We start from the raw sequence: 72,089 nt of genomic DNA on the forward strand, positions 1-72,089 counted from the left end.
ATGTGGAATGGTTAGACACTATTTTTTATTATGTTCAAGAGTCTTGTTCATTAAGTTTGACAACAACAAAGCTGAGTAAGAAAAAAAATCTTCAAATAAAAATATAAAAACATGGTTGGTTGACTGGGTGGCTCAGTCAGTTAAGTGTCTGACTCTTGACTTTGGCTCAGGTCATGGTCTCACAGTTTGTAGGTTCAAGCCCCATGTCGGGCTCCATGCTGGCAGCATGGAGTCCTCTTGGGATTCTCTCTCTCCCTCTCTCTCTGCCCCTCCCCTGTTCTGTCTCTCTCTCAAAATAAACTTTAAAAAAAATATATAAATATAATTTTTAAACATTTATTTATTTAGAGAGAGTGGGGGAGAGAGGCAGAGGGAGAGAGAGAGAGAGAGAATCTCAAGCAGGTTCTGTGTTGAGCCCAATGTGGGGCTTGATGTCGGGTTCAATCTCACAATCCTGAGATCATGACCTGAGCTGGAGTCAAAAGTCTGACACTTAACCATCTGAGCCACCCAGGCGCTCCTAAAAACACAATTTTTAGGGGTGCCTGGGTGGCTCAGTTGGTTAAGCATCTGACTTTGGCTCAGGTCATGATCTCACAGTCTGTGGGTTCAAGCCCCACATCAGGCTCTGTGCTGACAGCTCAGATCCTGGAGCCTGCTTCAGATTCTGTGCCTCCCTCTCTCTGCCCCTCCCCTGCTCATACTCTGTCTCTCTCTGTCTTAAAAATAAATAAATAATAAAAAACATTTAAAAAACACACACAATTTTTAATCCCAATTCCGGTCAAAGTACAGAACAATATTTTTAGAATAAATTTCTCCCACTCTATTTTTGAAATCCTGGTGCTATACAAAAGACTTGGAAACAAGACTTTGGATATACATAAAAGAAGGTGAACATGTATACATGTAAATCACTAACAAAAGTAAGGAAACGCCCTAGAAAAGAACAGTGACTGACGATTGCCATGTCACTTTTTCCAAGGAGTCATATTAGAATGCAAAAGCAAAGAACGATTTCTATGATTTTTTTTTTTTTAATGCTGGTAACAATCACCTGGAAAGAACTTTAAGGTTGTAAAGTCTTATATGTGTAGTACTTTTTTAAATGCACCTTTGAAAAATATTGATATCACAGAACCACCTATTTTAAGTGGCCACAAATTCCATTTTGGTGGAACGTGTAGATGATGACCAGGTTGCTTTTCTATAGCTCTAATTATGTGAAATATTTTTAGTTACGAATACGCTGGGGTTATGATGACACCACCACCCAAAAAATGTGATGAAATATTTATGAAAATGGAATCTGATAATTCACTATCGTTTGAATGCCCAATCTGGAGCTACTGCAGACATTTGTACTTCCTGGAACTGGGATGGAGACAGCTTTGACTTTCAAGTGGAATGGATTTGTATGGCACAAGAAACGTACGTATTTTCTACAGAATCCAGGGGAGGGGCGCCTGGTGGCGCAGTTGGTTAAGCGTCCGACTTCAGCCAGGTCACGATCTCTCAGTCCGTGAGTTCGAGCCCCACGTCAGGCTCTGGGCTGATGGCTCAGAGCCTGGAGCTTGTTTCCGATTCTGTGTCTCCCTCTCTCTGCCCCTCCCCGTTCATGCTCTGTCTCTCTCTCTGTCCCAAAAATAAATAAATGTTAAAAAAAAAAAAAAAAAAAAGAATCCAGGGGAAAAAAAATGCATCCCCATGCCCTGATGGGTTCCACCATGAAAAACTAATGCCCCTCCTGGGAACCCAGCTCCTCGTCTCTGAAACGAGCATCCGAGGTTTTCTCAGCTATGCATATTCCGAGCAGCTCTGCCACTGCCAAGGTGCAAGAGAGGACAGTCCTTCTGATCCTTCTGTGCCTGGCAAACCTCTTCATGCACTTAGTGTCTGCACATCTTCAAATAAAGACCGTCTGTCGCCATTGCGACCAGAAGGCACTTGCTTGACTCTCTACTACATCCTGGGAATTTTTTTTTTTTCTAGATCATCTATTTTAACCCATGATGTTTCTCATTCTTTCACTTTTAGCTTCTCTTCCAGTTTCTCTGCTTTGAATTATTGAGTGTCGTCATCAAATAGTTTTTGGTTCATCTTCAGGAAGAATGCTATCACACTTTATATCTAACAATATGTTTTCTTGTTCCAGTGTACCGTTAAATTGCAGTACAGGGGGAGAAACACGAGGGGAAGAATTTTTGCTGCATCGTCACTGATTAAACTCAGATTCTGGATTTACAGTTACTTTCTTTCAGCACTTGAGAAACGTTGTTTCACCTACTTCTGGCCTCCATGTTTCCTGATAAGAAGTCCACTATCATTTGAATTATTTTTCTGTTGCTGATATGGTATCCCTTTTCTCTTGCCGCTCCCAGGATTTTTCTTCATCTTTTTTAGTTCTCAGAAGTTTGATCATTAGCTGTCTTATTAGACTGCATATCTTTGTGTTTATCCTGCTGGCATTTTCTTAGATTCTTGAATCTGAAGACGTATGTCTTTAGTCAAATTTGGAGACACTTTTGAGTACTATGATACTCTGGATTGTTATGTGAATCTTGTGATTTAGCAGGCTTCTCCTGACATCACTCTGGTGGGAGAAGGAAGTTCACCACTGAGCTGTTAGCATTAGGTGGGAATGGAAGTCCAAGATACTCAGCTTCTTTTGACAGCTCTGGGGAGGGGGATTTGTTACTGCTGGGCAGAGGTCGAATTTCAGGCTCCCTATTAGACCACCACCATTAACAACACCTCATTGAGGATGGAAGAGGCATTCTCTCACCTACCACATAGCTGTCACTGACACTGTGTGGGGGGAGGCTCAATACTACCAGCCGGGTGCAAATGAAAGTCCCAGCTCCCCATACTGTCTTCTCTGACATTATCCTTGCAGGGACAGAAGAGTCCCTCATTGCAATCTTTGCTGTTGGGGATGAGATGGGTCCACAGTTTTTTTCTGTGGTGTTTGGCTGGAGTAGAGGTTATTTTCTTAAAGGTTTTCTGTCATTCTAGACTATCCTTTTCTTGGTCCTTTGGCTGGAGAGAGACAGGCTCTTCTTGGAGCCTTTTTTTAATCTGCACCCATTGGCATATTGTGTTGCCAGCTTCTCCAAGCACCCAGGCCAGAGTATATGAGGCAAAACAAAAATGTAGAAAAGTTATCACTGTGTCTTTCTTCACGTTGCACGATTCCTAGCTGGCCTGCCTTTGGTCCAAATTTCAGAGTCTTCTTATATTTGTTTTATCTATACAATATCAAGGGTTTTTAGCTATAATTAATGGGGGATACAGGGAGAAGCATGCCTATTCCATCTCAGCCCATTATCTGTTCACCTTCATATATGACACTATTTTAATGGGTATAAATTTCTGGGCTGACAGGGTTTTTTTTTTTTTCTTTTTCCTTTTTTTTTTTTAATGTTTTTATTTATTTTTGAGAGAGAGAGAGAGAGAACGAGTTGGGGAGAGGCAGAGAGAGGGAGACACACAGAATCTGAAGCAGGCTCCAGGCTCTAGGCTATCAGCACCAAGACTGACCCAGGGCTCAAACTCATGAACCACAAAGTCAGAAGCTTAACGGACTGAGCCACCCAGGTACCCCTCTTCTTTCTTTCAGTACTTTAAAAGTGCTCCACTGTCCTCTGGCTTGCTTGCTTTTTTTCTTTCTTCCTTTTCTTTTCTTTTCTTTTTTTTTCCTTGTGAAAAGTAATTATTTTAGAACCCAGTAAATACAGACATTTTCTCCTCTGTTTTTAAGATTTTCCTTCATTAGTGGTTTGTAACAATTTGATTATGATGTGCCTTGGTGTGATTTTTTCACATCTTTGAATTTCACTGAGCTTCTTGGATGTGTGGGGTTATAATTTTCATCAAACTTTGAAAGTATCTAGTCATTATTCTAACTAAAATTTAAATTAAAAAAAGGGGGGAAACAAACATATTCAGTCATCCCTCACTCTCTCCTTCTAGGATTCTTTTTTTTTTTTTTTAACGTTTATTTATTTTTGAGACAGAGAGAGAGCATAAACAGGGGAGGGTCAGAGAAAGAGGGAGACACAGAATCCGAAACAGGCTCCAGGCTCTGAGCTGTCAGCACAGAGCCCGATGCGGGGCTCGAACCCACAGACCGGGAGATCATGACCTGAGCCGAAGTCGGAGGCTCAACCGACTGAGCCACCCAGGCGCCCCTCCTTCTAGGATTCTAATTGCACTATAACTCTCCGGTGCTCCATTCATTCTCTATTTTCTCTCTGTGTTTCATTCTGGGCAGTTTCTATTTTTATGCCTTTGAATGAGTGATTCTTCTCTTTTGCAGTGTCGAATCTGCTCTTCGTCCAATTTTTTTTTTCATTTCAGCTATCATATTTAGTATCTCTAGTAGTTTGATCTCCCGCTTATATTTTTTTCCTTTCACAGTTCAAGAGTCCCTGCGTTATGTCATATTTCCTCCAAAGGTATCCATTGGCTCTTTGCGATCCCAAGAGCCCCCCTTTACAGGGTTGCTTCACGGAGATTTATATTTCCCTGCAGATCCCCATAGGTAGGGGCTCACCCTGGTGGGCCTCACACACAAACAAAGCAGCAGAGAATCCAAGTCACAGAGCGTAGGGGCAGGTTAGGAAGGAAACGGTGTCATTGAGGGAAACTGCTCTACAGCCCCAATGGAGTCTGTTTCACTATAGAAAATATGGCCTCCGAGTATTAACACCACGGAATTGAGGCAAAGGAAAACACGCCTTATAATATATATATTATAATCTAAGATATAATAGCCTTAATATAAAAACTTAGAAAAATAAATGTCTATTTAGATTAATATCAATCTCAATATTAGTTAAACGTTTGTTTTTATTATTTTACTATTACGATTTGGATGCGCTGAGGAAGGAAGCTCTAGTTCAAAGAGCCAGAGATTATAAGGAAGGCATCATCGCTTCTTCAGTCAAGAACTTGAAAGAAGCACAAGGGTGCACACGCGCTCACCAACTCCACCGGCATCCGAGGTTTTCGCTAATTTTCAAAAGGCCCGTATCTTCTATCAATGACTGGTCCTTCAGCCACACTGAAATGGTCAGTGGCAAGAGCTGGCGTCATTCTTTTTTGCGTCGCTCGTACCTGATGGTAGCGCTTGACAGGTAGTCGCGGCCTCTCAATACAAGTTTGTTCGATTTGATTGGATTTTTTTTTTTTAGGTCACCCAAATTGTCGACAAACACAGCCCATTCCCGCTTAAACGCAGACAAGAGGGAAAAGGGGGAGGGGGAAAAAGGGAAAAAAAAAAAAAAAAAGCTCTGGCGCTGAGGATTCTGGGCGCTGGAGTTCTGGCGCCCCGGCCGCGCAGGCGCATTGTCTTGCCTGGCGGCCGGCCCCGCCAAGCCGGCGCCATTGCTGGAAGCGTTCCCGCCCTGCTCTGCGAGTGCCCTCAGTTGTCCTCAGTTCGGCAGCCAGGTACTCGTTGCCCCGGGCGCCGGGCCCCGGTTCCCCGCCGCCCCTCCCTCGGCGCTGGGCTCCAGGCGGCGTCCGGGGCGGGGCCGTTCCCTCCAGAGCCCCTGTCCCTGAGCCGACACGCCCACCCGAGAGGCGACTGGGGCTGGGCCTCCTGCCTGGCTGTCGGCGCGGTCTCCCCCAGGCTTGGCTCCGGGGCTGGCGGTGCCCTCGGCGGCGGGCGCGGCGCTGGGGTTGGGGAGCACGGGGCGCGGCCGTAGGCTCAGTGGGGTTCGACTAGGGCCTGCTGGCCTCTGACCTGACTTTCCGCCTCTTCCCAGTCCCGCGCCTTTGATGGAGGAAGCGGGGGGACCCCGGATGGGCACTTAGGGAAAAAGGGCGAGGCTGGAGGAAGGACAGTCTCCATCCTGGCTTCTGAACCCGCAGGGATGGAACGATTTCACACCTGATGGCCTGACAGGTGGATGAACTCCTCTCCTTTCGGTAACCGAGGCAGCTTCCCCCCCTCCCCCCGCCCCGTCTCATTTTATGGCATTTCACGGAATCACTTTCAAATCACCTGTCTCTCCCAGACCTGACAATGGCATTATTGCTTTGGCTGGGAAGTGCTGGATTGGTCCGAGGCGCTGAAGTTCTCAACAAGAACATGGACCCCTTCGTTATTTTAAAATAACAAAGCTAGCTGAGGACCCACAGCAAGTGACGTTTTTCAAGTCTTTGATACTTCCGCAGTGCTTGGGAAGACAGACAGGGACACTATCCAGAAAAAAATATCTAGGCGATTACGACTATGGAGAAATGTCGGCCTGGATTAGATATCTTCTGCATAATGGCAGAGGTGAAAGGAGAAACAGTGCGGTAAGCCTCATTCGCTAATAACGTGTGCTCAAATGATTTTGCCAATGGACACATTTCTACAGTAGCTAAACCAAGGTTAGAACCGGGGGGAGGTGGACAGCCACTCTGGAACTTTATTACTACACCAGACTCCTATGTATATGTAAATACTTCTTATTGTCTACTTGGAAAGTGTAGAAAAGTAGGAATGTAAACATCACAGGCCCAGGTCTCCGAGGTCACAGTGGACTTCCGTTTGTTGACTTGCTGTCTTTTTCTCTATGCGTTCTTTTTTACACAATAGAGATCAAGCTGATCTCGATTAAATAGCGTTGGCTATTCTGATTATAAAATTTAAACAGATGCTTATTGCCCAGTTTGGTATTAAACGTATTTGACTAGCATTATCTATATGGCATATTGCCAAGGAGGAGTTCTTTAATCTTTAAAAATTTATGGGATGCCTGGGTGGCTCAGTCGGTTTTGCATCCTACTTCAGGCTCGGGTCATGAGCTCACTATTCGTGAATTTGAGCCCCGCAGAGGCCTGCATCGGGCTCTGTGCTGACAACTCAAAGCCTGGAGCCTGCTTGGAATTCTGTGTCTCCCTCTCTCTCGCTCTGCCCCTCCCCACTCATGCTCTGTCTCTCTAAATAAATAAACAAACGTTGAAAAAAATTTTTAAAAAGAAGAGTATTTAATTTGGGGTTGAGGAATTAGTTTGCTTTAGAACAATATTTATCAAGGTAAATGTTTGAGGTGCTTGTTGACAATGTAGATTTCTGTGTCTCATACCTAGAGATGGTGATCAGATCTTGGATGGAGCTGAGGAATTTCCTTTTTTTTTTTTTTTTTAAGATTTTTTTTCAGTGATCTCTACACCCAAGGTGGGGCTTGAACTCTCGACCCTGTGATCAAGAGTCACACACTCTACCGACTGAACCAGCCAGGCGTCCCAGAATTTCCTTGTTTTTCTTTTCTTACTTTGAGAGAGAGCATGAGCAGGGGAGGGGCAGAGAGGGAGAGCAGGAATCCCAGGCACTGGGAGCACAGAGCCTTATTCGGGGCTCAGTCCTGCGAATCTTGAGATCATGACCTGAACTGAAATCAAGAGTCAGATGCTCAACCAACTGAGCCACCCAGGTGCCCCCAGAATTTCCTTTTTAATGAGCTTTTTGCATCCTCAGATTTAAGATGTGGGAGTTTTCTAACTATATGTAGGAGTTTTCTGGGGAAAAAATCATTTTCATTAGATTTGCAAAGGAACCCATGACCTAAAATAAGGTAGAGAAACACTGAAGTATGGGAAAAGCACTTTTATTAACTCTGAGACTTAACTATAAAAATCAAGAGTCAGGGGCGCCTGGGTGGCTCAGTTGGTCAGGTGATCGACGTCGGCTCAGGTCATGATCTCACAGTTTGTGAGTTTCAACCCCACGTCGGGCTCTGTGCTGACAGCTCATAGCCTGGAGCCTGCTTCGGATTCTATGTCTCCTCCTCTCTCTACCCCTCCCCTGCTCACGCTCTGTGTCTCTCTGTCTCTTAATAATAAATGTTAAAACAGATTTTTTTTTGTTACATCAGGAGTAAGATGTTCAACTGACTGAGCCACCCAGGCACCCCAAGAAAGACTATTTCTTTCTCATAAAAGTCTGAGTTTTCAGGTGACTGGCAGTGATAAGGGTGGGTAGGGGTAGGCAGCTCTATGGCATTAGGTCATCTAGAAACCCAGGTTCCATTCCTCTTTTTGCTTCAGCACCTCCTAGGGGCTGTTGTCTTTCCTATGGTAGAAGCTGGCTCACTTTCATACTGTTGCATTGCAAGCCTTTTGCAGGGGGTGGAGGGGTAGGGAACAAAGAACTGGAGGACAGACAGCTCCCTGGTAAAGATGTGATGTCACCTGGGGGCACTTGGGTGGCTCATTTCGTTAAGCGTCAGACTCTTGATTTCGGCTCAAGTCATGATCTCACAGTTCGGGTGTTCAAGCCCTTCATTGTGTTCCGCGTTGGGGTCCATGTTGGGCTCCTTGCTGGGGCTCCATGCTGGTAGTGCAGAGCCTGCTTGGGATTCTCGCTCTCCTTCTCCCTCTGCCCCTCTGCTGCTGACACAGGTATGCTCTCTCTCTCTCAAGATAAATAAGTAAACTTTAAAAAGATAAACTAAAACTCCTTTAAAAAAAAAAAAAAAGATGTGATATCAACCCTTTTATTCACATCCCGTTTGTTATAATTTACTGACCTGGGCACATCTGCCTGCAAGGTGGCTGGGAAATGTCTGTAGTTGGGTGGCCTTGTGGCCAGCTGAGATTTCAAACCTTTGTCAAGGAGAAGGGGAGACTGGATGTTGAAAGGCAATTAGCAGTCGCTACTGCATTGGCCTGCCTAAGTTTTCTGCTGCTTGAGTCAGTCTTAGAATATTTTTTAACAAAACTTGTTCTTTGGAAAATTTTATTTTTATTGACCTACAATTTTAAGATGATTTATATGTTATAGCCCCTTTGTTGTTTCTATTTTTGGTTTATTGGTATTTTTTCTTCTTTAGCCAGTGGCTTATATGTTCATTAGAGAATCACCTCCTTCCGTTCTCAGCTGTTTTGTTTTCTAATTTATTAGTTTCCTTATTATTTCTTCCTTATGGTTTGCTTGTAAATTATTTTTCTTATTTAGTTGGATGTTTAATATTTTTATTCTTTAAAAACATGTTAGTTGTGGGGCACCTGGGTCACTCAGTCAGTTAAGCATCCAACTTCAGCTCAGGTCATGATCTCAAGGTTCTTGAGTTCGAGCCCCACGTTGGGCTCTGTGCTGACAGTGTGGAGCCTGGAGCCTCCTTCAGATTCTGTCTCCATCTCTCTGCCCCTCCCCTGCTCGTGCTGTCTCTGTCTCTGTCTCTCTCTCCCTGTCAAAATATAAATAAACATTAAAAACATTTTTTAATGTTAGTTGAATGTCTTTAGGGATATAAATTTTATCTTTTTAAAGTTTTGGCAGGAATCAATGAGTTTTTAATCTATTATTCTCTCACTTTCTAATTCACTGGCAATTAAAGTTCTGTCTTAGACTTAATAGGTATTCAGGAGGGTTTATTTTATTTTCATTCCCTGGTGATTGAGTTTTTCCCTTCCTCCCTTCAGACTTATGTTTGTAATTCTACCACATCATGGTTAGAGAATGTCATGTATTCAGTTTCTTGTTTTTGATTGAGATTTTCTTTATTGTCAGTAGTCTGTGCAGTATATGATTAATATTAGCAAATGCTCCTTGAATACTTGAAAATAACTTTTGAATATGTTCCAGTATACTCCATATTTATTTTAATTTCATCTCTAGAATTTATAACAGCCATGCTTTATACAGTTCTTGTTTTTCAGAAGATACTGGTTAATTATTGCAAGTATCATTTCGGATGAGCTGATTGGCACAAACTTTAAGATTAGGTTAATAACGTTCTGCTGTTTATTAAGCCAAAGCTCCTCAATCTTATGTGCAGTAAGGTGTTCATTCAGGACAGGAGGACACTGAGCATGCTTATTAATCATAACAGAGTCCCTAACTGAGGGTCCATGCAACTGCTGGTAACACATTTTGCACAAAGTAGGGTTTCAGAACTTGGTATGTCACTGGCCTTTTTTATACATGAAACTGCTATTACCATGTTGGATGAATTTATATTAACAATCTGTACCATTGGGTGTAAGGAAATCTCATTTATCAGGCACACCTGGTTCTTGAACCAGACTCAGCATTAGCAAGGTCACATCCTCATTTAAGAAGGGGGCTGGGAAGGGAAACGGTACCTAGGTGTCTCTACTGGCTTAGTGGATGGTCATATATCTAGCCATCAGGTTGCATATGTTTGTTTTTTTGATTCGCTACCGGTCAGCTAAGTCATATTTGTAGATAAGTATTCTCTTACTTTTTATTATTTGTACCTTTCTGTCTCATCATAAACCTGTGGCCTTTCTCTGTTAACCATATTCATTGTTTCTTTTTCTTTTTATTATATTCTGTATGTGTGCTATTCTTCTTCTTTCCACCAACTTTGATGAATGCTATTATATGTTGTCATACCAGTGTGTTTAAATTGCACTGCCAGTCCCAAATTTAGGTGTCTTCATTTTCTTTTTGTTGTTGTTGTGAATTGTGGCTTGAATATTTTGGAATGTATCCTGACATAATGATCTGTTTTAGTGTGTGTGTGTATTTGTAGTGAGAGCTTTCTTTTGTTCTTTTTTTAATCCACAAATATACTTATTACTTCATTTTTTAATTGAGATATAATTGACATATTATATTAGTTTCAGGCATACAACATGCCATACAGCGTGGTTCAATATGTGTATATATTGCAAAGTGATCACCATAAATCTAGTTAACGTCCATCACCACACCTAGTTACAAATTCTTTTCTTGTGATGAGAACTTTTAAGATTTACTCTCTTATCAACTTAAGATATACAATACAGTATTATTATGAACTTTAGTCACCATTATATATATTACATCTCCAGGACTTACTTATTTTATAAGTGGAAGTTTATAGCTTTTGACCACCTTCTTGCCACTGTTGATCCCTGCCTCTGGCAACCACCAATCTGTTTTCTGAACCTATGAGTTCAAGTTTAGGTTTGGTTTGGTTTTGTTTTGTTATATTCCACATAAGAGTGAGGTCATACTTGTTTACATCTGTCTGACTTGTTTCACCTAGCATAATGCTCTCTTGGTGCATCCATGTTTTCACAAATGGCAAGATTTCCTTCTTTTTTTATGGATGAATAATAGTCCTGTGTCTGTGTCTCACATTATCCATTCATCTGTCAACAAACACTTCCATTCCTTGGCTTTTGTAATTAATGCTACAGTGAACCCATGGGTGTGGATATCTTTTTGAATTAGTGTTTTTGTTTCCTGTATGTAAGTGCCCAGAAGTGAAATTGCTGGGAAATGTAGTACTATTGTGAGTGAGTGAGTGAGTGTGTGTGTGTGTGTGTGTGTGTGTGTGTGTGTTGGGAAAATGCAGTACTATTTTTGAGAAACATTTAAGGAAATTTTAGGTATTATTTCTAGTTTTGTGAAAAATGTTGGTATTTTTATAGGGATTGCATTAAATCTGTAAATTGCTTTGGGTAGTATGAACATTTTAACAATATTGGTTCTTCCAATGCACGAGCACAGAGTATTTTTCCATTTAGTGTCTTATGGTTAAATCTTATGTATAGATCTTTCACCTCCTTGGTTAAATTTATTCCTAGGTATTTTATTCTTTTTTGATAAAATTATAAATGGGATTATTAATTTCTCTTTCTTACAGTTCATTGTTAGTGTGTAGAAACACAGCTGATTTTTATAAGTTGATTTTGTGTCCTGAAAATTTACTGGATTTGTTTATTCAACAGTTTTTTGGGAGAGTCTTTAGGACTTTCTATATATAATATTATGCCATCTGCAAATAGTGACAGTTCTTTTCCAATTTGGATACTTTTTATATCTTTTTCTTGCCTAATTTTCTAGCCAAGACTTCCAATGTCATGCTGAGTATAAATGATGACAATGGACATCCTTGTCTTACTCTGTTCCTGATCTTAGAAAAAGTTTTATCATTTCACCATTAAGTGTGTTAGCTGTGGGCTTGTCATATATTGCCTTTATTATGTTGCATTATGTCCTCTCTATACCCCCTTTGTTTACAGTTTTTATCATAACAGATGTTGAATTTTGCCAAATGCTTTTTCTGCGTCTGTTGAGATGATCATACGATTTTTATTCTTCATTTTGTTAATGTGGTGTATCACATTGATTGCCTTGCAGATATTGAACCATCCTTGCATCACTGGAATAAATCCCAGTTGGTCATTGTGTATGATCCTTTTGCTATATTGTTGAATTGAGTTTGCTACTATTTTGTTGAGGAATTTTGCATCTGTGTTCAACAGGGTTATTGACCTCTAATTTTCTTTTCTTGTGTCCTTGCCTGGATTTGGAATCCAGGTAATGCTAGCCTTGTAAAATCAGTTTGGAAGTATTCTTTCCTCTGTTTTTTCAAAGAGTTTGAGAACAGTTGGTATTAATTCTTCTTAAATGTTTGATAGAATTCAGCAGTGAACCTACCTAGTCCTGGACTTTGTTTTTTGGGGGGAGATTTTTTATTATTGATTCCATCTCCTTACTAGTAATCGGCCGTCAGATTTTCTCAGTCTTCACGATTCTGTCTTAGTAGATCACATGTTTTAGGAAATTACTTGTTTCTTCTAGCTTGTCTAATTTGTTGGCATGATCTTTTTTAGATCCATATTGCCTTCAGCTTTCATGTGTGCATATGAATCAACTAGGGATCTTATGAAAAAGCTCATTCTGATTCAGTAGGTTCTGTAGTTGAACCTCAGATTTTGTATCTTTCACAACCTCCCCAGTAATGTTCATGCTGCTGTTCTTCAGACTACGCTTGTGAATACAAACCTCTTGGATGCATATTCTTTTTAAAAAAAATTTTAAGTGTTATCTATTCATTTCAGGAGAGACAAAGAGAGCAAACGGCTGAGGGGCAGAGAGAGAGGAAGAAAGAGAGTCCCAAGCAGGCTCTGTGCCATCAGTGCAGAGCTTGATACAGGGCTCAAACTCATGAGCCACAAGATTATGACCTGAGCTGAAATCAAGTGTTGGACACTTAGGCTGATTGATCCAGCCAGGTGCCCCAAAGTGGTTCATTTTTAGATGAGTCGATGATTGTGGCAAAGGAAGATTGAATTATTTTTTTTTCACATCACACAGCAAATTGATTTAGTGGAAAAGGTGTGAGCATTGGAATTAGACTGATTTGAGGTCATATATGGCCTCAGGTAAATAGTGTAGTTTTTCTAAGCCTCATTTTCTTCACAGTGGAATGGGAATATAATTACCATTGGGTTGATGTGAAGTTCGAATAAAAAGGTATTTTTAGGGGAACCTGGCTGGCTCAGTACAGCATGCAACTCTTGATCTCGGGGTCATGAGTTCAAGCCCAATCTTGGGGGTAGAGTTTACTCAATAAAAAGTAAATAAATATTTTTTTTAAAAGAAAAGATATTTTATTATTATTATTTTTTTTATTGTCAAGTTAGCTAACATACAGTGTATACAGCATGCTCTTGGCTTTGGGAGTAGATTTCCATGATTCATCATTTACCTACAATACCCAGTGCTCATCCCAAAAAATGCCCTCCTCAATCACCCATTTTCCCCACCCCCTGGGTCCCCAACCCCCATCAACCCTCAGGTTGTCCTCTGTATTTAAGAGTCTCTTATGGTTTACGTCCCTCTCTGTTTGTAGCTATTTTTTTCTTCCCTTCTCCCATGATCTTCTGTTAAGTTTCTCAACCTCCTCCTATGAGTGAAAACATATGATATCTGTCTTTCTCTGACTTACTTCATTTAGCATAATACCCTCCAGTTTCACACATTGTTTCAAATGGCAAGATTTCATTTTTTGTTGCCAAGTAGTATTCTATTGTATGTATGTGTGTATATATATATATACACCACATCTTCATCCATTCATCAGTTGATGGACATGTGGTCTCTTTCCATAATTTGGTTATTGTTGATAGTGCTGCTATAAACACTGAGATGCATGTGGCCCTATGAATCATCACTGCTGTATCCTTTAGATAAATTCCTAGTAGTGCATTGCTGGGTTGTAGGGTAATTCTATTTTTAATTTTTTGAGGAACCTGCATGCTGTTTCCCAGAATGGCTGCACAAGTTTGCATTCCCACCAATAATGCAAGAGGGTTCCCCTATCTCCACATGCTCATCAATGTCTGTTGTTTCCTAAGGTTTTAATTTTAGCCACTCTCATTAGTGTGAGGTGGTATCTCAATGTGATTTTGATTTGCATTTCCCTGATGACAAGTGATGTTGAGCATTTTTTCACGTGTCAGTTGGCCATTTGGATGTCTTCTTTTTTAGAAGTGTCTGTTCATGTCTTTTGCCCATTTCTTCACTGGATTATTTGTTTTTCGGGTGTTGAGTTTGGTAAGTCTTCATAGATTTTGGATACTAACCCTTTATCTGATATGTCATTTACAGATATCTTCTCCCATTCTATTGGTTGCCTTTAATCTTGTTGATTGTTTCCTTTGCTCTGCAGAAGCTTTTTATCTTGATGAGGTCCCAGTAGTTCAATTTTGCTTTTATTTCCCTTACCTTTGGAGATGTGTCAAGTAAGAAGTTGCTGTGGCTGAGGGCAAAGAGATTGTTGCCTGTTTTCTAGGATTTTGATGGTTTCTTGTCTCGCATTTAGGTCTTTCATCCATTTTGAATTGCAAGAAAGTGGTCCAGTTTCATTCTTCTGCATGTTGCTGTCCAGTTCTCCCAGCACCATTTGCTAAAGAGACACTTTTTTTCTATTGGATACTCTTTCATGCTTTGTCGAAGATTAGTTGGCCATACATTTGTGGGTCCAATTCTGGGTTCTCTGTTCTATTCCATTGGTCTGTTCTTTTCCATGTGTCTGTTTTTGTGCCAAATACCATACTGTCTTGATGATTTCACCTTTGTAGTACAGGCTAAGGTCCAGCCAAGATTGTGATGCCTCCAGCTTTAGTTTTCTTTTTCAACATTACTTTGGCTATTTGGGGTCTTCTGTGGTTTCGTACATATTTTAGGATTGTTTGTTCTAGCTCTGAGAAGAATGTTGGTGCTATTTTGATTGGGATTGCATTGAATGTGTAGATTGCTTTGGGTAGTGTCAACATTTTAACGATATTTGTTCTTCTAATCCATGACCATGGAATGTTTTCCCATTTCTTTGTGTCTTCAGTTTCTTGCATAAGCTTTCTATAGTTTTCAGTGTACAGATCTTTTACCTCTTTGGTTAGGTTTATTCCTAAGTATTTTATGGTTCTTGGTGCAATTGTAAATGAGATCAGTTCCTTGATATCTCTTTCTGTTGCTTCATTATTGGCAAATAGAAATGCAACTTGATTTCTGTACATCGATTTTGTATCTTGTGACTTTGCTGAATTCATGTATTAGTTCTAGCAGTTTTGGGGTGGAGTCGTTCGGGTTTTGCATGAAGAATATCATGTCATCTGCAAAAAGTGAAAGTTTAACTCCTTTGCCAATCTGGATGCCTTTTATTTCATTTTGTTGTCTGATTGCTGAGGCTGGGACTTCCAACACTATGTTAAACAAAAGTGGCGAAAGCGGACATTCCTCTCGTGTTCGTGATCTCAGGGGGAAAGCTCTTAGTTTTTCCCCATTAAGGATGATATTAACTGTGGGTCTTTCATATATGGCTTTTACGATGTTAAGGTATCTTCCTTCTTTCCTGACTTTCTTGAGGGTTTTTATTAAGAAAGGATGCTGTATTTTGTCAAATGCTTTTCCTGCATCTATTGACAGGATCATATAGTTTTTATCCTTTCTTCTGTTAATGTGCTGTATCACATTGATTGATTTGCGAATATTGAACCAGCCCTGCAGCCAGAAATGAATCCCACTTGTATTTTAAAAGATCCTTGTACAATGTCTGACCTACTAGGTGTGACTACATTTAATGGTATTAAAATGTCACAATATCCAGGAGCAAGGACCTTTTTTTTTTCTCACTGATCTTGGGGGTTAATCTTGTGTCCTTTAGTCATGCTTCCTTGTAATGTCAGGATTCCAATGAGGTAATTCTGAGATTTCCAAGGCAGGATTGATTTTCATTGCTTATTTCTCTTTCTCAGCCATGTCTTTGCAGGACCCCACTCTCGGCAGAGAGGGGAACACAGAGGAAGAGATTATGGCTGCTGTGGTTTTTTCTGTTGGACCTCTGGTAAGTTGGGGTTTCCTCTAGTCCTGACCTGCATCTTGGTTTAAGAGCATGTCTATTTTTCCTGAATTCTGTGACTTCTGTATCTCACCCAGACCCCTTCCGGTAACTGAATCAGATGGTTTCCCCCATGAAAATCGGGTTTATCATAGTGAAGCTTGTAATCTGTAAGAAGTTTCACTCTACATATGGAACCAAATATCAAGACACATGATCTTTCAAAAAATACTTTTGCTATTTTTTTATAAACAGTCTAGGAAATTTACTTTTGATGTTAAATTTGTATTGTTCCCAGGAAATTTCAGTTATTTGTGGGGTAAAAGAATCGAATATTTTAAATTGGAAATATTGCTTAGGAAATTTTGGGGAAAGTATGTACACACAGACACACCCACACCCTCTTAATTAAGAGGGACTGTTCCCCTTGTGCCCACTCTCAGTGATCTCCTCTTTTCTACCCATTAAGAAGTGACCAAGCTTAATAGATGACATGGAGAGAAAGAAGATGTTTAAGACACAGAGCTTGGCTGTAGGGTGCTTACAGTCTCATTGAGGTAAGGCCTACAAAAGAAATAGTTACATAATTTTTTTAGGTGAATGATAGTTCCTGCATCTGTTGCTAGGAATTTTGCTAATGATGCTTAGCTGTATGATAAACATGATGAGTGCTATGTAAGAAAAGAAATGGGCATTAGTATGGGCAAAACTGGTCACAGAAAGCTCATGAGGACAGTTAGACTTAGGTAGTACTCACAAGTGGGATTTAAGTTGTCGTAAAGTATTTATAAGGGTACTTCAGTTGAGAAGGGAGTTTAAGGGCAAGAGAACAATGGGGTGAGCTAGTGATTCCAGCTGGAAAGCATGGAAGATAGTACTGGAAATTAGATATTGAAGCTGAATCTTTTAATGTTTCCCTGAAGACATTTAAGTATATATATATGTATGTGTGTGTGTTTGAGGTGGGTGTCAGTGAGGTACAAGCCGTGTCTTAGCAGTGACTTTTTGAAATAGATTCCGAAGAAAGGTAATACCAACAAATACAATTTGTCTAGTCGTGATCTGCGGTAACCTATAGTAGTGACCTTTCACTCTTTATAGCCAGGATGTATAACGTGTAAATAGCCCTTAAAACATACCCTTGAAAAGGTAAATAAAAACCAAAATGTTACATTTGATCAGCATATCTGAAATATTTGTCTAGTATTGACATGGTCAGACCCATCCCTAATTACCAGAGGTTGATGTTCACATCATTAATTTTCTGGAAGCTGAATGTTTTTATTTTTTAGATAAGAACTTGGAAGGGGAGAAATAAGATAACAGTTTTTCTCAATGGACTTTCAGTAGTTTTATTACCCATAGTTTTTTTAAATGGCACACACAAAACCTAAAATCATAAGTTCTAATCGAAAGAGGCAGTAAAATACCATCTCATTTATAAAATCAGGCCCTCATAGGGATACAGCTTATAAGGTTAAGAAAATAATGTAGTGAGAAGTCCCTGAAATGCTACCTGAGTAACTACAAGACGTTCCCCCTGACCCCCCACAACACTGAAATGATTTTCAACTGTACAAAGTACATAGTGTTAGTAGGTTTTGAATACTATTCTTAAGATAGATACTTTCTGAGAAATACATTTCAACTCTATATGAAAAGGGAAAATTATGTAGGATCTGAAGGCCTCTTACCATAAATCTATTTTTTTGTTACAATAGGTTCTTTGTTGGAAGCCTCCTTTAAAAACTATGCGGTTGTATCTTTCTGAGTCTTGTGTTTGTCATTGTCTCAAACAAAGTTGAAGAAGATGATTGGATGTTACTGTGGGACGGTAATTTCAGCACTAAATTAACCAATAAAAGGGGCCACCCTGTTAATTTCAGCCCTAAATCAAACAATAAAAGGGATCATCCCATGTATGCCACATCCACAGTGGACCGTTGGTACTTGAGGCTCTGCTGAGTCATCAGCAGCCTATCACTGAGTGATCGTATCCTGTATCCCTTCAGAATCCTGAAGTTTCCAAGCCAGATGAAGACCTTCACCTTCAGGCTGAAGAACCAGAATTGGAAAAGGTAATGCCTAACATGTTACATGACGGGAATAAAGTGCCTCTTTTACTGTGCCTGGTTCTTAATGTTCCTAGTGCCTTGCAAGTTTGCAGTGAATATCATCTTGCTTGATAGGTGTAGTAACCCCAGGGCTGGCCGCATCAGTTTGACGGATTTCATTTCCCTTGGTGGCAGCCCTAGTGTGGCAGGTCACATTGTAGCTACTGATGATAAAGTATCCTATATCACATGCTCTGATTCTTGCTTTGCATCGTGAGACTCAACACCATAAAAATATCAAGAATACATGAACATCAGTGGAGATATTTAAGGTGTGTTTAAATTGGTTTAGGTTTTTTATTTCATTATATTGTTAAGCTGACTTTTTTTTTTTTAACGTTTATTTATTTTTGAGACAGAGACAGAGCATGAACGGGGGAGGGTGAGAGAGAGGGAGACACAGAATCTGAAACAGGCTCCAGGCTCTGAGCTCTCAGCACAGAGCCTGACGCGGGGCTCGAACTCACGGACCGTGAGATCATGACCTGAGCCGAAGTCGGCCGCTTAACCGACTGAGCCACCCAGGCGCCCCCTGACTTTCTTATTCATGAGTATAGAATTCAGCTGATTTTTCCAGGAAATACCAAAGTCAGAAATGTATGAAATATGTTAAGAAAAGTTATCTAAAACTTAGAAATAAGGCAAAAGGTAAATGTATGCCCTTTCAGTGTCCCATTAAACCATTGTCTAACCAGCCTGTGTAAGGGTCACCTGACATAGCCCGGAGAGTTACGTTGTTTGATGTACTAGTTACTGTTGGTTAATATCCAGAACATTGAAAATTTGCAAATTATTTTACCTAGGAGAAAAAATAACCCCCAAATTTATGGTTTTATTGTCCTTGTAGGACATTCACCAGGTTTCTAACTAATTTTGCAGTCTTATTCCAGCATTCTTTTTTCTGCAGTCAGTAGACAGCTGTTTTTGTGTCTCCTTTGAACCAGGTTTGTCAGGCAGCTGATCTCTCATTAATGACTTAAGTAAATCTTTGGCATGTGTTGACAATACTTTTAGAATTACAGGGGTTAAGTTTAAAAAAAAATTTTTTTTGAAGTATGGTTGACATACAGTATTCTATTAGTTTCAGTTGTACAGCATAGTGATTGGATAACTCTGTACATCACACCGTGCTCATGGCAATAAGCGTAGTTACTGTCTGTTACCATACAAAGTTATTACAGTGTTATCAGCTATACTCTCTGTGCTATACTTTTCATCTCTGTCGTTTATTTTATAACTGGAAGTTTGTACCTCTTAATCCCCTTCACCTATTTCACCCATCCTCTCACACCGCCCCCAACAACCACCATTTTGTTCTCTGTATTTAGGAGTCTGTTTCTGTTTTTTGTTCTTTTGTTTTCTTTTTTAGATTCCACTTATAAGTGAAATCATATATTTATCTTTGATTTATTTCACTTAGCATAATAACCTCTAGGTCCATCAATGTTGTCAGGAATAACAAGGTTTCGTTTTTGTTTTTTCTTTCTTATGGCTGAGTAGTAGTTCAGTGTGTGTGTGTGTGTGTGTGTGTGTGTGTACGTGTGTACATACCACATCTTCTTTATCCATTTATCTATCAGTAGACACTTGTGTTGCTTCTATATCTTAGCTATTGTAAATAATGCTACAATAATTATAGGGGTGCGTTTATCTTTTTGAATGAGTGTTTTTATTTTCTTTGGGCAACAACCCAGTGGTGGAATTACTGGATCATATAGTAATTCTAGTTTGAATTTTTTGAGGAACCTCCACACTGTTTTCCATAGCAGCTACACTAGCTTGCATTCCCACCAACAGTATACGCAAGTGACTCCTTTTCTCCACACCCTTGCCAATTCTTATTATTTCTTGTCTTTTTTATTTAAAAAATTTTTTTTAACATTTATTTATTTTTGAGACAGAGAGAGACAGAGCATGAACGGAGGAGGGGCAGAGAGAGAGGGAGACACAGAATCGGAAGCAGGCTCCAGGCTCTGAGCCATCAGCCCAGAGCCCAAGGCGGGGCTCGAACTCACGGACCGTGAGATCGTGACCTGAGCCGAAGTCAGCCGCTCAACCGACTGAACCACCCAGGCGCCCCATTGTCTTTTTTATTTTATTTTATTTTATTTTTTCAACGTTTATTTATTTTTGGGACAGAGAGAGACAGAGCATGAACGGGGGAGGGTCAGAGAGAGAGGGAGACACAGAATCTGAAACAGGCTCCAGGCTCTGAGCCATCACCCAGAGCCCGACGCGGGGCTCGAACTCACGGACCGTGAGATCGTGACCTGAGCCGAAGTCGGACGCTCAACCGACTGAGCCACCCAGGCGCCCCATTGTCTTTTTTATTTTAAAGCCACTTTGACAGCTGTATCTCATTGTGATTTTGATTTGCATTTTTTTTGTTGACCATTCACATGTTCTCTTTGGGAAAATGTTCATTCAGGTCACCTGCCCTTTTTAATTAGATTATTTGTTTTTTTGTTATTGAGTTGTGTGAATTCTTTTTACATTTTGGATATTAACCCCTTATCAGATAAATCATTTGCAGATACCTTCTCCCATTCATTTGGTTGCCTTTTTTCTTTTTTTAATTTTTTCAGGTAAACTCTATGCCCAGTCTGGGGCTTGAACTCACGATCTGAAGTCAAGAGTTACAAGCTCCACTGACTGAACCAGCCAGGGCCCCTCAGCAGGTTGCCTTTTTGTGTTGATGGTTTCTTTGGCTATGCAAGCACTTTTAGTTTCCTGTAATCCCAGTTGTTTATTTTTGCTTTGGTTTCTCTTGCCTCAGAAGACAGATCCAGAAAACTGTTGCTAAGCCCTATGTTTTATGGTTTCAGGTCTTACATTTAGGTCTTTAATTCAGTTTTTCTGTATTTTTGTGTATGGTATAAGAAAGTGGTCCAGTTTCATTCTTTTATATGTAGCTGTCCAGTTTTCCCAACACCATTTTTTTTTGAAGAGACAGTCTTTTTCCCATTCTTGCCTCCTCTCTTATAGATAATTTTGGTGTTTTTTTTTTAATTATGTAGAAGTTCAGCTCCTTTTTTTTAGAATTACGTTTTGAAGTTTTTTTTAATTATACTTTGAAAGTTGGTTTTATTCTAAGAATGTTTTGTGTAAAACTGGGCTTTTCTTTTTGCTTTTAGGAGAAAATACATTCTGACACTCAGTCGTTCACATAATTTTTGTATAGGTTTTGTTTTTTTTTTAATTTAGTACTGGGCCAATCATCCTTAAAATTGTCCTTTAACATATGATAGTTTAGACTTAAAATTTTTAAGGTAAAAATATTAATAGTTTCAGACTTTGAGTCATGAACTGTAGGAAAGTGCCATTATTTTTGACCTGGTGAATAATTCATATGGTTTATTTTTGTTCTTCTGACAGGAAATCCCTGACAGAAGAGTAATTAATTCTGTGTGGCTCTTTCTTAAATTCTACATCCTGTTGATAGGTACTGAACTTAGTTTTATTTAACTTAGTTTTATTTAACTTTAATTCTAGTAAAACCAGTTTTTCAGTGATAATGTTTAACATTTCCATATCTGCAAAAGGTGCAAATAGAATTTTCAGGGGCGCCTGGGTGGCTTCATTGGTGGGGCGTCCGACCTGAGCTTAGGTCATGAACTGATGGTCCGTGGGTTCGAGCCCCGCATCAGGCTCTGTGCTGACAGCTCAGAGCCTGGAACCTCCTTCAGATTCTGTGTCTCCCTCTCTCTCTGCCCCTCCCCACTTGCTCTCTGTGTCTCAAAAATAAATAAGCATTAAAAAAAATTTTTTTAATTAAAAAAAAAAGAATTTTCATAGCACGTGTATTGAATCTGTTGATCAATTTGGGAAATATTAAAGTCTTAATATTAAGTTTTATAATAAGAATATGGAATGTTTTCCCATTTATTTAGGTATTCTTCAGTTTCTTTCAGTGATGTTTTGTCATTTTCAGTGTACGTGTCTTGCATATCTTTTGTTAAATTCATTCCTAAGTGTTTTATTCTTTTTGCTATTTTAAATGGATTTTTTTCTTAATTTCTTTTTTGGAATGTTCATTGCTAGTGTATAGAAATGGTTGACTTACGTATATTGATCTTGTGTCCTGAACCTTGCTGAACTAGTTTATTTAGTTCTAGAAGGGTTTTAGTTTTTGTTTTTGTTTTTGCATGGGCATGTGTGTGGATTTTTGTTGGGTTTTCTATATGCAACATAATATCATCTGTAAGTGGAGATTATGTCATTTCCAAATAGAAATTTACTTCTTCCTTTCCATCTGATATTTCTTTTTCTTCTCTAGTTTTTCTTGCTAAAACTTACAGTATAATGTTGAATAGAAGTGAGGAGAGGGGACATCTTTGTGAGGTTTATGATCACAGTGGGAATGCATATGGCCATTCACTATTAAGTATGATGTTTGATTTGGGTTTTCATAGATGGTCTCTATCATGTTGACGAAGTTTGCTTCTATTTCTAGTTTGTTGGGTTTTGTCACATACTTTGTTGGGTCTATTAACATCATTGTGTGGGTTTTCTTTATTCTATTAATATGGTGTATTGCCTTGATTGGCTTTAAGATATTAAATGAACTTTGTACACATGGGATAAATCCCATTTGGCTATGGCATATATTATGTTTTCTTTGTTGCTGTTTTCAAACTGAATCAGACTGAATTAATTCTGTCTCGCTCTTCCTTAAATTCTACATTTGTCTTATTTTGGTAATACTGGCCTTACAGAATGAGTTGAGAATGTTTCCTTGTGTTTTTTGGAAGAGTTAGTGAAAGATTGGTGTTAATTCTTCTTGAAATGTCTGGTGGAATTCACTGAAGCCACTTGAACCTGGGTGTTTATTCGTGGGAAGTTTAATTATAATTTTCATATTTTCTATGTCTTCTTGAGTCACTTTTGGTAGTTTGTGTCTTCCTAGGAATCTGCCCATTTTATCTAGATTTTTCTAATTTGTTGGCATACAGTTGTTCATAGTTTATTCTTTTATAATCCTTTTATTTCTGTAAGGTCAGTACTAATGTCTCCTTTTTCATTCCTGATTTTAGTAATTTGAGTCTTCTCTTTTTTCTTAGTCAGTCTACCTAAGGGCTTTGTAATTGTTATCTTTTCAAAGAACTGACTTTTGCATTAGTTGATTTTCTCTATTGTTTTTCTATTCTCTGTTTGGTTTATCTCGATTCTAATATTTATTATTTCCTTCTGCTTTAAAAAAAAATTTAGTTTGGGGCACCTGGGTGGCTCAGTCGTTGAGCGCCAACGTGGGTCATGATCTCACGGTTTGTGGGTTTGAGCCCCACATCAGGCTCTGTGCTTACAGCTCGGAGCCTGGAGCCTGCTTTGGATTCTGTGTCTCCCTCTCTCTCTGTCCTTCCCCTGCTCATGCTCTGCTTCTCTCTCTCTCTCTCTCTCAAAAGTAAAGAAACATTAAAAAAAAAATGAACAGGAGGGTCATTACCTTGGTGAAGTGTCCCTTTAAAAAAAAAAAAAAATTAGTTCACTCTTCCTTTTCTAGTTCCCTAAGGTATATATTTAATTTTTTATTAAGTTCTTAATTTAAATTCCAGTAGAGTTAACATACAGTGTTATATTAGTTCATGCCTCACTTTTCTTATTAGCACCTTCCTTATTGTGAGGATTCAGTCATTATGTAACAAGCCCTTATTAGATCAGTACCTGACAAATATTATGCACTATACATATACATGAATCCATTTGCACCTGTTGCCTGCCTCCCAATAATTATTGGACCATGGATAATAATCATGTTTCATTTGTAATCTTACCGTCTCTCACTAATTATTTTGAAGCATATACAAGACATTATATAATTTATCTATAAAAATCTCATTATATATCTATAGAAGATGTGTTTTAATGTTACATATACTATCATGGTTACAGCTAAAAAATCAGCAGAAAGCCTTAATATCAAATGTGGAGTTGGTATTTGTTTCCCCAATTGATTCACATGTTATGATTACTTAATGTTGTCTCTTAGGTCACTTTTAGGCTAGAGGTCCCCCCCCCTTTTTCCCCCTTGTAATAATTCATTGAAAAACCACGTTATTTCTACTTTAGAACTGTGTTGTCCAATACAGTAGCCACTAGCCACATGTGGCTTTTGAGCACATGAAATGTAACTAATCCAAACTGAGATATGCTGTCAATTTAAGATGCACATCACTTCAAAGACTTAATACAAAAGATGGAATCTCATTAATAATTTTTACATTGATTGCACATTGAAATTATATGTGCACTAGTCTGAATATATTATTTAAAATAATTTCACTTGTTTTCTTTTATGTTATTTATTTACTTTATTCTGAGAGAGAGAAAGAGAGAGCATGAGCAGGGGAGGGGCAGAGAGAGGGAGAGAGAGAGAGAGTCCCCAGTGCATGGCTTGAGCTCAAAAACTGTGAGATCGTGACCTGAGCTGAAACCAAAAGTCAGACACTTAACCAGCTGAGCCACCCAGACGCCCCTCACTTGTTTTCTTCTTAACGGGGCTACTAGAAAACCTTACATTACATATGTGGCTTGCAATATACTTCTTTGGACAGCATTGATTTAGAATTTCACACGATTTGGATTTTATTTATTGTGTCTCCATGGGGATATTTAACATGTTCGTCTGTTCCCTGTATTGTTAGTTAGATCTAGAGGCTTTATCAGATTCCAGTTTGACTCTTTTAAAAATGTTTTTGACAATAGTATTTCATGTATCTGGTGTATACTACCAGAAGGCACCTATGCCTGGTCGAGAGGCCTCTTTGATATATTAGCAGCCACTGATGACCCTTTAATTCGTTAAAGGTTACAAAATGATGATATTCTAATTCCTTTATTTCTTTTCATGTATTAGCTGGAATCCTTCCATAAAGAGAAATCTCTCCTCATCAACAATGTGATCATACTTGATAACCATAAAAATTATAATATTTTACATGGGAAAAGGACAAAAGGTTAATTCTTTCTCTTTATTTGCCAGTTTCAAGGCATCCTCCAAAAATGATCAATGAGTATTTTTATAGTATTATTATGAAAGCGTGAGCTTAAAGGTATATTTTTGAAACCCATTGTAATTTATTATTCTTACTGATGTTCAAATTGTCCCATTATTAGCTAGGGGGAGACTCTTCAAATAGTGTTTGATAGCTTGTTTGCATTTTGGTATCGCAGAAAGTTCCAGGCCCTGATTCCTTTTAGTGGAAGGTAAAGTCTAGCTTACATAATGTTACTTTATTAGCTATTGTTTTTATTTTTAGGACTTTTCAGTGGATGAAGCTAGGAAAAATATTTTTCTTTCCTAAAAAATAAAATAATTCATGAGTTTATACTGATACTTCCAATTCAAATTTGGATCTATGGAATTACTGTATAATCTCATCAGTATTAACATTTATATCTTCTTTCTCCCCTGCCAACTTTATCTCTTCTCAATGACAGCAACATAATAATTTGTTTTATCAAACACTACACACATAGCAGTTACAAAATACCATTTTCATCATCATCACCAACAATCAGGCTATTTATTGAAAACATACAGTTTTTGCAGTTCTTTTTCTTCTTGGGGTATATCTCACAAAGGATGAACAGAAAAATTGCTATGTTTTAAAGTTACTTAAAATAATTTCTCTTTGATGAATGCATATACTTCTAACTGGTTGCATTTTACTTTTAATTTTTAGGAATGACTTTTTAAATTGGAGATTTTTCTTTTATAATAATACATTTACATGGTTCAAAAGTAAAATGTAAAAAACAAGAAATATTCAAAAGAGTCTAGCCTCTATTCCAGTCCTCTCCATTTTCATGCTCAAAGTGAGAGCTTACAATATTCTGTATCTGCAATCTGATTGATAAACTGCATCTTTTATGAAGCCATATTCTATAGATTTGGAACTGAAAAAGAGCTGGTATTGTAGATACCTGTAGATAAGCCAGGGTTTTGAGGGAGAAAAGATCATTTGGGTAGAAACTACTAGCTGTTATCAATATTAAGACTTTCTAGAGAAGGAGGAAACCGTGCTGTTTGATTCCAGATAATGTAGTAAGACCAATATTTCAGAGTTAGAGAAAGCCAGATTTGAATTAGTGTGAAAAGAACATTTTCACAGGAGGAGTAAAACTCCTCTTGTGGTTTTGAGTTCTTGTCACTGGAGAGATTCATCCTTTAAGGGCTGAACTGGTTGACTTCAGTGGTCATTTAGTGGCCATGAGTTCCGGAAGTTTCCTCCAGTTTTGTATGTGTTATTCTGCCCAACAGGTCTTATTATATAGTCCCCAGGTGATCGTAGTGTATTTATTTTAGGATTCTGTGACATTTAAAGATGTGGCTATAGACTTCTCATTAGAAGAGTGGAGGTTGATGGACCTTTCCCAGAGGAACCTGCACAAGGACGTGATGCTAGAGAATTACAGGAATCTTGTCTCCCTGGGTAAGAATAACTTCTTTGTTCGTTTACTGACCATTTGACCGGGTTTGCTGAAGACAGAGAACCTTCAAAGTACCTAAATGAATTTGGGGTTAGAGCTTAGGCATTAAACTGTTATATTGTGGGGATGTTGCTGGGAGCCATGCCATCCCTTGTGCTTAACTAAGGGGTCTGCCCATTGTAAAGTAAGAAATACACATTTCGTTGGAATCTTGGAGATTGTTGACAGTCCCCAGATTTAGGACTAAAGTGTTTTCTGATCACGTTTATAAGTGAGGGCTCTAGTTATCAGTACCTCCAGAAAGAAAGACACAAATGCATTCATTTTCTTCCTAAACTCAGATTACTCCCATGTTCTATTATCCCAGAAAACCTGGGATCATCGTGTTGAACTCCTTTGAGATAATGTTTGTAATTCTCTATAACTCCAGTGTACAATAGAATGTTCTGCTGTGATGGCAATGTTTTGTATCTGTGCTCTCCAATATGGACACACTAGCCACTTGAAGCTACTAACAGCTTGAAATCTGGCTAGTACAACTGAAGAACTGAATTTTAAATTTTACATAGTTTTAACTAATTCAAATTTAAATAGCCACCTGAGAGTACTGAAAAGTGTATTGGACAGTCCGTCTCTAGAACTTACCATAATAGCCACTCTGCACAGAGGATTAAGAGCTGAGACTGAGTTTGGCAATAGTTCTTACTCCTAAACACAGTCAAATCCTATTCATTCTTCTCTAACAAGGGCTTGCAGTTTCCAAACCAGACATGATATCTCACCTGGAGGATGGCAAAGGACCGCGGGTGGTAGTGAGGGAAATTGCAAGAACCCCCTATCCAGGTGAGTTCAAAAGAACCAGGAGGATTGGATTTATTGCAAGTTAGTAGGTTATGGCTGGAGCAGAACATCTGAAATACTTGGAGCAGTATCATCTCTCCCCCACGTTGCCTGCTCTCTCTTTTTGCCTCTCTCTCTGTTCTCTACTTTTGGTTCCTGTCCCATCCTATGTTGCTGTCTTGAGGACATGATTTTCATAATTATTTCTTCACTCAAACATGCATGAAACCTCCCTTTCAGTTCTATCCTCTCAGTTAACTTTACATTTTTCTCATTTGTTTAACTATTATCTGACCTTTCTTCCTTCGTTAATCTTCCTAAAAATGCTTTGTTAAGGGTCACCCCTGATTTTAATGTTTATTTATTTATTTTTGAGAGAGAGAAAACACAAGTGGGGGAAGGGCAGAGAGAGAAGGAGACACAGAATCCAAAGCAGGCTTCAAGCTCTGAGCTGATAGCAGAGAGCCCCATGTGGGGCTCAAACCCACGAACCGTGAGATCATGACCTGAGCCAAATTCAGACATTTAAGCTACTAAGCCACTCAGACACCCCTCTGCTGATTTTTTTAAAGTTTATTTATTTTGAGAGAAAGAGAGAGAGGAAAAAAAAACGAGTCGGGGAGGGGCAGAGAATGAGGGAGAGAGAATCCCAAGCAGGCACTGTCAGCACAGAGCCTGACACAAGGACTAGATCCCACAGACCGTGAGATCATGACCTGAGCTGAAACCAAGAGTCTCATGCTTAACTGACGGAGCCAACCAGATGCCCCACCGTGATTTCTTTTAAGCTCAACCTGTTTACTCATTATTTAACTTGCAGGTGAACCTGCAAGCCTGCCAAAACTTTGGGGCAACCCTCCTGTTCTCCTCCAGTTTCTTAACTAATTGAAAATACAAACTAGGTATCAGTTGAGAATTAAATACAGTATTTATTCATATATTTAATTGATATTTACCAGACATCTCTTTCCTGCGTACTGGGTTAGGTACTAGGTCGACAACAATGAGTAAGATGGACCAGGTCCCTGCCGTCATGAAGATTATATTTTAAGAAGTTGACAAGTATATAAATAAAAACAAGCTAAATAGCAGATATAACAACCTTCAGTTATGAGATAAACTGGGTGAGATATGAGATATGAAAGAGTGACTGGGATGGGGATGAGGGTACCTCCCTCAGAGAGTATGGTCAGAAGGCTTCTGAAGAGGGGCTTTTAAGCTGAGCCTTGAAGATTCAGAAACAACCGACCAAAGGAAGAGGAAAGGAGAAGCATTCCAGACAAAGGACCTGACACAGAAAAGAATGAAATGTGTTCTAGAACTCGAAAGGAGGCTGCTGTGAGAGGGAGGCTGGTATCAGAGCTAGGCAACAGCTTGCCCATCCAGGGCTTTGTAGGTGACGATAATGAGTTTGGATTTTAATCAGTGAGTGTGAAGGCATTGACAGACTTTAATCAAGGATTTTAGGAAGTAACTCTGCAGAGACTGAACTTGAGGGCATAAATCAGGTAATCAGTTAAGAGGTTGTTACAATGGTATGAGCAGAGATGATAACTTTGATTAAAGTAATAGTGGAGATGGAACAAAAGAAATGGATTCTAGTTCACTTGAACATTCATTTTATCATGATGCCGTGCGTAACTCACGTATGTGTTACATATATTCTTTTCATATGTCAATATGTATTTTTTGTTCAACTATAATATATAGGTTTCTTTTTATTTTTTTATTACGTTTCTTTATTTTTGAGAGGAAGAGAGAGCCAGCATGAATGGGGGAGGGGCAGAGAGAGAGGGAGACACAGAATCGGAAGCAGGCTCCAGGCTCTGAGCTGTCAGCCCAGAACCTGACGCGGGGCTTGAACCCATGAACCGAGATCATGACCCGAGCCGAAGTCGGACACTCAACCGACTGAGTCACCCAGGCGCCCCAACATATAGTTTTATATGAATTTCAGGTGCACAGTATTATGATTCAGCAATTCTGTACATCTCTTAGTGCTCGTGAAGATAAGTGTATTCATAACCCCCTTTATCTATTTCCTCCATCATCTCACTCACCTACCCTCTAGCAACCACCAGTGTGCTCTCTGGGAGTCTGGGAGTTTTTTGCCTCTTTTTTTCTTTATTCATTTGTTTCTTACATCACACAATGAGTGAAATCATATGGTATATGTCTTTCTCTGACTTATTGCACTTAGCATTATACCCTCTGGGTCCATCCGCATTGTTGAAAATGGCAAGATTTCACTTTTTTGATCACTGAGTAATATTGCATTCTATATATACACCACATCTTCTTTATCCATTCATCTATTGATGGACCCTTGGGCTACTTCCATATCTTGGTTATTGGAAATAGTAGTGCAATAAACATAGGGGTGCGTGTATCTTTTCAAATTAGTTTTTTTGTTTTATGTGAGTAAATACCTAGTAGTTGAATTACTGGATCATATGGTATTTCTGTTTTTAATTTTTTTGAGGAACCTCCACACTGTTTTCCATATTAGCTGTACCAGTTTGCATTCTCACCAACAGTGTGTGAGGGTTCCTTTTTCTTCACATCCTCACCAACATTTGCTATTTATTGTGTTTTTTATTTTAGCTGTTCTGACAGGTATAAAGTGGTATCTCATTGTGGTTTTAATTTGCATTTCCCTGATGAGTAGTGGTGTTGAGCATTTTTTCATGTGTCTGTTGGCCATCTGTATGTCTTTAGAAAAATATCTCTTCATGTCTTCTGCCCATTTTAAATTACATTATTTGTCTTTTGGGTGTTGAGTTGTATAAGTTCTTTATGTATTTTGGATAGTAGCCCCTTATCAGATAACGTCATTTGCAAATAATCTTCTTCCATTCAGTAAGTTGCCTTTCTGTTTTGTTGGTGGTTTCCTTTGCTATGCAGAAGCTTTTTAGTTTGGTGTATTCCCAGTAGTTTAATTTTGCTTAGATACCCTTGCCTGAGGAGACAGATCTAGAAAAATGTTTCTATGCCTGATGTCAGAGAAATCACTGCCTATATTTTCTTCTAGGAATGTTTCGGTTTCAGGCCTCACAGTTAGGTCTTTAATCCATTTTGAATTTATTTTTTGTGCATGGTGTAAGAAAGTGGTCCCGATTCATTCTTTTGCATGTAGTTGTCCAGTTTTCCCAGCACTGTTTGTTGAAGAGACTGTCTTTTCCCCATTGTATATTCTTGCCTCCTTTGTTATAGATTCATTGACCATACAACCATGGGTTTTTTTCTGGACTCTATCCTGTTCCATTGGTCTAGGTCTGTTTATGTGCCAGTGACATACTGTTTTGATTACTGCTGTATCGTAATATATTTTGAAATCTGAGATTGAGATACCCCCAGCTCTGTTCTTTTTCAGGATTGCTTTGGCTATTTCTGCTTTTCTGTGGTTCCATACAAATTTTAGGATTATTCTAGTTCTGTGAAATATGTTGTTGATATTTTGACAGGGATTACATTGAATCTGTAGATTGCTTTGGGTAGTATAGACATTTTAACAATATTGGCTCTTCCAACCCATGTATCATCTTCAGTTCCTTTCATTAACGTTGACTGTTAAAAATACTATATATTTTTAAAAGAGTGAATGAAAAGTAGACATTGGAGACAGTTTTAGGTGACTCTTTAGAGAAGGATTTCCCCCTCCCCCCATGAAGAGGGAAAGAGAGATGGGGCAGTGGCTACAGGAAAGTGTGGAATGAGGGAAAAAACTCTTGTTTTGTATTTAAGATGGGAGTATTTATGGCATGACTGAGTAATAAGAAAGATACCCTGATGGAGAGGGAGAAATTGACTTTGGAAGACCAGTGGGCTCACTGAAGAGTTCACATGTCTGAGGAGGTTAAAGAGGGTAAACTCAAGAAAGGAAAAGGAAGGAGGGCTTCACCTCTGATAGGCAGAGAGGCCACCTTTTCTGTTATAACACTAGGAAAGATGGAGAAGGCAGGCGTAGATAAAAGGTCCAATGGTGGTGAGAAGATCAAGGCATTCGATTTTAATAGGCTCTGAATTCTCAGTAAAATATGAAGCAAGGCCACCAGCTTATAGTGAGGATAAGAAAGAGTTGTAAGAGAGGGAAAAGATACATATAAAAAAGCTTAAAATTAAAAACAAAAAGATACATAGATTTCACTAGGGAAGCCACATTGACCTCATGCTTTTATTAGGGAAGGAGTTTATAGTTTCTATTCCTTCTGTAGCTATAGGACTATTAACATTTCCTATTTCTTTCTGTTTTAGTAAATTATATGTATCTGGGAATTGATCCATTTACTCTAAAATTTAAATTTATTGGCATACTGTCCTCTCCTTTAAATGTCTATGTGGATCTGAAGTAATGTTTCCCTTTTCATTCCTGGTACTGATTTTTTTTTTTTTTTTTAATCTTCTCTCTGTTTTCTTATTCAGTCTGTGTGGAGCCTGATGTGGGGCTCAAACCCATGAACCAGGAGATCATGACCTAAGCCAAAGTGCCCCAATCTTATTTGGCTTTTAAAATAACTTTTTTGTGTATTTGATTTCTCTATTATTACTTTCTTCTCTTTATTTTATTATTTTTAACCTTTTTAGCATTTAATTTGCTGATCTCTTTTAACTTCCTGAGTTGGGTACTTATATCGTTGATTTTCAGCCACTCTTTTTTTATAGCTTATTTAAGGCAGTCTAGACTGCATCACACCCCATTAAAAGACAAGAGAAAATTCTTTTTGACAACACCAAAAAAAGAAAAGTAGACTACATCACATCTTTTTTTTTTAATGTAGCAACTTCATAATTATTGAGTTCAAAACATTTGATAATTTCCATTGTGATGTCTCTGTCCCTTGTGCTCTTTAGAAGCATTTTTCTTAATCTTGTACCATCTGGGATTTTCTAGTATTCTTTTTGTTTTGTTTTTTTTTTTTAGGTTTATTTATTTATTTTGAGAGAGAAAGAATGAGTGGGGGAGGAGCAGAGAGGAAGGGAGAGAGACAGAATCCCGAGCAGGCTCCACACTGTCAGCGAGGAACCCAATGCGGGGCTCGAGCCCACAAACCCGTGAGATCATGACCGGAGGCAAAATCAAGAATCAGGCACTCAACCAACTGAACCACCCAGGTGCCCCAGGAAAACAGATTGTTATGAACTTACGCAAAGAACTATAATTGCTATGAAAGAAAGAATACACACTGAGATATCTGAACTCTGAAGTTCAGGGAGTATTCTTGTTACCTTAATTTTTCCTGTGGTCAGAAAACATGCTATGGATGATTTTAGTCTTTATAAGTTTCTTAAAATTTGCGTTACCACACGGCCAATTTTTGAAAACGTTGTATGTGCACTTGGAGAAAATGTGTAGCCTATTGGTACTAAGTGCAGTTTTAGTTATACCAAATATATTATGTTGCTAAAATCTATGTGCTTACTGATTGTCAGCTTATTCTGTCAGTTATTAAGGTTTTTCAAAGTCTCCCAGTAAGACTGTAAACTTGTCTGTTTCTTATTTTAGTTGCTTTAATTTTTGCTTTATGTATTTTGAAGCTGTCCTATTAGGTAAATACAAAGTTATAACTGCTACATCCTTCTGTTAAAATGGACCTTTTATCCTCATGAAGTGTCTTTATCTCTGTACTGGTTTTGCCTCATCCTAATATTATAGCATCTTTCTTCTGGTTATTGTTTTATCGTATATCATTTTAATTCTGTTCACGGTCATCTTTTATATATCCTTGTATTTTGTTTCTCTGATAAGTAGCGTATTGTTAGATTTTTCTTTTAACCAATCTGACAGTCTGTATCTCTTGGAGTATTTAGTTCCTATACATATAATTCAGTTACATAATGTTTAAATCTATCATCTAACTGTGCAAGTGTCTTGCACGTTCTGTATTCTTTTTTCCCCCATTCATGCATTTAGATTTATTATCTTATTTTTCTATTTACTTGGTAATTATAAATTTCCAAAATTAGTTGTGTAGTGGTTAACTCTGAGATTAAAGCATGCATCCTTCATTCAGCAGCCTAATATAAATTGTCCTTCTTCCTAAACAACACAAGAATCTTACAACCACTTATTTCATTTAACCTGATTTATATGTTGTTGAAATTATGTATTTTAACTGTGTCTATATGTCAGATCTCATAAGAGCATTATTAATGTTCTGTTCCGTCAGTGTTCATTTAGATTTGCCTATGTTTTTGCCTATATTTTCTCCTCCTATTTCTCTTCATTTCTGAGCTTGTATCTAGGATTATTTTTCTTCTGTTTAAAGAGTACCCTTTAGGGGCGCCTGGGTGGCGCAGTCGGTTAAGCATCCGACTTCAGCCAGGTCACGATCTCGCGGTCCGTGAGTTCGAGCCCCGCGTCGGGCTCTGGGCTGATGGCTCGGAGCCTGGAGCCTGTTTCCGATTCTGTGTCTCCCTCTCTCTCTGCCCCTCCCCCGTTCATGCTCTGTCTCTCTCTGTCCCAAAAATAAATAAACGTTAAAAAAAAAAAAAAATTTTTTTTAAATAAAAAAAATAAAAAAAAAAAGAGTACCCTTTAATATTTTATTTTACCCACATCTTCTAGTGTCATACTCCCTCCATTTTCTTTTTTGTCTAAAAATATCTTCAGTCTTCATTTTTAGATAATAGACTTCTAGGTTGGCATTTACATTCTTTCAGCATTTTGGAAGGTATCATTCCATTGTTTCCTGTCTTACATCGACTCCCTTGACAAGTCAGTCATCTGTCTAATTCAGGAGTCAGTAAACTTTTTTCTGTAAAAGACAAGACAGTAGATATTTTAGGCTTTGTAGAGACATAATACCTCTGTTGCAACTACTCCATTCAGCCATTGTAAGTGCAAAAGCCTCCAAAGACGAAATGTTAACCAAAGAATGTGGTTATATTACACTGAACTTTATTTAGGGACCCTGAAACTTGAAATTCATAGTTTAATGTGTCACAATATATTATCCTTTTAATATATTTTTCAACCATTTAAGAATGTATATTCTTATCTTACTGGCCACACAAAAATGTAGTGGGACAGATTTGCTGTAGTTTGCAACTTCTGATCTGTTGGTGCTCCTTGATAGAACTCTTAAAGTTTTTTGTTTTTAATGTTTATTCATTTTTGAGAGAGAGAGAGAGAGAGAGAGCAGGGGAGGGGCAGAGAGAGAGGGAGACACAGAATACAAAGCAGGCTCCAGGCTCTGAGCTGTCATCACAGAGCCTGACACGGGGAACTGCGAGATCTTGACCTGAGCCTAAGTCAGACACTCAACCCGCTGAGCCACCCAAGTGCCCCCAAAATCTTTTAGTTTCCATTACTTTTTCCTTGTATTTCTCCCACTTGGAATTCATTTGGCTTCTTTTTTTTTCTTTTATTTATTTTTTCAATATATGAAGTTTATTGTCAAATTGGTTTCCATACTTCATTTGGCTTCTAAAATCTATGGCTTGATATTTTTTATTCTGTTTTGGAAAATGCTTCAGCATTATTTCTTTGAATTTGATTTCATCCCATTCTCTCTCACTTCTCTTTCGAGCTTTCTGGGACTCTTTCACATCTGTGATAGACCTTACCACTCTATCCCATGTGTCTCTAATGTCTTTTGAAATTAAGTTTTCAAGTTTTTCATCATTCTGTACTTCAATATGCATATTTTCTACTGACCTGTTTCCCGTTTTGCTAACACTCATGTGTCAAATCTGTGTTTTTCAGCCTATCCTTTGAGTTATTTTCCAGTTCTAGAATCACCATTTGGTTCTTATTTTATACTTTCCAATTATTTGGTGAAATTACTGGTCTTGTCTTATTTTCTTGAATATACTAATCATGATTATTTTGTAAGTTTATGTCTGAGACCCCAACTGTCTGGATTCCTTCTAGATCTGTTTCTTCTCTTGACTTTTTTTCTAATTAGACTTTTGTCTCCTTGTATGCCTATTATTTTTCACTGTCAAGCATTGATATGAAAACCTATAACAATAATTTGAGGTTCTGGATTGTGTAATCTTTTTTTCATAGAGGATTGTTTGCTTTTGGCAGGCTGCCAGGATAAAGGTTCTAACAGTCCTCAGTTACCTTAATTCAATTAGACATTTAAAAGAGCTGGGTTCTAGAGTTGTCCTCTTTGGTGGCCCTAAACCTAAAACTTGGCCTATTTTGAAAAAGATTACACTGCAGGGTGGTGGTCTTACAACTTGTTTGTATATACAATGTAAAATTTTACTATTATATTTCCTTTAAATTTCTAAACATGGGTACCTGCATGGCTCAGTGAGTTAAGTGTCAGACTCTTGGTTTCAGCTCAGGTCATAAACTTGCAGTTCATGAGTTTGAGCCCCACATTGGGCTCTGTGCTGACAGTGCAGAACCTGCTTGGGATGCTCTCCCTCTCTCTCTCCCCCTCCCCCCCCCCCCCCACTCATGCTCTCTCTCAAAATAAACTTAAGAAAAATTTATAAATTTGCAAACTATAAGTTTGCAAATTCTATAAATTTGCAAACTCATTTACAGGCAATTTTTTCTCAATGTTTAAAAAAACAAATTGGATCAAAACCTTTTGTGGATAGTTTTTTACTTTAAAATTCAAGGTATAAGTAGTTTTGATCCAATTTTTGACAGACATACAGGAATGTTGTTAAGATATAAAAAGGTTGCAAAACTACCCTCGGTGATAATTATTATCACTATTTAGAATATTCATAGCTATAAATACTAATTTTTACTAACTTACTGTTAAGACTACTTTTTGAAGAATCAAAGTATCTTTTTCCATAAACATTTGATTTAAAAGTACATACAAAGACTTGAATAAGCTGATCTCACATGAAAATTTGAGAAAGCCGTCGTACAAAAAAGCTAGCAAACAAAGAATGAAAACAAATAGAAAGTATGGTTGGAAACAACTGCCTGGTTTGTAGAGTAAATGGAAAGAAAGGAAGTAGTCGTGACTATGAAGAATCCTCTATAAATGCTGACTATAAAGGAAATGAGAAAAGAAGTATTTGAGAGGCTTAGATTCTAGGGGGTTACCATAAATGAATTTGTTTAGTAGGGGAAAAACTCTGAATTTGTTACTTTGGTTCTTGGCTCAACCAGTCTCCCTCAAACCTGTCTCCTCCTTAGAAAATAAGGCCAGTTTGGAAGCAGTTAAAACTTTGTATTCATTATCAGCTCATCTTTCCCTTTTATTATCCTATTTACTGAGATCTTCCTAACTTAGGAAATAGGAGTCATTTGATTTGATTTTTATCTTTTTTCCCCCCAGAGCTGGAGACCAAACCTGCAGCCAAGAATGTTGTATCAACGGAAAATACTTCTGAAGATGTATCACAAGAGACCATAATAGATAAACTCACAGAGAACAGTCTGTGGAACCCCAGAATGGGAGGATTATGGAAATGGAATGAAAGGATACTGAGATTGCAAAATAGTCAGGAAAATCATTTGAGTCAAAGAATAGTTACTCACAAGAAAATTTCCACTGGTCAAAGAGGATTTAGATTTGGATCTATTCTTTTTCCAGAAGCGGGAGTTATCACAGAAGGGCCCCACGGCAAATGCCAAACACGTGAAAATTTCACTGAGAATTTAGATTTGATTACAGATACCCATCTAGGAAAGAAAATCTGCAAGGATACAGAAGGCAGCAAAGCTGTAAGGCCTACTTCAGAACTTACTTTAGGAAAAAAATACAATAATAAAGAAAAACCCTATAAATGTAGTACCTGTGAAAAGTCCTTTCGTTACAGGTCATTACTGATTCAACATCAGAGAACGCACACTAAAGAAAAACCTTATGAATGTAATGAATGTGGGAAAATGTTCAGCCAGCCTTCATATCTCAGTCAACATAAAAAAATTCATACTGGAGAAAAACCCTATAAGTGTAACGAATGTGGAAAGGCCTTCATTGCTTCTTCATCACTTATGGTACATCAGAGAATTCATACTAAGGAGAAACCTTACCAGTGCAATGTCTGTGGAAAATCTTTTAGCCAGTGTGCTCGCCTTAATCAACACCAGAGAATTCAAACCGGAGAGAAGCCCTATAAATGTAGTGAATGTGGGAAAGCTTTCAGTGATAAATCAAAACTCGCAAGACATCAGGAGACTCACAATGGAGAGAAACCCTACAAATGCAATGATTGTGGGAAAGCCTTTAGGAATAAGTCCTATCTTAGTGTACATCAGAAGACCCATACTGAAGAGAAACCATATAAATGCAATGAATGTGGGAAATCTTTCAAGAATACCACAATTTTTAATGTTCATCAGAGAATTCATACTGGAGAGAAACCCTTTAGATGTAATGAATGTGGGAAAGCCTATAGAAGTAATTCAAGCCTTATTGTACATATAAGAACTCATACTGGGGAAAAACCTTATGAATGTAATGAATGTGGGAAAGCATTCAATCGTATAGCAAATTTCACAGAACATCAAAGAATTCATACAGGAGAAAAACCCTATAAATGCAACGAATGTGGAAAAGCATTCATTAATTATTCATGCCTTACCGTACACCACAGAATGCATACAGGAGAGAAACCTTATAAATGTAATGAATGTGGAAAGGCCTTCATGCGTTCTTCATCCCTAATTATACATCAGCGGATTCATACTGAAGAAAAACCTTATCTATGTAATGAATGTGGGGAGTCTTTCAGAATAAAATCACACTTAACTGTGCATCAGAGGATTCATACTGGAGAGAAACCGTATAAATGTACTGACTGTGAGAGGGCATTTACCAAAATGGTAAATCTCAAGGAGCATCAGAAAATCCATACTGGAGTGAAACCTTATAAATGCTATGATTGTGAGAAATCTTTCAGGACTAAGTCCTACCTTATCGTACATCAAAGGACCCATACTGGGGAAAAACCATATAAATGTAATGAATGTGAAAAGGCTTTCACTAACACATCGCAACTTACCGTACATCAAAGAAGGCATACTGGAGAAAAACCCTATAAATGTAATGAGTGTGGGAAGGTTTTCACAAGTAACTCAGGCTTTAATACCCATCAGAGAACACATACTGGAGAGAAACCATTTAAATGTAATGACTGTGGGAAAGCATTTAGCCAGATGGTACACGTCACAGAACATCAGAAAATCCATAGTGGAGAGAAACCCTATAAATGTGATGTCTGTGGAAAAGCCTTCAGGAGGGGTTCCTACCTTACAGTGCATTGGAGAACACATACTGGAGAAAAACCCTATACATGTAAGGAATGTGGAAAAGGTTGTATCACTCTATCACAGCTAACTCTTCATCAGAGAATTCATACTGGGGAAAGGCCCTACAAATGTGAAGAATGTGGAAAAGCCTTCAGAACCAACTCAGATTTTACTGTACATTTGAGGATGCATACTGGAGAAAAACCCTATAAATGTCATGAATGTGGAAAAGCCTTTAGGAGTAGCTCAAGCCTTACTGTACATCAAAGAACCCATCAGAGAGAAACTCAATTAATATAAAAAGTAACAAACCATTCATCCAGATGTCAGCTCTACAAGGAGAATCTTATAAACTGTGTCTTTTTTTTTTTTTAATTTTTTTTTTCAACATTTTTATTTATTTTTGGGACAGAGAGAGACAGAGCATGAACGGGGGAGGGGCAGAGAGAGAGGGAGACACAGAATCGGAAACAGGCTCCAGGCTCCGAGCCATCAGCCCAGAGCCTGACGCGGGGCTCGAACTCACGGACCGTGAGATCGTGACCTGGCTGAAGTCGGACACTTAACCGACTGCGCCACCCAGGCGCCCCATAAACTGTGTCTTTTATGAATGTGGGAAAACTTTCAGGAGCAATTCACCAGAAAACACACACTTAAGGGATACTTTATAAACATAAAAATGTGGAAAACTCATATTAAATCTTAGAAGTCACAAGCAAATTCACAGTAGAGAAAAATAGTGGACAAATGAAAGCCTTCACCCAGATTTCATACTTTGTTCACTTAAATTATCTTCAATGAATTGCCTATAATTTTTTACCTATTTTTCTATTGGTTTGTCTTTCTTACAAATCTGGAGGTGCTCTTTATATACTTGAAATATTAATCCTTTGTCATGTGTGTTTGAAAATTTTTTAATCTAGCATTTGTTTTTATGCTTTTTTATATGGTAAAAGAAGTTGCCACATTTTAATTTTTCACAGATATTTATTTTCCTTTTTAGATTAATTTACTCTTTTAGTTAAAAGAGTCTCCTTAATCCCTAGGTTATACATAGTGTTCTAAATTTGTTTCTAAGATTTTGTTAATTTTATATTTTATATTAAAGTCTTTAATCTGTCTGAACTAGATGGCTAGTCATAGAAGAGCAAATTGCCATTAATCTCTGAAAATATTATGAACCTAAGGTAGTACTCAGGGAAATGCAAATTAAAACAACCAATGAGATGTCACCTCCACTAAATGGAGTTGGCAAAAATTAAGAGATCTTTTGGTAGTGGGATTTGGGAAACCATGTACTCTTAACACAAACGGTTATATCAACTTCTATTTCCACCAGCAATTAAGCAATATGTATTCAAATATTTTAATAACATTTTAAAATAAAAATACTTTGACCTAGCAGTCTCACTTTGGGGATCTTCCCCACAGAAATAACAGCATCAGTGCATAAGAATACACATAAGACAGGATTTTTGTTGAAGTATTGTTTGTAGAGGCAAAGTAGAAAACCAAGTGGAGACTAAGTGAATGCCCATTAATTGGGAAATGGTTGAATAAAGTGTGATATAGCCATTCTATGGAACAGCATGAGAGTAATTTTTAAAATTAGTTATATATACACTAGTTGATCTCAAGGTATTGCCACAATTTTTAACAACTAATTGCTTTATTGCAGAGCTTTATGTGTACAGGATTTCATTTTTTGTTAAATGATCATTCCCATTTATGTATATATGTGTATGTGATGAGCATGGAAACAAGTATATATACTTGGCTGAATATATACCAAGCTGTTAATATTGGTTACCTTGAAGGAAGGGAGAAGAGAAGTAGGGGAAAGGACTAGAAAAAAAAAATTTTTTTTAATGTAAGTGCAGCATGTATGGTATAAAATTCTATATAAAACTGTATTTGTATGAACTTTTGAGAACTACGAATGAAGGATGGTCTCCAAAAAGTTAGATTGTTTTAGAGTTGGGGGAGTATGCAGTACTTTTTGTCCGATTACTGCACTTCTATGTATTTTATAAGCTTTCCTTCCCAACAAGCATGTGATACTTAGCATAAACAGGAAACACCTATTTTACTTGTGAAGGTAATTTACTGGACACCTGTTATGTACCAAGAATTACCCTAATATATTGGCAGGGTAGGGACAGTCGGAATCTAAGAGCATGGGAATTTGTTCTGATGCTGCATAGATTCCAAACAAGTTACCCAGCACCTCATTACACCCACCCTCTCGGTTTCATTTAGAAGAGGTAGTAATTTCAGACAAATGAGAAACGTACCCAAGAATATCTGGAACTTGTGTTCAGGCTATAAACCAGAAAACTGCAAGCCTCAAGAGAAGCTCCACCTTCAACATGGCACCAAAGAAAAGGCCACAGTGATGAAAAGTTCCTTGTACAGCCTCATAGAACATTACATGATGGAATAGAGAGAGGGGAAACAGCCAGACACCCAAGTCCATAAAAAAGGAAGTCTTGGGAGTTCTGGAAATACTAAGAGTCCTGGAACAAAGATGAGAACCAAAAGGCTATGGCCCTGATATCAGAAGGCCATAACAAACCATGGACCTGATACCCAAAAAGGACAAGACATGATGAGCTATACTTCAGTGGAGGCTGAAGAAAAGAGAATCCCAGTACTCCTCCCACAATGTTGGAATATGTATATATCCAATATTGGGGAGGAGATATTGGATAAATGGTAGGAGCTACCTCCCATTACAAGTAAATAATTTGACACTGGTTAAAATGACCATTTCTGATTGAATTTTAATAATGGAATTTATGAATTGTTACCAAGAGACATACCTCCTTTGGATGTAATGTATGGGTTTCTGATTGGAAAGTTTAGAGTTACACCTTGACATACTATCCTTAAGAAACCTTGCTGTTAAACAGTTGACATGACTTGATGCCTACTCTGTCAGCTGCTTCTTTCTACCTCCTAACTCTCACCACACATAAAACCCTCTGCCCTGCTTTAGAGCCAAACATTTCAAGAAGAGGAGCATCGTCAGCAGGTTCAAATGACATAACTGAAAAGTGTCCACAGGATCAGGGGACGGAGATGGCACAGGCTACCTTTGCAAGAGCAGTTTCGGGGCACCTGGGTGGCTCAGTCGGTTAAGCGGCCGACTTCGGCTGGGGTCATGATCTCGCGGTCCGTGAGTTCAAGCCCTGCGTCGGGCTCTGTGCTGACAGCTCAGAGCCTGGAGCCTGTTTCAGATTCTTTGTCTCCCTCTCTCTGAACCTCCCCCGTTCATGCTCTGTCTCTCTCTCTCTCAAAAATAAATAAACGTTAAAAAAAAAAAATACAACAGCAGTTTCAATGGAGAGGTAAGCCTGGTTCTAATGTATGGCAGTATCTCATTATAGGTTGAATTTGCATTTCCTTTATGGCTAATGATGTTGAGTCTCCTTTTAGGTGCTTTTTGAATATCCTCCTTTGAGAAGTGCCTGTTCAAGACTTTTGCCCATTTTGGGAGGCACCTGGGTGGCTCAGTTGGTTAAGCGTCTGAGTTCAACTCAGTTCAATGGAGTGCAGCCTGGAGCCTGCTTTGGATTCTGTGTCTCCCTCTTTCTACCCCACCCCCGTTCGTATGCTGTGTCTCTCAAAAATAAACGTTAAAAAAAACTTTAAGACTTTTGCCCATGTTTTAAATTGGGAACTCTGTTCATTTGTAGGATTCTTTCTATATTCTGGGTGCAAGGTACCTTTTTTTAATATTTTTTTGGGGGGAGTGCAAGTGGGGGAGGAGTAGAGCGAGGGGGACAGAGGATCTGAAGCAGGCTCTGCGCTGACAGACTGACAGCAGTGAGCCCAATGTGGGCTTCAAACTTGCAAACCACAAGGTCATGACCTGAGCCGAAGACAGACACTCAACCAACTGAGCCACGCAGGTGCCCCACAGGTACTTTTTAGATACTTATATCACAAACATCATCTCCAGCTTACCTTTTCACTCTCCAAATGATGTCCTTCAATGAACAGATGTTTTTAATTTTAATAAAAAATAATCTATTCGTGCTTTTTGTGCCTAGTTTAAGAAATCTTTTCGTAATCCAAGGTCACAAAAGGTATTTTCCTACATTTTCTTCTACATTTTTACTTTTAATTTTTAGGTCTACAATCCATTTGAAGTTAATTTTTATGTGTGGTCTGGGGTAGAGGTCAAATTAATATTTTCCATACAAATATACAACGTATTCAACATCATTTATTGAAAAGACATTCTCTCCTCCCCCTCGGGTTGTAGTGGTATTCTTACGATAAAGCAAATGATTATGTTATATGGGGGTCTATTTCTAAATTATTCTGTTACATTCTAAGGAACACCAGATGTTTTTAGTGTAAGCAGATTTATAGCAAGTCTTGGTGTCTGGTGGTGTGTGTCTTCTAATTTTGTTCTTGTTCAAAGTTGCAATTCTAGGTCCTTGGCATTTTCATGCATTTTTGAATGATTTTTTTTCAATTGCTCCACACCAAAAAGTTGAGGTTTTAATGAGCATTACATCAAATACATAATTGTGGAAGAATGCATACTTTAACAATATTGAGACATCCAGTCTGTGAGCATGCTTTTCATTTATATACATCTTTTAATCTCAGCAATTTTTGTATTTTTTCAGTGCAGACGTTTTGAACATTTTTATTAAGTTAGTCCTATGTATTGGGGGTTTTGGTGTTATAAATGCTATTATTTTAGTTTTCTGATTTTTGCTAATATTTATTAAATACATACAGTTGGTCCTTGAACAATATGGGTTTGAACTGTCCAGGTCCATGTAATAGATGGGTTTGTTTGTTTTTTTTTTTTTTCCCCCAATAAATGTATTGGAAAATTTTTTAAGAGACTTGCAACAATTTAAAAAATTCACAGATGAACCATGTAGCCTAGAAATAATTGAAAATTTAAGAAAAGGGTACAAGTGTACAAAATATATGTAGATAATAGTCTATTGTATCACTACCATAAAATATACACAAATCTATTGTAAAAAGTTAAAATTTATCAAAACTTCTGCACACAAGCAGACCATACATAGCACCATTTGCATTCAAGACAAATGTCAACAAAAAGCCGCAGCAGCAAATGAGAACTGTGTAAAATTAACTGTAGTACATATTTTACTACTGTAATAATTTCGTAGCCACTTCCTGTTGCTGTTGAGTTGAGCCCAGTGTAGTGAGTATCCACTTAAAATGCCTGTGACACTAATCGTCACTGAGCAGTTCATCTCCAATAAGTTGTATATCACCGTGAAAAGTCATCTGTCCTACTTCTCACATATTTTTCATCATGTCTAAGTGAAATACTGTAAACCTGGAGTAATACCAGGGGACCCATATGGAGCACCACTAATGATGTGGCAGTGCTCCCCAAAAGCAAAGAAAGGTTATGAAATTATAAGAAAAAGTTGAATTTCTTGATACGTATCAGTGATTAAGGTCCACAGTTGCAGTTGCCTGCCATTCCAAGACAAATGAATCCAGTATAGGGGCGCCTGGGTGGCGCAGTCCGTTAAGCGTCCGACTTCAGCCAGGTCACGATCTCGCGGTCCGTGAGTTCGAGCCCCGCGTCGGGCTCTGGGCTGATGGCTCGGAGCCTGGAGCCTGTTTCCGATTCTGTGTCTCCCTCTCTCTCTGCCCCTCCCCCATTCATGCTCTGTCTCTCTCTGTCCCCAAAATAAATAAACGGTGAAAAAAAAATTAAAAAAAAAAAATGAATCCAGTATAATCCTCAGGAGGAAGGAAGGAGGGAGGGAGGGAGGGAGGGAAGGAAGGAAGGAAGGAAGGAAGGAAGGAAGGAAGGAAGGAAGGAGAAAAGAGAAAGGGAGGCAGGGAGAGGAAGGAAGGAAGGAAGAAGAAAGAAAGAAAGAGAAAGAAAAAAAAAAGAAAAACTTTCATGAAGCCATCACTGCCCCTAAGCCAGCCGGTGTGAGGACTTTGCACTTTTTGTGAAATATGTTTTTATCCTACTGAAAATAAAGCTTTTTTAAAAAAATATTTTGAGAGAGCACAGGGGAGGGGCAGAGAGAGGGAGAGAGAGAATCCCAAGCAAGTTCCGTGCCATCAGCACAGACCCCGATACAGGGCTTAAACTCATGACATCATGACCTGAGCCAAAATCAAGAGTCAGATGCTTAACCGACTGAGCCACCCAGGCACCCCAAAAATGCAGCTTTTATGTGGGTGTAGAATTGTTAAAAGAAAGGCATACCTATAGACTCTACTATGATTTGAGAAAAAGCGAAGTCCATATGGCAACTTTAAAAAAAAAAGGAAGGTGAAGGATCTAAAGCTGGAGAATTTAATGCCAACAGTGGATGGTTTGATCATTCCAGAGATTTGGCTTTTAAAATGTCAACAGAAGTGGCTTCTGCCTACCAAGAGGCAGTAGATGAGTTCCTAGACACCATTAATGAAATCATTGAGAAGAAAGAATGTCAGTGAAACTTTTTAATAAAGACAGAAGTGCCCCATTCTGCGGGGGCGGGAATCCACATTATTAGGAAGAGAATCGAGCACCAGGATTTAAGGCATGAAAGGGTAGGCTAACTACGTTTTGGGCAAATGTAGTTGGGTTCATGATCAGGACTGCCCTTACCTATAAACTGCTAACCTTTATTGTTTTTTTAAATGTTTGTTTATTTTTGAGAGAGAAAGTGTGAGCAGGCAAGAGGCAAAGGGAGAAGGAGACACAGAATCCGAAGCAGGCTCCAGGCTCTGAGCTGTCAGCACAGAGCCCCACGCGGGGCTCGAACTCATGAACCACGAGATCATGACCTGAGCCTAAGTCGGATACTTAAGCAACTGAGCCACCCAGACACCCCAAAGCTGCTAGCCTTTGAAAAGCTATTTAGCAGCTGCCATTCTTTTGGTTGTACAGCAAGAAGGTCTGGATCCCCCCCTTTTTTAAAAAAAAAAAAACTTCTTTTATTGGTTCCAACAGTATTTTGTCCCTGAAGTCAGGAAACACCTTGCAACTAAGGAAACTTCCTTTTAAAGTTCTTTAGAGGGACACCTGGCTGGCTCAGTCAGTGAAGCGTCCAACTTCAGCTCAGGTCATGATCTCACAGCTCCTGAGTTCCAGCCCTGCATTGGGCTCTGTGCTGACAGCTGGACCCTGGAGCCTTTTTCAGATTCTTTTTTTTTTTTTTTTTTTAATGTTTATTTATTTTTGAGAGAGAGAGAGAGAGTGCAAGCTTGGGAGGCGCAGAGAGAGAGAGAGAGAGAGGGAGACACAAGAATCCAAAGCAGGCTCCAGGCTCCAAGCCGTCAGCACAGAGCCTGACGGAGGGGCTTGAACTCACGACACGCGAGATCCTGACCTGAGCCGAAGCCTGACGCTCAACTGACTGAGCCACCCAGGTGTCCCAAGATTCTGTGTCTCCCTCTCTCTCTGCCCCTCCCCAGCTCATGCTCTGTCTCTATCTCTCTCAAAAATAAAAACATTTAAAACATTTTTTAAGTTCTTTTTTTTTTTAATTTTTTTAATGCTTATTTATTTTTGAGAGACAGAGCACAAGTGGGGAAGGAGCAGAGAGAGGGAGACACAGAATCCAAAGCAGGCTCCAGGCTCCTAGCTATCAGCACAGAGCCCAATGCAGGGCTCACGAACCATGAGATCATGACGTGAACCAAAGTCAGCGCTTAACCGACTGAGCCACCCAGGCACCCCTTAAGTTCTTTTGATACTGGACAATGTCCCTGGCCATCCAGAACCCCATGAGTTCAACACTGAAGGTGTCTAAGTGGTCTTTTTTCCCCAAACACAACAACATCTAGATCAGGGGGTCACAAGGGCCTTTAAGGCTCATTGCACATGGTACTCTATGGAAAGGATTGTCAGCTGTGGGAGAGTCCCCCAAGAATAGAACAAAAATCTGGAAGGATTACACCCCTGAAGATGCCATTGCTGTTATAGAAAAAGCTGTGAAAGCCATCAATCCTGAAACAATACATTCCTGCTGGAGAACCTGTGTATCAGCCTATCATCACAGGGAAGTAATTTTCCAAAAAATGTAACAATGTTTCCAATACTGTATCATGGATATGACTGTAATACTCTATGTCATAAGAATTTTATAACAATTTATTCAGTAATATACAGGCTAAGCTACCATGAAACAATCATGCTGGGCTACCAATAAAGCGATCATATTGCTGCTTTTTTGTTTTCAGTGCATGATTTGTAATACCTGTAAGTAAATGTACATTTTTTTTCACATTTCATTTTTGAGATATGTCAGTAAAGCATATAGCATCACAGTGTTTTGTATCCTATAAGACAATATTGACAGGTACTGACAAATGATTCATCTTGTAAACAGACCATGTAAACTTACAGTATCAGTAATTTTAGTTCTGTAAAGGTATTTTCTCTTATGATTTTCTTAACACTTAATTTTCTCTTAGCTTACTTTATTATAAGGATATAGTATATAGTATAATATACAAAATATGTGTTCATCAACTGTTAATGTTATCAGTAAGGCTTCTGGTCAACAGTAGGCTATTACTAGTTAAGTTCTTGGGAGGTCAAAATTTATATGTGGATTTTTGATTGGGGGGGGCAATACCCTTAACATCCACATTGTTCAAGGTTCAACTGTATAAATGATATACATATTTTATATATTACATATTGTAGTATATTATATATTATAATTTATCATATATAACGTGTAATAGATTCATATTATACCCAAAGGAATGAACAAAGCTACGTAATAATTATAATTATTATAACATATTATATTACAAACTGACCTTCTATCCAGTGACCTTGATAAATTCACTTGTTAATTATAATTAAGTTTATTTTATTGGACTTTGTATACAAAATGTCATCTGCAATAAAGTAAAATTTTTTATTTCATCCCTCCAATTTTTATACCAGTTTTTTTTCTTGCTTTTTGCACTGGCCAGGGCCTCCAGAAGTAGTGATTGTGGGCATCTCTGCGTTTTTCCCAGAATCTAAAAGAAAACCCTAGATGTTTTACCATTAGGTGTCACATGAGGTGTAAATTTGTAGATAATTTCTATCAGATTAAGAAAATTTTCCTCCAATCTTAGTTTGCTGAGATTTGTTATCATGGGGAGGGGTTAAATTTCACTAAATACATATTTTGCATCTATTGAGATGACTATATGGTTTTCTCATTCTGTTAATGTGCTTGAGTTACATGGATTGATTTTTTTTTAATTAAAAAAATTGTGAAATGCACACAACATAAAATTTACCATCTCGACTATTTTTTTTAACGTTTTATTTATTTTTGAGACAGAGAGAGACAGAGCATGAACAGGGGAGGGGCAGAGAGAGAGGGAGACACAGAATCAGAAGCAGGCTCCAGGCGCCGAGCTGTCAGCCCAGAGCCCGACGCGGGGCTCGAACTCACGGACCGCGAGATCACGACCTGAGCCGAAGTCAGCCGCTTAACCGACTGAGCCACCCAGGCGCCCCTCAACTATTTTTAAGCCTATAGTTCAATGAAATTAAGTGCATTCATATTGTGCAACCATCACCATGATCCGTATCCAAAACTTTTCATCTTTCTAAGCTGAAACTCAATACCCATTACACAATAATCCTCTGTGCCCCCTCCCCTCAGTCTCTGGAAACTACTGTTCTATTTTAATTATTTTGAATTGGACTACATTAGGAACCTCATATAAATTTTTGTTCTTTCGTGACTGGCCTTATTTCACTTAGCATAATGTTCTCAAAGTTTGTCCAATGGATTGATTTTTGAATGTTAAGGCAATCTTCCATTCCTGGAAGAGATACCATTTAGTCATTGTATATTATCTTTTTAATATATTATTGGCACCTGGGTGGCTCAGTTTGTTAACCATCCAACTTCGGCTCAGGCCATGATCTCACCATCCGTGGGTTCGAGTCCCGCGTCAGGCCCTGTGCTGACAGCTCGGAGCCTGGAGCCTGCTTCGGATTCTGTGTCTTCCTCTCTCTCTGCCCCTCCCTTGCTCAAAAATAAGCATTTAAAAAAATTAATATATATATATATATATTATTGAATTAGATTTTTAAGTTTTTATATAGGATCTTATGTCTACGTCCTTGTTGTTTTGTATGTTTCCTTTCTTGTAGTAGCTTTGTCAGAGATTAGTATCAGAATAATGCTGGTCTTATAAAATTAATTGGGAATCACTTCCCTTTTTTGTCCCCCAGAAGAGTTTGTGTAAGACTGTGCATTATTAGTATTGGTATTCTTTTTCCCATAACTATTTTCTGTAAAAATCATCAGTAAAGCCATCTGGGCTAGGAATTTTCTATTTGGGAAAGTTTTATGTTTTTATTTTTATTTAAAAAAATTTTTTTTAAGTTTATTTATTTGAGAGAGAGAGAGAGAGACAGAGTGAGCAGGGGAGGGGCAGAGAGAGAGGGAGCGAGAGAGTCCCAAGCAGGCTGTTTACTGTCAGCATGGAGCCCAACACGGGGCTTGAACTCCTGAACCATGAGTTCATGACCTGAGCCGAAACCAAGAGTCAGATGCCTAACCAACTGAGCCACCCAGATGTCCCTGTGTAGAAAAAATTTCAATTATACATTCAATTCCTTTGATAGACATAGGACTATTGATATTTTCTGTCTCTTGTGTCATTTTTGGTAAATATCATTTAATCTCCATATCATTTCATTGAAATATCTAATTATTAGCTTTAAATAGTTTATATCTGCTTGTTATATTTTTAATATCAGTAGAATCTAAAGTGATATTCTCTTTTCTGTCTCAGTATTGGTAATCTGTGAGGTCTCTTTGTTTTCTTGATTAGGCATTCTAGGGATTTAACACTTTATTAATCTTTTCAAAAGGTCACCTCTTTTTTTTTTTAATTTTTTTTTCAATGTTTTTTAATTTATTTTTGGGACAGAGAGAGACAGAGCATGAACGGGGGAGGGGCAGAGAGAGAGGGAGACACAGAATCGGAAACAGGCTCCAGGCTCCGAACCATCAGCCCAGAGCCTGACACGGGGCTCGAACTCACGGACCGCGAGATCGTGACCTGGCTGAAGTCGGATGCTTAACCGACTGCGCCACCCAGTCTCCCCAAAGGTCACCTCTTAACTACTATATAATTGATTTCTTTTTCAGTGGTTCATGCTCTTTTCTGAAAACAACCTAATTCAAGTGAGCAAAACTTGCAAATATTTCACAAAAGAGAAATATCAATGACCATTAAACACACAAGTCTTTCTATTTGATTTGAGTTTAATTCACTGGGGTTTTTTTCTAGCGTCTTGAAATTTAAGTCTTAGATAATTGATTTTTTCCAACCTTTCTTTTTGGCTAATATTTTCATTTAACAATCTAAATTTCTCTATACGAATCCATTTCACTGCATCCAGTAGAGGTTTTTATCACCCTTATTGAGTCATAATTATACATATAATAAGTTGCACTAAATTTAACTTTACATTTTGATGAGTTGGGGTAAATACACACTTTAATATAACTACCACTAAAATAAAGAAATATAACATTTTCATCACCCCAAAAATGTTCTATATCCCTTTCCAGACGATTCTCCCCACCTGACTCCAAGAAACCATTAATCTGCTTTCTGTCACTATATGTGAGAACTGTCTTTACGAGAATTTTATACCAGTGGAATTACATTGTATATACTGTTCTGTGCCAACTTCCTTTCACTCAGCTTAAATTTTGAGATTTATTTATGTTGTGTATGTCAGTATTTCATCCCCCTTTATTGATGAGTGGCATCCCATTGTATTAATATGTCACTATTTCTTTATGTACCCATTGATGAACATTTGGATTGTTTCCACTTTGGAGCTACTATGAATAAACCTGCTGTGAACACTCATGTATAAGTTTTTGTGTAAACATATTTTCATTTTTATTGTATAAATAATATACATCGCTGGGTCATATGGTAAATGTATGTATATCTTTTTTTTAATTTTTTAATGTTTATTCATTTTTGAGAGAGAGAGAGCGCGTAAGTGGGAGAGAGGCAGAGAGAGACGGAGACACAGAATCCAAAGCTAGCTGTAGGCTCTGAGCTGTCAGGACAAAGCCGGATCTCGGGCTTGAACCCATGAACTATGAGATCATGACCTGAGCTGAAGTTGGGCGCTTAAATGACTGAGCCACCGAGGCATCCCTTAGAAATAGCCTTTTATTTAGTTCTGACATTTAGAACTATGGCGATATTTTACAAATGCAAAAATTTAAAGAAAGCAATGAAAAACAATTGAGGTATGTATGTGCATGTGAACCTGAAATGGAATACAGAAGTAACAACAGCCTACTGTATTACAAATGAATAACATAACCAAGAGTGAAGGGCTCAGGAAAGAGACCTAACTGAAATTATTTTTGCAAAACAATGTCCTGTCTGTAAAGCCGAAGACATCAAGAGCTGTACAAATGTAAGGTAATCGTCTTTTTTCTTAAGCTATTGTGTTGGTTTTTTTGTTTTTTTTTAATTTATTTTGCAAGAGAGAGAGCACAAGTGGGGTAGGGGCAGAGAGAGAGGGAAGAGAATCACAGGCAGGCTCAATACGGGGCTCGAACTCATGAACTGTGAGATCATGACCTGAGCTGAGATCAACGCTTACCGGACAGAGCCACCCAGGTGCCCGAAGGTAATCCTTTCAATGAATCTTTTCTTACAGGTATACACACGAGTAATTCTGAAACACACACATACGCACACATGTATAAATACACAGGCATACATATACGTATATATTTACAGTAAGTACATACATTATAACTAATGAGAGCTGGGCTTCTCAGGGTCAAAGAGAGAAGTCACAGATAAGGAAAAGGGAAATGACTCCAAACTTCAATGGGCACACCTGACACCCAGATCTTGATTTCAAACACCACTCTCCAACAAGAACCAGGGCCCCTAGGAGAAATGGTTGATTCCAGGACCCACAAGGGAAACATACAAGATGAACACGGCATATCTTGTGCCACCAAGTAACGAAGTGCTCAAAAGAGGATGGTAGGGCGTCAAGCAAACAAACAAAAAAACTCCTGAGCCAACCTGAAGGAGCTCATGACGACCAAAGCTGGAATAATATTGGAAACAAAATAAGAAATGATATTCTGTGGATTACACCCATAGGATTAAAGAATCCCCGGGCGCCTGGGTGGCTCAGTAGGTTAAGTGACCAACTTCAGCCCAGGTCATGATCTCACGGGTCGTGGGCTCGAGCCCCCGGTGAGGCTTTGCACTGACAGCGAGGAGCCTGTTTCAGATTCTCTCTCTCTCTCTGCCCCTCCCCTGCTCTCTCTCTCTCTGTCAAAAAATAAACATTAAAAAAAATAAATAGGGGCGCCTGGGTGGCGCAGGCGGTTAAGCGTCCGACTTCAGCCAGGTCACCATCTCGCGGTCCGTGAGTTCGAGCCCCGCGTCGGGCTCTGGGCTGATGGCTCGGAGCCTGGAGCCTGTTTCCAATTCTGTGTCTCCCTCTCTCTCTGCCCCTCCCCCGTTCATGCTCTGTCTCTCTCTGTCCCAAAAATAAATAAACGTTGAAAAAAAAAATTTAAAAAAAAAAAAAAAGAAAGAAAAAATAAATAAATAAATAAATAAATAGGGGCGCCTGGGTGGCTCAGTCGGTTGAGCGTCCGACTTCATATCAGGTCACGATCTCGCGGTCCATGGGTTCGAGCCCCGCTTCGGGCTCTGGGCTGATGGCTCAGAGCCTGGAGCCTGCTTCTGATTCTGTGTCTCCCTCTCTCTCTGCCCCTCCCCCGTTCATGCTCTGTCTCTCTCTGTCTCAAAAATAAAAATAAAACGTTAAAAAAAATTTAGAAAGAAAGAAAGAAAGAAAAAGAAAGAAACCACGAGTCTGTATTGATGCAAATGAGTAATGGAGTCTATAATGTATTAAGTAAATGGGAGAGAAGAACCAGCTCTTTCTTATGGAAGGATTATGATGATAAATGTAGAAGGAAAAAAGAAATAGAAAATCACCATGAGGCAAACACCACAGTAATCGTTGCTGCAGTCAAGATGCATGATAAACATTAGCAGGTGCAAGTTGGAGGAGGGAGAGGATATTTGCATGGTTTCAGAGCACTTACCCCGAATAGTTTTGTGGGGTTTTTTTAACGTTTATTCATTTTTGAGAGACAGAGCATGGGCGGGGGAGGAGCAGAGAGAGGGAGACATAGAATCCAAAGCAGGCTACAGGATCTGAGCTGGCGAGCACAGAGCCAGTCCTGGGCTCGAACTCACGAAACCGTGAGATCATACCCTGCGCTGAAGTCCGCGGCTTAACAGACTGAGCCACCCAGACCCCTCTACCCCCAAGTGATTATTAATTACAAAGAGAAACAGCACAACGGTGGAGAAACAGCAGAAACCACGTTAAGTAAATGATCTAAGTCATAAGACACACTGGGAGGTACTGAGGTCACGACGTCATTTCATTGGGGTTGGGGGGACGCTGTGAAGGGAAAAGGGAGGGAGGGGGAACCACCAGCCGATGAAAAGCGACTTTAACATCAAACCAAAGGAAGCTGCAGTGTTTACGCATGCGCGTTTGGGTGATAACACTATACAAAAACTTTTTTTTTAATCTTTATTTTTGACAGAGAGAGCAGAAGCAGGGGAGGGGCAGAGAGAGACGGAGGCACGGGATCTGAATGAAGCAGGCTCAGAGCCATCAGCACAGAGCCCTGAGCGGGGCTCAAACCCACGTAGGGTGAGCTCGTGACCTGAGCTGAAATCAGACGCTCAACCGACTGAGCCACCCAGGCGCCCCTGGGTGACAAAGGGTGTAAAGAAAAGCCGGGAAGTGATTAGCATAAAGGCGGAGAGTGGTTGCTGCCGCGGGGAGACGGGGCGTTCGTGGACACCCGCGGACCTTGCGGGTGGCGGGCAGTTTCTGTTTCTTGACCTGGCTGGGAGTGGTCAGGGTGTCCTCTTGGCGATGATGATTCATTAAGTCGTGCCTTTGTTTTGTGCAGCTTTCTGAAACGGTGGTGCACTTAACAGTCACCGAGCTTTAAACGTTGGGCATTTGTGCGGAGCCGGGAAGAAGGAAATGGAAAGAAATACTTCCAAAGACTCTCCAAGAAATCATGGGTTTCAAGTTTTATTACCCTTTTCTAGAAGAGCCAAATTTTCAAAACTGAGACTTCGTTTCATAGCTGGGGGCGGGGGAGGGGCTCGTGAGCATTCTCTCTCTATGCCAAGTTCCAAAGTCACTCGGGTTTTTTTTTTTTTTTTTTCCCCTTTACTCCTGTCCGTGGGGACGAGCGTCCTCCCAACCCTCGCCTCTTGGCGCTGACCCGGTTGCGGGTTGTGCGGCCGCTTCCTTCCAGCTGCCCGCCCCCCCCCCCGGGGACCGGGCCCCCGCCGGGTCCCCAACTCTGGTGGCCCCCGGAGACAGCAGCCCGGCCCGCTCTGGGGCCCCTGAAGCCGCCTGTCCCAGGCGGAGATCAAGCACCACGACCGGCAGGTGGCGGTGGCGGCCGCGGCTCCGGGGATACTGGCCCTGCGGCGGGGGAGCCCTGGGCCTCGCGGGGTGCAGCCCTCCGGCCGCGCCTGCGCCCTGTCCGCCCTGCGGCCCCTCCCGGGGGGCAAAGGAGCCAGGCAGGTACGAGGCCGGGAGGTGTAGGACGGAAGAGTCTTAGAAGATCAAAAGTCACGGGAGCCCGATGACCTCGTGGCGCAATGGTAGCGCGTCTGACTCCAGATCAGAAGGTTGCGTGTTCAAGTCACGTCGGGGTCACGGCTCTCCGTTTTCTCTCCAACGCAAGGAAATACAAGGTGTGTTTGTAATTCCGACCCCTCCTTGACTCCCGGTCAAATCCCGCTCCTTAATTCCCTTGCAGCAGACCAGCCAGAGACCTGAGCTTCAGGAGAGGAGCGGTGTCGCTTTCCTAGCTCGTGGGGGCTGGTCTGGGGACAGCAGGAGGCGCCGCTCGGTGGGGACTCCCCTGAAGGGCACCCCGGCCACTTCCCGGTGCACCTTGCCCCCCCCCCCCGCCACCCCCCCGCCACCCCCTGTCACAGAACTTGCCACCAGAAGAGAGGTGTTTTTTTTTGTTTTTTTTTTTTTAAGGCCAACAACAATAGAAAACAGGTACAGGACAAAACTAGTTATCAGAAAATGAAATGTAAATTGTTTTTAAACATAGGAAAAGAAACGACTCCCATAAATAAGTAAATAAATAAGCTTTCAATGAGTTCTTTTTAACCTATGAGGTTGGCTAACCTATGATCAAAAAACTCTCATTAAATCGCATTGCTCACGACCTTGACGCTGGGACGGAGAACAAGGACATTAGCCCAGGAATGGAGGAAACTAAAATAGTTGTAAGAAATAGGTTTCATTCAGCCATTTTAGTAAAGTTAAGTTTTCTGCTGTGTTTTTCCACTTTGCTTCTGTTCTTTTTTGTTCTAGACTTTTCCCATAAATGCCATCCACCCCTCCATATGGCGGCTAATTAGCACCATGTGGACAGATACTTATGCTTCTCTGTACTCTGCATCTGTAATCTCTCAAAGTGTTTCCTGTGTTTTCCCATTTTCCCCACATTTGGGGGGTATCTTCTCAGATTTGTCTGTCATCCGGGATTCCATTTTCTGCAGTTTCACTTCTGCTCTTTAAAGAGAGGGCATTGTGGGAGGCCTGGGTGGCTCCGTGGGTTAAGCATCTTGACTCTTGATCTCAGCTCAGGGCTTGATCTCAGCGGTCGTGAGTTTAAGCCCCACATCGGGCTCTGCACTGGGTGTGAAACATAATTTTTTTTTTTTTTTTTTTTAACAAACAACACTTGCTTTTACCTCTTCCTCACTGAAATTAGACTCAGCAAGTCAACTGGGAATGTGGCTAGCTTGGTCCTGCTCTCCGCCCTTTCTCAGACTGATCAGCTAGAGGGCAGGTTGAAGGTGGAGCTCTCAACCCCATTTCCAGAGTTTAGAAGCCACTGCCCTAGGGGTGCCTGGGTGGTTCAGCGGGTTAAGTGTTGGGCCTAGGCTGTGGGCTTGTGGGTTGTGGGTTTGAGCCCCTCATCGGGCTTCGTACTGGTTTTATTGCAGTGATATTTTCTCCCCCTTTCCTGTGTTGTCCCCTTGCTGTTGTGAACCAGTAAACAACCACGAAATCAGTACTTGAGATCCCGCATCTCAACATGAGTTTTAACTTGAACGTCTGAAATGGATCGTACCTCCTTGGCTAGGACAGAAAACACCTTTCTGTTCACTTAAATCTCCTATAATTAGCATTTTAATTGAACGCAAACAAAAACTTGGAAACACCTAGGTTCCTTTCAAGAATTTTACACCCAAAGAACCTCTTTTGTAGATATTACAGCCTAAGAATTAGTTCCGTGCAAACCTTATTAATCTTAACATTTTCCCAATGCCCTTCAAGTCTCTCATGTGAATCAACAAAATTCTCTTTTCGTACATTTATGAATCAAATTTTAAAAGGTCTACTTGTTAGATAACATTTGACCATTACAATCTCCTTTTGTATTATAAAAGCAGCTCTTCGGCCATCAGTTTTAACCCTCAGCTCATTTATTGCAGATGAACAAGTACCTATTCCTCCAACATTGAGGAAACAGAATCAGCATAAACTTCTAGAAAACCCGAGGCAAGAGTATTTTTTTTTTTTCTGGGCAAAGTATCATTTCCTAGAAAGAAAAGGTACAGAAGAGTAGGAAGACAAAGTTGGGGAAAATGCCTTACACTTACTTCCAAAGGTTTGTCCCACCTGACCCAACACATTGGATTTTTTTCTTTTTTCTTTTTTTTTTTTTTTTTAATTCCTCTAGGGACGCCTGGGTGGCTCAGTGGGTTAAGCATCTGACTTCAGCTCAGGTCATGATCTCACAGTTTGTGAGCTGAGTTCGAGTCCTGCATTGGGATTCTTTCCCTCTCTCCTTCTCTGTCCCTCCCCGACTTGCGTGCTCTCTCTCAAAATAAATAAACTTAAAAAACTTTTGTTTTTAATTTTTTTAAATAAAGGAAAGGAATGGGGCGCCTGGGTGGTGCAGTCGGTTAAGCGTCCGACTTCAGCCAGGTCACGATCTCGCGGTCCGTGAGTTCGAGCCCCGCGTCAGGCTGTGGGCTGATAGCCTGGAGCCTGTTTCTGATTCTGTGTCTCCCTCTCTCTCTGCCCCTCCCCTGTTCATGCTCTGTCTCTCTCTGTCCCCAAAATAAATAAACGTTGAAATAAATAAATAAATAAATAAAATAAAATAAAATAAAAAAATAAAGGAAAGGAAAGGAAAGGAAAGGAATGGAAAGGAAAGGAAAAGAAACTTTAAAGATGGCAGAGTATTTCCACACAGTATTTGATCCATTTTGTGGCCCCGTGGTCCCTCCCAGTGAGGGTGCTTACTTAGCTCCATCCAGCCTGGGACTCGGGAACTGCTTCTTTAGCCAGAGAAATGCTCTCCTGACACGACCTAAGCCAACTGCTTTTGAGCTCCAAGGAATCTGGATTGGATATAAACGGAACTCGGTATTCGCTTTGGAGGGCGTTCTAAACGGGCACCGGCATGAGATAAAAATCATAGAGTGACTTTGTTTTCTATCATTCCTTAAAATATGTATGGTTTGCTAGTTTCCTTCACGGTGACGGAGCGAAAGGGGGGTGGGGAGAGGGGAGGGGAGTGAGGGACAGTTGCCACGAACTTTCTGGTCACTTTGTGATGAGAACCGCTCCCCAGGCTATGACGACAGCATCCATCCATCCGTGTAATAGTCAGGGCAGGTAGTGTCATCGGCCGGGGATCCTACTCTTGGGGACTCATGGAATTTGGAGGGACCCCCTCCGCGCCTACGTTTCGCTTAGCCCGGATGAACACATTTTTGTTTCAGCTGCTTGTTCTTTATTGGGTCAACATCTAAGTTTGTCCCCTCATAGATGTGATCGGCCCTCCAGGCTGCCCCTGTAGATAGCACCTAAGAAGGCACACAGATCATGTCTACACCACGAGAAGAACTCGTGTGTCTCTTGTCTCCCAGTACGTCCCCCCAAAGGTACGCAGATGCCTTCTTTCCACCTGACTCTCTCTTGCCCATTAGGTTTCCTAAGCAAAGATATGCATCAGGCCACCGAGACTCCCAAATCCTGCGGACACATACCAAGCTGTCCAGGGGCACTGGCCTAGCCCCTCTCACTAGGTCCGAACTGTGGCGTGAGCAGCCTCGCCTCCCCTTTGGGCAGCTCTCTCCCAAAGTTCAGAAGCCACATTCAGTCTCTTCTCGGATCCCTTCGATGCTCTCAGTATGGGCGAGGACCTTACTCGGCTCACGGTTTCTCGGCCACTACATTTTTTTTTTCTTTTTTTGCCAGTTCTGCGGTGACTCACCCCTCAACTCACTTTAGCTCTATGTTCTCTCTTGTTAGAGTCTCAGCACAAGCTTCCATTTGAACAGCGTGCTGCGCTTGAGCAGTGGAAGGGAAGGACTGGGGTGGAGGCGGGGGCATTTCTCTTCTCTGCACAGGACCGGGGTCCCCCCAGGGGTCCAGGCCTGGCATGCTACTCCGGGAGGGCAGTAAGAGGGTCCTAACACGTACATCTCCAGCTGTCTACCCTCTGCCTCTGCCCGGTCAGCAGAGCAGGGCTGTGCTCTGACAGAGGAGACCCTCAGTGACCCTCCACCTTGCCTCCCGGACCCAAGCTCTGGTGGAGGGAGTGAGGACGCCCGTTTTTGGGGGGCTCAGTGCTGCGGCATCTCGGTTCTCTCCACCCTCGAAGGAAGTGGCCCACTCTCCATTTCCACGTGGCCCGAAATCCAGACCCGGGCCACACAGACCCAATTATTGCCAGCGACCCTCCACTGCCCTCAGCCTTCTGACCACTGGGCCTTTGAACCAGAATCTCCTGGGGAGGCCGACCTTCCCTGAGGAGGCCCAGAGAGAGCCAATGGCTCTGTGAGAGACTCAGAGGGTGAGAAATGGAGCAGAGCCCCCCCTTCTAGAACCCACTTCCTAGAACAGGTACACAAAGGACATCCTCACCAACCTCAGACCTTTCCGAGTTGTGAGAAGGGGCTGGGCCTAAGGGAGCACCTCCCACTTTCTAGGGACTCGAGAAAATTCCTCAATTCCTCGCCCGCACCTTCCAAGCCAAAAAGACACCTCCTCTAGTCCCAGCCGACTCTCAGCTGCGTGGACACTCCCATCCCTTGCCCCCAAGTCTAGGCAGAGAGATCATCCAGGCATCCCCAGTGAAGGGGAGAGAGAAACTCTGGATCCAGACTCTTGTCCTGGAGCGTGTCGATGGCAAGGTTGCCTTGGAACTTTTGCAGAATCTGGACAGCAGAGATGTTGGGGAGCACGAAGAAGACCAGTGCAGCTCCTATAGGCAGCGACCAATTCAGAAAGGAAGGGGCTAAGGGAAGCCAGCGTGGGAGCTGATGGCTACCACCGAGCCCCCCAGTACTCACCAGCTCCCCTCTCCCTGGCTGCCCCTGGGACACCCCACACACACACACACACTTTGCAGCAGTCCACACTTCGCACCTCCTTAGTTGGCATCAGCCAGCGATCAGTGTGCGACCAGAAGGGAGACGGGGTCGTGGTCGAGAAAAAAGGGTTTGGAGAGAGTGTCCCAAAGGAGCCTGCATCTGGCTCTCAGGTGGCTGGGCAAGGGTCGCTTCTAGAAGCCAGGAAGCTGGGGCTCCTGGGTGGCTCAGTCGGTTAAGCGGCTGACTTCGGCTCAGGGCATGATCTCGCGGTTTGTGAGTTCGAGCCCGCATCGGGCTCTGTGCTGACAGCTCGGAGCCTGGAGCCTGCTTCGGATTCTGTGTCTCCCTCTCTCTGACCCTCCCCCATTCATGCTCTGTCTCTCTCTGTCTCAAAAAATAAATAAACGTTAAAAAAAAAAAAAATTAGAAGGCGGGAAGCTTCCCAGGGGGAACGGAGTCCAATCACCACCAGGTGGCGCTCCAGTGGAAGACTCCCGCAGGTGCAGGATTGCTTGTTTGTTTGCTTCAATATAATTTATTGTCAAATTGGCTTCCATACAACACCCAGCGCTCATCCCAACAAGTGCCCTCCTCAATGCCCATCACCCATTTCCCCTCTCCCCCACCCCCATCAACCCTTAGTTTTTCTCTGTATTTAAGTCTCTTATGGTTTGCCTCCCTCCCTCTCTGTTTGTAACTATTTTTTCCCCTTCCCTTCCCCCGTGGTCTTCTGTTAAGTTTCTCAAGATCCACAAATGAGTGAAAACATATGATGTGTGTCCTTCTCTGACTGATTTATTTCACTCAGCATAGTACCTTCCAGTTCCATCCATGTTACGGCAAATGGCATGATTTCCTTCTTTCTCATTGCCAAGTACTATTCCATTGTATGTATAAACCACACCTTCTTTATCCATTCATCAGTTGATGGACATTTAGGCTCTTTCCATCATTTGTCTATTGTTGAAAGTGCTGCTACAAACATTGGGGTACACGTGCCCCTATGCATCAGCACTCCTGGATCCTTTGGGTAGATCCCTAGTAGTGCTATTGCTGGGTCATAGAATAGTTCTATTTTTAATTTTTTGAAGAACCTCCACACTGCACCAGTTTGCATTCCCACCAACAACGCAAGAGGGTTCCCCTTTCTCCACATCCTCGCCAGCATCTATAGTCTCCTGATTGGTTCATTCCAGCCACTCTGTCCGGGTGTGAGGTCCCAGGATTGTTGAAGCATCCCCAGGACGAGGTTTTGTAAGATGGGGTATTGCAAAGCATGTTGCTGGACCCTCACGGCTTGCATCCTTCTTTTCCCGGGAGACCAGCTGGAAAGAGGCACTTCAGAAGTCCTAAGTCCTAAGCCACACACAGGCGAGGAGGTAGTTCAAGCCTTCACCCTCATCTATGTGGATCGTATTCAGGACACGCATTTACTTAAGAGGGCAAGTCCTTGGTGGGAAAACATCTTGATATTAACCCAGGGCCAGACGGTTATTTTGAAATGTGTAATTTTGTTACGCCTTAATATAGATCACGTTAACAATTGACTTGAAGTTTTGAATTGAAAATTGTGTTTTCCCCTGCTTCATTGAGGCATCATTGGCAAATCGTTTTGCAAACGTTTTTGTTTTAATTTTTTTAACGTTTATTTATTTATTTTATGTTTTTATTTTTTTTTTATTTTTGAGAGAGAGAGAGAGACAGGGTGAGAGTGGGGGAGGGGCGGAGAGAAAGGGAGACAGAATCCGAAGCAGGCTCCAGGCTGTGAGCTGTCAGCACAGAGCCCGATGTGGGGCTCAAACTCACAAACTGCGAGATCATGACCTGAGCCGAAGTCAGATACTTAACCAACTGAGCCACCCAGGTGCCCCAAGATATACTTATTCTTAACATTTTATTCTTTTGGGGTTATCCTTTTTATATATACATATTTTGTTCTGAATCATTTGAGAGCAAATGCATGCATTATGCTTTCTTACCTCTACACACTTCACTGTGCATTTCCCAATAATAAGGATATTATTTTACATAACCATGGTATAGTTATCAACTTCAATAAATTTAACATGGATGTAATACTTTTATCCACTCTACTGCTTGTATTGCACTTTTGAAAAACGGAACCAATATGTCCTTCATAGTATTTTTTCTCCTGCGTAGGATCCAGTTAAGGATAATATATTGTATATAGTCATCACGTCTTTAGTTCTTAACCTGGAACAGGGATTCAACCTTTCTTTGTCTTTTAGGTCATTAACATTTTTGAAGAATGCAATCGTTATTTTTTTTAATTTTTTTTTACGCTTTATTTAATTTTGAGAGAGACAGAGCATGAGTGGGAGAGGGGCAGAGAGGAAGGAAGACAGAATCCGAAGCAGGCTTCAGGCTCTGAGCTGTCAGCGCAGAGCCCGACACAGGGCTCAAACCCACAAATCACGACCTGAGCCGAAGCTGGATGCTTAACTGACTGAGCCACTCAGGCACCCCATTTAGCAAAAGTTTTTTTTTTTAATTTTTTTATGTTTATTTACTTTTGAGAGAGAGAGAGAGAGAGAGAAAGAGAGCATGAGCAGGGGAGGGGCAAAGAGAGAGGGAGACACAGAATCTGAAGCAGGCTCCAGGCTCTGAGCTGTCAGCACAGAGCCTGACGTGGGGCTAGAACTCACAAACCACAAGATCATGACCTGAGCCGAAGTGGGACGCTTAACCGACAGAGACACCCAGGTGCCCCTTAACAGAAATTTTAGTTAAGTATTTGGCATTGTTATTCGGCAATTTCATGGCTATGAAAAATCATAACATGTAAATGAAATTAACATGTACAGGCATACCTTGGAGATATTGTGGGTTCTGTTCCAGACACAGCAATAAAGTCAGCCACATGAATTTTTTTGGTTTCCCAGTGCCTATACAAGTATGTTTATATTATATGTAGCCTATGAAGTGTGCAATAGCATAATGTCTTAAAAAACAACGTATATACCTTAATTTCAAAATACTTTATTGCCGGCCACCTGGGTGAGGCGTTAGTTGAGCGGACGTCCGACTGTTGACCTTGGTTCAGGTCATGATCTCACGGTTCATGGGTTCAAGCCCTGCATCAGGCTCTGCGCTGATAGGAATTCTCACTCCCTCTCCCTCTCCCCAACTCGAGCTCTCTCTCTCTCTCTCAAAACAAAATAAGCTTTTAAAAGTATATGAAAATACTTAATTACTAAAAATGCTAACCATCATCTGAGCTTCCAGCAAAGCAACATCACTGCTCACAGATCACCACAACAAATATCACAATGAAAAGGTTTGAAATATTGCAAGAATTACCAAAATGTGACACCAAGACAACAAGATGAACAAATGCTGTTGGAAAAAATGGCATCATTAGATTTGCCACGAACCTTCAATTTGTAAAATACACAACATCCACAGGGGTGCCTGGGTGGCTCAGTCGGTTAAGCATCTGACTCTTGGTTTCAGCTCAGTCTCAGGTCATGATCTCACGGGTTGGTGAGTTCGAGCCCCACATCAGGCTCCGCACTGACAATGCAGAGCCTGCTTGGGATTCTCTCTCTCTCTCTCTCTCTCTCCCTGCCCCTCCCCCCACTGGCATTCACGCTCTCTCTCTCTCTCCCTCAAAATAAACTTTAAAAAAATAATTTAATACTGATGATTATAAAATAGACACACAGATAGATGTGGAATGACCCCCTCATAAAGGACAACATCGAGGGCCAACTTGTAAACTTGAGGAAATTACTAGTGTTGGAATATTATCGCTTTGCCATCATCATAGTAAAACTGGATCATGCAAGAATCATCCATGAATGTTAAACGTTAGGGAACCAGCGGGAAATTATACTGAGGAGCAAGATGTTTATACTGTCTTGAAGTATCTCAAACACACACTTCTTATTAGTTGCAGGCAAAAAGACATTATAACTTATAGACATGGGATAAAACTTTCACTGGGTAATCAAAGTTATTACCAAGGAATTTTTTTTTCTTTTTACCGACTACCGTGAGGGACAGATGGACGTCGTGTTCCTCTGTAGGCGAGGCAAAACTTTACCTCTACCCTCTTAGAGTCTTTGGCTGGACCTGAGAATTAAATTGAGACAGATTAAGGGGGGTGGGGGGATGCGGATTTATTTAATGTAAATTTCACGTGCCCCCCCCCCCAGCTCTCATAAGAAAACAAAGACCCAGAGAAATGGCAAAATCTAAATGCTGTTTAACTAGGTTAAATTGTGGAACAAAGACAAGCAATTGTGGAAAAGTAGCTAAAATGTAGGGGGAGGTTAAGGGAAGATAAGAATTATCAACAAGGTCTGTTTGCAAAGAATTCTCTCCGCCTTGACTCCCAGTCTGTGGTGATAAAAATGTCTCGTTCCTCCTCCTGTAGGGAAGATATCTTTCACATGGGTTTTATCGTCTATTTCCAGGAAGAAAGGGGGGGGGGGGTAAGTGTCAGAGTCTTATACCTGCTGTTTAGCAGCATATTTTGGGCGACATATTCTGCCGCCCTTCACTTCCAATTGTCAAACCCTGACAAAGAACCAGGATCACCCATCTTGTCTTTCTTTTTTTTAAATGCTTATTTGTTTTTCTTTTAATTTTTTTTTTAGATTTATTTATTTTTGATAGAGAGACAGAGCACAAGTGGGGAAGGGGCAGAGAGAGAAGGAAGACACAGAATCCGAAGCAGGCTCCAGGCACTGAGCTGTCGGCAGAGAGCCCGACACGGGGCTCGAACTCATAAACCATGAGGTCATGATCTGAGCTGAAGTCGGACGCTCAACGCTCAAACGACTGAGCCACTCAGGCGCCCCAGAATTTTCTTTTTTTTTTTTTTTAATGTTTATTTATTTTAAGAGAGAGGGAGTGCGCATGAATGGGGAAGGGGCAGAGAGAGAATCCCAGGCCAGTTCTGCACTGCCAGCTCAGAACCTGATGCGGGCTCAACCCCACAAACTGTGAGACCATGACCTGAGCTGAAATCAAGAGTCAGACACTCAACCCACTGAGCTACCCAGGCGCCCTATAGTCTATACTGGGTTTTCACCTCTCCGATCAATGATCTGAGATTCCTCCCTCTTTCCATGATAGCCTTCCAGCTTATTCCTACAGTCCCAGGTTCTCTGACCACATGGGAACTCCCAGGGCATTGAATTCACTTCTCAAGAACGAGTTCCCACCTCTCCTCTTTTTTATTGCCCACTTTCATCCACAGTTATCTGGAAACAAACTCTAAGTGGACCATGACCTCCTTTTGAGAGAGTTCTTTTTCCCCTGCGTCCTTTGACATCTCAGGCTCCTGACTGTCCTCAAGCTACCATAAACACTTCTTGCCAGTGTCTGCTGCAAGGCCCGTCTCAAAAGGACTAGTTGAACCATTCCAAGATTGTCCCCACCCCTGTGCTCTCCTCCGACTATACAGGATCTTGGAAATCTCGTGCATTTCTTCAACTGCTTCAGTTTCTTCCATTGTTATCTCTCTGGTGACAGGGTCTAAACACTCAGGTTTATACTTCCTTCCTGCAGTGCTATATCTACACAAAGTTAAAATGAAATGTATCCCAAACTGAACCTTAACTCCCTCCTCTACACAAATACAATCCACCGCTGTTGTTATCTCTACACAGAGCTCTATTGTGATCAGTTCATTTCCACACCGACACCCAAACAGTTCTCCCACCCCATGTTCATAACACCTCTTGGGTCTCAGATTCAACGTCAGCTCCTTGAGCAATGCAATCGTTGGTATTGAAATTTAAAGGATAATGTTTCAACCTCCAAAAAGCAATTCGAAAACCGATTTCACCCATTTCTTTTTCACATGAGGGAGTGGACTTGGTAACATAATTTCTAACCACTACCGGTCACAATGCCCCGCCCCCCCCCTCCCAAGAGAGAAAGCTGAAAAGCTGAAATTAATGAAGTCATCTGAGATTGTCACTGGGTCATGAGCAATCTTCAAACATGTCAATCGTGGCAAGTGAACACGAGGTCAGGTTAAGAAGTATATATATATTTTTTAATTTTTTTTTTAACGTTTATTTATTTTTGAGACAGAGAGAGACACAGCATGAACAGGGGAGGGGCAGAGAGAGAGGGAGACACAGAACGGGAAGCAGGCTCCAGGCTCTGAGCCATCAGCCCAGAGCCTGGCAGGGCTCGAACTCACAGACTGCGAGATCGTGACCTGAGCTGAAGTCAGCGCTTAACCGACTGAGCCACCCAGGCGCCCCAAGAAGTATACTTTTAAAGTAGTAATTGATGAGTTTGTTTCCATTAAAGCCAGGAGGGTCCATTTATTATCAATTTTCTTTTGCTGTAAGCTGAATTTAAAATCACGTGACTTTTAAATCCTCTGTCTTTGCAATTTTTCAATCCGTTTCCAAGTGGTGCCGCGTTCCCCGCTCTGAGAGCGCTGGGCTCCCCTGGTTCGGGGCATACTTGGGACGGGGAGGCACGACACTTCGCCCACTCCCGCCACCGCCGTCCGCCCTGCTCCCCCCTCTGCATTTTGCAGACACTCCCAGGGACGTTTTTCCAAAACAGCGAATGCAGAAGCTTTTATTTTTCTGGAGTGTCCTCGTGTGTCCTGTCGTATGCTTCCTCACGTCATAGTTTATCAAGGCTTGCTTTATAACAGCAGCCGTTCACCGAGGCGTGTGAGACGAGGGACAGAGCCCCGCACTCAGCCGCGGGGGCTGGGTGGACACCCAGCACTTTCCTCCCGTCCAGGGGACAGAGCGCCCAAAGCCCTGGCCGAACGCGCAGGCGCGCTCCGCGGATCAGAAAGGGAGAGTTCGCGCGCCCTCTTGTGGCCGTCGGGGCTCAGCGCACGGAGTTTTACAGTGTTGGCGTGTGCCCCCTGCTGGCCGTCTGCTGAATCACTGGACCTGAACTTTCCATTTCCTCCAGAGGACTCCATTTGTGGGTGTGCGTTATTCACCGTAGTCTCTTACAATCCCTTTCCGTCGTGTAAAGTGGAAAGCAAGCATGCGCAACCGTTTCCCCCAAACATGGAGCCTTACCTGAATCGGGATGGGTTCAGGTGGGGCTACTGGCTGTGCCCCTGCGTGCGGCCTATCCGCATATCCCACCCCCCACCCCCCAAGCGTTCGCCTGCCCTTCACTCCAGGAGACCGTCAGGCAAATTTTTACCTGCCAGGGACTGCGCATCTTCTACCAAGACTCTGTGGGTGTGGTGGAAGTCCTGAGATCGTTGTGCTTTTACGTGGCTTTCCAGCATCCAGCTCTGATTGGTACGAGATTTGGAAGGTCCGACCCTAAGGTTTCATCGAGTGATCACCCTTGATTTCTCGAGCTTTGGCTTTAGTGACAAACGGAGACCACATCACTATTCCATATTTGAGCAGGCCAGCATCGTGCAGGCACGATGTGGCCCCTGGGGGCGACAGAACCGCAGGGTCAAGCTTTTGTCTCCTGATTGTGGAGATATCGCTGCTCAGGAGCCGCTCTGCAGGTTCGGGCAGAATCGAGCCGGCGGACTTACCATCAAGAGACTCTCTGTCAAATGGAGGTATCTTTGCTGAGACTCGCCGGCGTCACCTTCTCCAACAGCTTCTCCAGGATGGGGGTGTGCTCTCACCCCTCCTCGCGCGATGTGTTCTTTGTATTCTCTCCAGGTCTCACCCCAGTCTTTGGGCCTGCCCCTCCCCCCTCCCCGAGGGTGAGCCGTGGGACATGCGGGCAGGGATCTGCCACAATAACGGAAACTTAGTTGTCGACGGTCTCTTACAGGACATCCACCAGAGGAGGAACTTTAGAAGACCCTGGGTGGGAGCTCTGGCTTCTGTGACGATTCCCAGACTGGTGATGAGCATATAGTAAAAAGCCCGCCGATGCTCAGGCTAAGGATGGCCCTGACAGTCCGCCTCCATTCTTCTAACATCTGAGCCAGGGTATGGACTTGCCTTGGTGTGCTATTAGAAAATCCTGGGGCGCCTGGGTGGCGCAGTCGGTTAAGCGTCCGACTTCAGCCAGGTCACGATCTCGCGGTCCCGCAGTTCGAGCCCCGCGTCAGGCTCTGGGCTGATGGCTCAGAGCCTGGAGCCTGTTTCTGATTCTGTGTCTCCCTCTCTCTCTGCCCCTCTCCCGTTCATGCTCTGTCTCTCTCTGTCCCAAAAATAAATAAACGTTGAAAAAAAAAAAAAAAGAAAAAAGAAAATCCTGATGAGGGGCGCCTGGGTGGCTCGGTTGGTTAAGCATCTGACTTCAGCTTAGGTCAGATCTGGTGGTTCGTGGGTTCGAACCCCGCTCAGGCTCTGTGCTGACGGCTCAGAGCCTGGAGCCTGCTTCAGATTCTGTGTCTCCCTCTCTCTCTGCCCCTCCCTCCTCATACTCTGTCTCTCTCTCTCTCTCTCAAAATAAATATTTTTTAAAAACATTTAAAGAAAAAAAGAAAATTCTGATGAGCCCTACTACTCACAGCTACAGAAAGACGGACGTTCCTAAAAGTCTTTTTAACAATTCTGTGGACTTTTCTGGAATATTTAGAAATGTTCATTTCTGGCCCATTCTCGATAGGAATCCTATGGTAAAGAATGAGGAGAGGGTGTCTCCTTACCCGTCCTCAAATGGCATTAAGGGCACATGCTTTTGTAAGTTGTCTAAGCAACACAGCTTAGTGACAGTGACTCTCCCTTGTCATAACTTTGGATTTCATTCCATCAGCTGCTTTTTTTTTTATGTTTATTTTTGAGAGAGAGAGAGAGAGAGAGACAGAGCATGAGTTGGGGAGGGGCAGAAAGAGAGGGAGACACAGAATTGGAAGCAGGCTCCAGGCTCTGAGTTGTCAGCACAGAGCCTGACATGGGGCTCGAACTCACGAACTGTGAGCTCATGACCTGATCCAAAGTCCCATGCTTAACTGACTGAGCCACCCAGGTGCCCCTCAGCTGCTTTTAACTATAGGCATTTTGTGGATCTAGGTTTGGGTTTGAATATGCAATATTCTAAGTATATTTTTAGACTCTGATTTACCTGCATCCATTATATACATATTTTTAAGGATACTAAACCAACAGACATCCTGGTAGAGTAGTGAACCTCATTCGCCAGGTTTAATTTCTGAATATATTGAATTAAATCCAAACTATGTACAGAATTTCCTAAAATCACAGGATGTTAAGGGCCAGTAACATCCGTGCCAGAGATTTACTGCTATTAGCTAATTCTAACAGCAAATAACAGTCTGACTCTTCATACGTCAGTGCTTGGAAGCAAGTCCCTCCTGAGCTGGAGGGGGAGGGGATTGTTGTATCGTCCGAGTTACCCTGCTGAAGGTGCATGGACTCCTTTTACGATGACTGCTTAACATCTCATTGGTTGTCCTAGAGAAGCTTCCTCTTGCAGCTCAGTAATTCCTGTACTTTCCAGACAGGAAAGTTCCAGAAACTTTAAGAATAATTTCTGAAAGGCCTGCGAGCAAATAGTGCTGAATACTTTTGTTTAAGCCACAGCTTCACTGTCTTAGTCAAAACAGGATGATTGAGGGGCCCCCGGGGGAGGTGGGGGCTCAGTCGGTTAATCGCCAACTTCGGCTCAGGTCAGGATCTCAGGGTTGGTGAGTTCGAGCCCCGCCTCGGGCTCTGTGCTGACTGCTCAGAGCCTGGAGTCTGCTTCAGATTCTGTCTCCCTCTCTCTCTCTGCCCCTCCCCCACTCGTGCTCTGTCTCTCTCTCAAAGATAAACATTAAAATTTTTTCTTAAAAAAAGAGGGGCACCTGGGTGGCTCAATCACTTGAGCGTCCAACTTCGGCTCAGGTCATGATCTCGAGCCCCATGTTGGGCTGACAGCTCAGCGCCTGAAGACTGCTAAGGATTCTGCGTCTCCCTCTCTCTCTCTCTCTCTCTCTCTCTCTCTCGGGCCCCTTTCCCACTCATACTCTGTCACTTTCTCTCTTTCAAAAATAAATAAACCTTAAAACAATTTTTTTTTTTATTTTAAAAAAGAGTGAAAACAAATGAGAGGTGGCTTGGGGAAGGGGGGGAGGCCACGGGGACAGAAAGACTACAAAAGCGTCCCTAGGAAACATTTGAGGGTGACTGTGCTGATGGCTTCACAGGTATGTCCGTACATCAATACTGAAATTGTGTATTTTAAGCACATGAAGTTCACTGCCTGGCAATTATGCCTCAGTGAAGCTGGTTTTTAAAAATTCTCACCAGATTTTCTGATCATTCATTGCAGGCACTTTCATGAACCTGTGGACATAAGATGTACTTATACGAAAGTTAAGTCAAATAATCACTCGCAAACAAAAAAACGAGAAGAAAAAACGAGAAAGAATTTTACAAGGTGCAGGCAGTTCGGACCCCTGGGTGCCCCAGACTGAGCCTGGGTAGTGGGAAGACTTGCTGAGCCCCCAGCAAACGGGTCCTTCTCCGCCGCTGTGGGCACTTCGAGGGATTTTCTGCAAAGGAAGCGTCGCTATTTGAGCTGACTTTAGAACTTAAGTCTCTATAAAACAGCCTTTTGTAGAAAAACAAATTTCCATGCCGTGACTGCTGGGATCACTGCACGGATGGGTGTGAGAGCTCAAAAGGTATCTTAATTCTTCTCCTTTTCCTGTCTCGGGCTCAATCTGTCAGCCCCTGAATCCTGGTTATGGAGGAACACACCTGCTCCCACGGCCTTACACAGCTGGAAAGGGACGATGGCTCCAGACGTCCCCAGCCTGGATGCTGGCCTTGCCCCTTCTGCCGTGTGGCTGTGGGAAAGTCCTCGCCTCTCTGGGCCTCCTGTATGAAACGGGGGATCCTTCCACCTCTGTTGCAGGGTTGATGTCAGACTAGAAAAAAAAAAATTGGTGAGGATTTGACAGGGTACTAATCCTGCCACCTGAGCCAGCCTGCCACCCGAGCTGCACCCAAGTTGATGCTGATAACCCAAGCTATTAAAACCTAGTTTTGCTTCTATTTCCATTGACAGGGACGGAGAAATCGAAGCTGTGAAAAACGGGTCTCTCTTGCAGTGGAGGGCGGGAGGCCAAGCTCCGTGGTCCATGGGAGAGGGGCGGGACTGGAGCTGGGACAGAAGCCTCACAGGTACACTGACTTCTGGAGTTGGTATATTTCCATTCTCCGTCATTACAGCTGGGAATTTTTCCTGGGTTTTTAAAAATTTGCTATCTAAGCATTCTAGCGTCTCCTCTGACCCTTCTTTTAATGAGTGCAATTGATTTACCTCCCGTTCCCACCGAAGGCACGATGACCACGTGAGAAGATTTTCCAAAGCCACCGTGTTTGTAGATACGGGTAACCAAAAAAAAAGAACAGGGCTAGGCTTGGAAGTAGCACTTCAGGGTTCAAGGCCGGGGTCTGCACCTAAGCCCTGGAGGTTGGTTGAGTCACACTATCTCTCTGAGCCTCCCTTTCCTCCGTCTATAAGTGGGATCACCGCCCTCAGCCTACAGCATGAAAGAAAATGCATTGATTCAGTCTCATGACTGCACAGACCTCACACCTCAGGAGAGGAAGGGAAACAGTTTGCACCCATGGGTCCTCACCTCCCTGGTCTCTCACTTCCCCCCTGGGAGGCGGCCCTGGGCCCTAGTGCTCCTGGGAGTTGAGTTAAGGCTGCATCCATTTCTACCAGACCTCCCTCTAATCTCATCATATGAAGTCTCTGCTGAAGTACGGGCACATAATCCCTAAAGACAAACACTAGGGGAAACATTGTCCCGTCCTACCGAGACGGTTAGGGACCAGGGGAACCAGCCCCAAGCGGTAAACATCATACATCTGGGGCGTTTGATGTTGGGTATTACTGCTAAACAGCCTACCTCTTAGAGAGAAGCAGGATGCGGGCCCATACACAAGCCGAATTTAAAACGGAGGCTCGGCTCCAAAAACCACCAATGAGCTGCCTGAGTGGCCTGCCAATAACAACCAATCGGGGTGAGGCCCTTCTGACCAATCAGGACGAGGCCCTTCCAGCCAATCAAGACAAGGCATTTTCCTCTCTCCACCCCCCCCCCTTTATTAGCATATGGGACGTGTAGTGGGAATTTTCTCTACTGAAGCAGAGCGTGCCCAGGCCAGTGCCTTAGATTCGGGGGCGGCCCCGTTTCAGTCGTTGGGCGCAAGAACCTGCCTCTGGTAACGCTACCCTAAAACTTTATGTTTACAGCCTTTGGGTGAGGGTGAGAAGGTTTGGGGTATAATTGATGTTGTTCTGATGAATTAAAGGGCTCACTAAAATTTTTACCAGATAGGCTTTCTCTCCATTATTTTATTTAATTTTTTTTGCTCTCTGTTATTTAGATAATCTTTAATGTTTCTCAAAATCGTTGACTAGTTTTCTCCATAAAGTGTTTGCCCAAACGGTGTCTTATTCATGCCTTCCTAGGTTCCTATTTTTGTTTTTATTCTGCAACTTTTTCTTTGGATATAAGGTTGAAATTCTTTCCTGGGGGGAGGGGGAGGGGCGGCCGGGGGAGGCACCTGGGTGGCTCAGTAGATTAAGCATCTGTCTTTGGCTCAGGTCATGATCCCTCCGTTCCGTGGGTGGGTTCGAGCTCTGTGTCGGCGGAGCACGCTTCGGAACCCGCTTCGGGTTCTGGGTCTGAACTGTGACTAGGATCTGGAGATGGGGCAAAAGATTGTGACATTGGATTAACCTCAGACTCTTGATCATTCATCTTTTATTGCATTTGATTGTATATAATGAAGCACTAGCCCCTGTTGTCTGCCCGTATGGCTCATGCCTGTAGAGACGCCACACCCTATTGTCCCCACAACTCTCTGAAGATAAAGCACTCTCCCCTTCCACTTTTTAAAAAAATGTTCTATTTATTTTTGAGAGAGAAAGTGCACGCGCTGTAGGAGGGGAAGGGGAGAGAGCATCCGAAGGGGGCTCTGCAGTGAAAGTAGTGAGCCCCACGTTGCAGGGCTCAAACTCATGAACCATGAGATCATGGCCTGAGCCCAAGTCTGACACAATCGACTGAGCCACCCAGGTGCC

At 41.2% G+C, this 72,089-nt stretch overlaps 1 protein-coding gene, 1 non-coding gene and 1 pseudogene across 2 annotated transcripts; all 3 read left to right on the forward strand.

Moving 5' to 3' along the window:
• Positions 1–5,270: 5,270 nt before the first annotated feature.
• On the forward strand, positions 5,271–41,557 carry ZNF624 (zinc finger protein 624). Its single transcript, XM_043583190.1, has 7 exons — positions 5,271–5,451; positions 15,994–16,082; positions 18,089–18,154; positions 26,496–26,622; positions 27,368–27,463; positions 36,718–38,984; positions 39,227–41,557. Exons 2-6 carry the CDS (start codon positions 15,996–15,998, stop codon positions 38,934–38,936), a joined length of 2,595 nt encoding a protein of 864 aa, XP_043439125.1. The 5' UTR covers positions 5,271–5,451; positions 15,994–15,995; the 3' UTR covers positions 38,937–38,984; positions 39,227–41,557.
• An 11,637-nt stretch (positions 41,558–53,194) lies between these two features.
• LOC122486021 lies at positions 53,195–67,087 on the forward strand (annotated as a pseudogene).
• Positions 54,325–54,396, forward strand: TRNAW-CCA. Its single transcript has one exon. It is a non-coding gene; the product is annotated as a tRNA-Trp (tRNA).
• Positions 67,088–72,089: the final 5,002 nt, after the last annotated feature.

Source organism: Prionailurus bengalensis, chromosome E1, assembly GCF_016509475.1.
Source record: "Prionailurus bengalensis isolate Pbe53 chromosome E1, Fcat_Pben_1.1_paternal_pri, whole genome shotgun sequence".
Taxonomy (NCBI): domain Eukaryota; kingdom Metazoa; phylum Chordata; class Mammalia; order Carnivora; family Felidae; genus Prionailurus; species Prionailurus bengalensis.

Coding starts and splice junctions, on each gene's coding strand:
- ZNF624 (XM_043583190.1), top strand. CDS start 15,996: ATGTCTTTGCAGGACCCCACTCTCGGCAGAGAGGGGAACACAGAGGAA. Junction 16,083..18,088: donor TTTTTTCTGTTGGACCTCTG/GTAAGTTGGGGT, acceptor GTATCCCTTCAG/AATCCTGAAGTTTCCAAGCC. Junction 18,155..26,495: donor AAGAACCAGAATTGGAAAAG/GTAATGCCTAAC, acceptor TATTTATTTTAG/GATTCTGTGACATTTAAAGA.